We start from the raw sequence: 65093 nt of genomic DNA, 5'->3' as shown, positions 1-65093 counted from the left end.
CTGGGATAGAAGTGTTACTTTGTGTATTTCCCAAATTAATTGCAAAGCTTATTTCAATAGCTGGTATTGTAAATTATCAAAATAAAAGGACCTCTTATGGGGTTATTTTAATGTAATTAAAGTTCAGAATGACCCCGGGGCTTGTCTTTGCTAAACATGAAGAAATGTAGCACATGGGTAAACTCTGTAGTGAAATGAAATCAAAACTGCCCTTTTGTGACCTTCAGGAGTATGTTAATGTAATCCCTTACCTACTAATGCACTTCACATGGGTTCAGAAAGTCCTTCTCCTTTCTTCGCCTATGCAAGAAGAACTCGAATAAGGGGTTTAATATTTTTTCAATATACTATTAAACTTAAATTGCTTTTGCCTGGGAGAAAAGTAGGGAATTGTAACTAGCCTAAGGCAATCCCCCTTGTCACCTCCCTGTTACACATCACAGCCTCTCTGCATGTCTATTTTAAGACAGAATGACTTAAAAAAGGTTTTAGCAATGCTTATAGAGGTCTGATGGGGATGGACCCCACTGTTCCCATGGTAGGACCCTCCCTGGCCATCTTCCAAATCTGTCTTCGATCCAAACCTGGGCTGTCCTGTGATATAAATGGATGTTTTGCACAGCCAAGTGCCTCCTCAGCATCTAAGCAAGACTGTCGAGGCATTATATCTTTTCTGATAGCAGCATCAGAAACACACCATATATATCTAATGAAAGTTATTTGTGGCACATCTCTCAGGTAAAAGGCTGGGCTGGTTTGTGCAATCAGGCACAACACCAATTTCGTACTGATAGGTGAGGTCGTCTGAGGGAGAGGCATGAGAGAGAGATTTAAGCAGCAAGCAAAGCACTCCACGTTAGAGGTGAAATTAAAGAACCTTTCTCAAAGGTGTTATGTTCCCAAAGTGATATATATATATAAAAGCTATGGTTCCATCTATAACGTTATGAATTGAACGTGTCTAAAATGTGTGTGGGATCCTTGACTCTAAACCTGAATTAACTCTCTGAACCTCTGTCTTGCAGTGCTGGCCGTGCTGTTGATGGTGATGCAGTCACCTTCAGGAGGATGAGCCATGACATCTTGAGGCTTTTCAGGAGCATGGAAATAGGGGCTGTGAGCAGGCTGGGATGAGCAGCAAGCTCACATCATCACTTTGTGACTATTCCCATCACAAACCTGTTTCCCGCAACACTGAAGAAATCTTTCGCTCTAATTAGAAGGCACACAACTCCTCATTTACAACTCTTACATATCTAAAAATCAGGGGCTGATTAACTCAGTAAACAATCTTGGGCACCCACTTGTCCTCACTGATAGCAAAACAGGATTTTGTTCCACTTCAAATGTGTTTGGCCCAGAAAGGGGAATTAATTTCCGCCTACAGAATGCATTGATCTTTTGCATAGCACCTGAGCAGCCTGTGGGTAATGTGGCTGTCTGCACAAGCCTACCTTCAGGGTGAAGCTGTAATATATATAATATAATGTTGTTGTCATCCAGTAATTTGCATTTGTTCCTTCTTCATATGTAGATTTTTATTTTTAGTATATTAATACAGTTTTTGCTGCAGGGGATACAGTTATGTAAAAGAATCATTCTTTTTTTATGCCAATGTTCTATTTTTATTTTTTGTAGTACATTATTCATGCAATACTATATATCTGAATTTTGTTCATGACTTGAAGACTGTGACCATCTAAAGGAATAGTCCTGTTCTTTTTTATTCTGTTCAATACATTCTACCCACAAAGTTGTATCCAAACTTCTTGCTGTTGAGCATTAGATGATGTGACTGGTACCTGCCATGTGCCATTTGTTCTGTCGTGGTTCACCAAGGAAAAGCGCAGAGCAGACAGCCTTTATTCAGGGGTGGTGGGGTTTCTTTTAAAAATGTAGAGATTGTTGCAATGTACAGGGGTTATAGAGATGTAGCTATGGCAAGATCAAGAAGCTATTGCCTAGAAATTGGAGCTCTGCCCTTGGAAAGTTTGCTGTTTCACACGTGCTTTCACAGCACACATGGCCTTTCTCAGCTCATCCTCTCCACAGGCGCTGGAGAACTTTCCCTGCACAGCAGCTTGGTAAAATAACTTCTGTTTTGCCAAGGAAGCAAAGCTGGCTTCTAAGGTCTTCATCTCTAAACTTCAAAATCAAAATCCCAGCACAGATATCTTCAAGGGAAGGATTTAAATGTGGAAGATGGCTTTATATCATATAGCAAATAGAAGACCTGAGTAGAAGTATGAAGAAGGATAAGACAGATATAAGGTATTTGCTACAGTTTACCCTGCAGAGCAGATGCTGTGTGCTAGATGATGCTTCTGGATGACCCAGGTCATCATCCTACATGTCAGAGGGGTGACAGCAAACACTGCTGACCAGCCTCTGACCAGCATGCTTTTCCTCTGTGCACCAGTTCTGCACCTCATTTCCTGAAGTACATATGTTTTTCCTCCCCACCTTAAATTCTCCAGCTACCGAGTGCTCATTTTAAGGACCAACAAACACTGTGCATGGTCTCAGTTACCAAGCACAGAGGCTGTGGGGAGGCATGGAAAAGGTCTATCTAAGGACCCAGCCTCTAGTACTGGACATGCCAGCCTCATTTGGTTATCACTGAACACTGAACTGGTCTGATAACATATCTTCTACCAGAGTAACGCTTAGCTTTAAACACACAAGTGATTATATGGGCTATATTTCTAGAAAAAAAGTGTGCATTTAAGTGGGATCAGGGCCATACTTCAGAGACAACCATGCAACTTGATAAAATACCTGAAACATTGCAAGGCTTTTAAATTAATTTTCTTGACTGCTACAGTGCTTCAGTGGGGCTGATCTTAAAAATTCTGACAGAGCTCTATGGTACCTACACTGGCTCCTCCTAAACAACAGTTGTCCTGGCCAGTAAATGAAAGTGTTGGGTTTTGAATGCAGGGATCAATAATACTGCATTTCCTTAAATTTCTCATTCCTGCCAGCAACGCAAGAGAGAGTAAGACGCTCGATGGTGGAACAAGTGATCCTCTCTCCCCCTCTGCTGGAAAACCATGATATGACCTCCTGGCAGAAAAAGGATGAGATTAAAGGCATCCTCATCCCTGCCCATGGCAGAGAGTTGGAACTAGATGATCTTTAGCATCCCTTCACACCCAACTATTCTAGGATTCTATCAGATGTTCAGGGAACCAGACTGAGGTAAGTGTCCTGGCTCTCTTGGGGACAGAGTAAGGCATAAAATCGGAGCCAAATCCCTCCCTAGTACAAGGCTGTGCCCTGCTATCCACTTTTTCCCATTTGTCTGGGTTTTGAGTTGTTTTTTCCGAGATATGGACCCTACTGCCTTTCCCCAGTGTTGTCCCACATGTGGGGCCAGTAGCTGTGACAAAAGAAAACAAGTTGTCAGACCACACCCAATCTCTAATATCATGACACTGGGCTAATGTTATCACAGTTTTATCACGGGGCAACACCTGAATCTAGTTGTCTTCCAGAGAAGACTGGATTGTGTAAAAATTTGCCTCATCTTCACCAGTCACACTGCCCCACCTTTCTAAAAGTCTGAAAGACTAGAAATAAATCATATTCCCAAGATCTGCTGTTGTTTCTGCTCTTTAGTAACACCTCTGTGAATTCAAAAAAACCCCAAACAACAGCAACAACAAAATCTAAAACCAACCAAACAAACCAATCCAAACAAAACAAGAAAAAAAAAACCCCAAATTCCAAATCTATATAATAGACCTATATTATATTACAAATCCCATCAGTCACTAAGTAGCTGAAAAGAATAATTCAGGGAAAATAAGTTTGCTAGATGCTGTGCTTGCAACCCTTGGACTGATGCAACTACATAATACACTATTAGCACAACTGCAGGAAAAAAACCCATCCAAATAATGAAATTTTAAATTTTTAAACAGGCTGGAATGTCTTGTTCTGGGGAGGTTGTGCATATGTAGGGAGTGTTTGGGGCTGCTACTCTCGGTAGTGGTGTTTGGTTTTATTAACATCAGGGCTGTGCCTGGGAATTCCTGTTCTGGGTCAATACCTCTGAGATGCAACCCAGAGCAAACCCCATGCTTCTGCTCCAAACTGCTGCCTGTGGAATAACAGCAGAGGACAAGGTGGTCATTGTTTTACGGGGATGTCACTACTCCTGGCGATTTGCAGCTTAGTGGGGACCAATGGGAGGCACCAGCACTATCGGAAGAGGTGGGGTAGGAGGGGAAGGGCTACTGAAGGGATTACTTACATTCCCTCCAGTATTTCAGGGAGGGTGTAAAGTGTTTTGTTGTCTCTTGACATCTCTGTTTAGTTTCTCAAAGGAAATTTTTCTGTGTGGTACATTAAAAGGTGACTTATGAAGAGCAGCACCAGCTCTTTGTCATCAGGCTTTCCCCAAAAGTCCAGAGCCAGGGAAAAAAATTGGCTTCCACCTCTGCAGTGTTTGATCTGTACAACAAGACTGTGGCTACACCGTGCTCCCCGTGCAGTTATTGCAGCCCAGAGCAATTTATGGCAGCCCTGGGGCTGCTGTCGAGGGGAGGTGAGGCTAGTGGGGTCCCACTAGGGCTAGCACTCACAAAATGCATGTTTTCAAGAAACTTCTGGCATTTTTTAAATGTTTTTAGAGTGCATATAGAGGAATCTGCCCCGTCCTTTTCTGCAGGACCATGGCTCTGAAGTCACAACCTCCTGATTCTCCAACAGTGCTTTAATTCATGGTCTGTGTTCATACCACTCATAAATCCTCCCCAGCTACCTGTACACAAAGCTGGCATTGATTTCAATCATGCTGTGACTCCAGCCCTGGCTTGGGGGAATTCCCTGCCAACTCTCAGCTCGGCAGGACCCCCCTTTCTTCTCCAAGACCACCACGCAGCAGCAGGACTTTTCATGTGGTGAGGAATGAGACTCGTGCTTCGAGTCATGTCTCTGACAAATAAGCCTTTCCCTGCTTCCCTCCCCCTCCAATTTCTCTTCCTGTTATTTTTCATCTCTCCTCAAGTTTGGCTCTGGAAAGCAAGGTCAGATTAGGCTGTGAGAGCATCGGTCCCACTCCTGAAGGCATTAGGGGTGCCTGGGGCAAGGCTTTGCTCAAGGCCCATGTGCAGAGGGGGATGGGACAAAGGGGAATTGCTTCAGACTGAGAGAGGGTAGGTTTAGATTAGATATTAGGAAAAGATTCTTCCCTGTGAGGGTGGTGAAGCACTGGAACAGGTTGCCCAGAGAAGCTGTGGTTGCCCCATCCCTAGAAGTGTTCAAGGCCAGGTTGGATGGTGCTTTTAGCAACCTGGTCTAGTGGAAGGTGTCCCTGCCCGTGGCAGAGGGGCTGGAACTAGATGATTTTAAGGTTACTCCATGGTTTTTTTCCAGGCAGGGAATGATCTATAGGAGAGGTGCTATGTCTTGTTATGTGGGATTAGGGTCAACTAATGAGTATTGCTCAGGGTGCCAATGGCTTCCTGCCCACCCAAGCCCCATAGACAGCCACCTCTGAATACCAGCACCCAGGCTCTGTGCAGCAGCCATCTCTGCTTGAAGGAAAACATCAGCACTCCTGCAGAAAGAGATGAAATAATATTTGATCAGTTATGGAGGGGAAAAAGGAAGTCCTGGGGGCTCTTAGTTCTCTTCTTGCCAAGCTAACCAGCCTTGCTTTTCCTGGGAGACATGCTCTGTAAAAACATGGGCTCATTGTTTGGACAGATCCTTTCAGTGTGTTTTCCAGGGCAGAAATATCCAGTGATAGGAAAAGTCTTGTTTGCCTAATTTAGCTGGTCTGTCCTTAGGACTTTGAGAAACAGCTCACCATGGAAAGGGTGCTTCACCAGGAAATATGTGTGGGCTTCAGCAAGGATGATTGTTTTTGCTGGACTCTGCTATCCAGAGATGAAGGAAACATTTGGTTCCTCTGGGGAAATGTCTGTTTTAATCACTCTGGCTTCTCTGTGGGGAAGAGCCTGGTGCAGGCTGGGCTGCTGCAGAAGGGTGGGTGTCACCCATGGGGAGACCTAAGAAGAGGTGGGGTAAGAATTACTGCTGGGCATGGTGGGGCTCAGTTTTGCTTGCCCCAGGTGTGAGAAGACACCTGAGAACTATGTGTATGTGTGTGGGGGGTTGGAACTAGGTGACCTTTAAGGTCCCTTCTTAAACTATTCTAAGATTCTACAAGCTGCCATGTATATGTACATTATGTGGACACATGTGCTGTAGGGGCACTCATGCCGAGGGCAAGTGCCATTCTTTCTGTCACAAAGCAAACCAAAGCTGATCACTCCCATTCTGAACCCATCCCACACCTGCCAGTGTGGGCATTTATTTTTCAGGGAACCACGGGTCAGGTCAGGGACTGCTGGGCAGGCTCAGCCCTGCCCAGGTGAGGCTCTCCCCGCCCCGGGGGCAGACCCAGGCTTGACCTAGGTGTGTTTAGGGCTTGCCCCGCCTCACCTGGCGTGGCTGCAGGACGGGCAGCAGAGCGGGGAGCAGCTGTGGGAGACTCCGGCTGGAGGCAGGGCAGGGAACATGCTGGAGCAGCAAGGGATGGACGTGGTAACTATCGGGGTTCCCCTTTCTACCCTCACTGCAGCAATGGGTTCTGTCTCCTCTGCACCTGGCCTGGGTGAAAGATTTGCTGCTTGGTTCTCTGCTGCTGCTTCGTAGCTTGGGGCTGTTCTCTCCATGGAATGCGGGAGCGGTTCATTCCGGGAGTGAGGTGCACGCTCTCATCGCTGCTCCTGCTCTGGGCAAGACCAACACAGACACTGCTTTTCTGCCCCAAAGCAGGGACTAAGGGGCTCCCAGTGCCCCTTTCATTGCCCTTCAATCTGAGATGAACTGCAGTTGTACCTCTTAATTTAATAAAAAGTAGAGTTGGATTTTTTTTTTCTGGGAGAAGCCGGCTGGTTAATGAGTCGATGGTATCTACAGTGTGCTCTCGTCAGCGTGCCCGGGGTGCCTGGGCTTGACTCCAGCAGTCCCACGGCAGGGCAGAGGGCAGTGCTGATTAAACATTTACCCACCGGAGCTCCCTTGGGAATCAAGATAAAGAACTGAGTAAACCAGAAGAATTCCAGGAGGGGAACAGGCTCTTGGTTCTCTTGGCTATCCTGTGTGCCGCGTCCTTAATGGGGTTTCTCTTCCTGTGTCGATTTGTTTTAGAAAAGTGGCTTCAGAAAACTAAGGAGAATTAATTCTATTTAGTTAGTTAATGGAGAATAGCTCTGGGGTGATCTTATTACACCCTTTCAGTACCTGAAGGGGCTACAAGGGAGCTGGAGAGAAACTTTTGTCAAGGACCTGGAGCGACAGGTCAAGGAGGAATGGCTTCAAACTGACAGAGGGCAGGGTAAGATTAGATATTAGAGAGAAATTATTCACTGTGATGGTGGTGATGCCCTGGCACAGGTTGCCTAGAGAAGCTGTGGATGCTCTATCCCTGGAAGTGTTCAAGGCCAGGTTGGATAGGCTTGGAGTAACCTGGTCTAGTAGAAGGTGTCCCTGCCATGGCAGGGGATTGGAACAAGCTGATCTCTAAGATCCCTTCCAATCCAACTGTTCTGTGATTCTATAATTCAGATTCCTTTGGTTAGACTTTGATGTCAGCACAAACCTCCTGCTGCTGCTCCTTCTAAAAGGTACCCTTATCATAGGCTTAAGCTGAGTTTTATTTTGCTTCCTAGACTGATCTTAATGTTAGATAGCATTTTATTTTAGGCAGAAAATATGGAAGTTTAGCTGCCTCTGACTCCGTAATGCTCCTGTCCCCTGACTCCTTAATGCTTTCCGGCCAGTGGAAGTTTGTTTCCTTTTTACTCTCTCCCCCTCTCATCTTGCGTGGGCTTTTGCCAAATGTAGTATTATTCACAGTCAATTATTTGGCCAGATGTAGCTGAAATACACACTGTAAGCAGTTGGCAGCCCTTTAAATTTATTAGTGTATTCTCCTCACTTTCAACTGGTCTGATTTTCAGGGGACCTGAGCCCTCCCAGCGCTCATGGGACACCAGGACTGGGATTTCACGTGTCCTCCCTGTGACCTACTCAGCACTATGTTTAAGCTGAGCATCTCCCTGGGCCAGGTTAAGGTGTGTGGGTTGAAGTGGAGAGTTGCTTGGATGGGTTTGTGGTTTGAAACAGTCCCAGCTCTGATGGAAAATCATCCCTGCAGAGACCGGGAGAACTCATTGCACCTTGGAGGGTCTGGCTAAGCTCAGCCCTGAGCAAGGAAACAGCATTTGCAGGAGCTTTCTGGGGAGGGACGGATTGTCCAGCTGGATGTGGGTGTGCAGGAGGTGGCCATGGTGTACAGTTTAACCCTGTCCTGTGAATATCCTAACAGGCTACAGCCTGGGGAAACTATATTCCAGTGAGGGGCACTGAGAGTACCTTAAGCAGAGATAATCTTCCACTTAATTAGGCCAGTCATTTGAAGCTGCCATTTCAAGGCAAGAGGAACAAAAACTTGAGGGAAGAAAAGGGAAGCTTGTATCCATCCCTCTTTAATTAAACTTAGTGCCAAGCTCATGACTGTCACAGACAGTGCCTAACCAAAAACCCCATGTCTCATGAGTCTACCTTGCCTAGGGCACGTTGAGACATGTAGGTACTTTTTCTTTCCTCTTCTCTTTGTCTCTGAGGGCGCTGATGGGGAACTGTGTGCTACAGTAAAGAAAATCAGTGTGGGGAGGTAAACAGCATTGAACTCTTCAACTGTTGCTGCAGCACGTGCAAAAGCTTGGTGCAATTGCATTTAGGGCACCTAGCTGCTTTATTTCCTGTCTGGCATCGCTGGAGGGATCAGGTACATTGTGGGACTATTTTTTTTCCAAAATCTGATTCATCCTCCGTATGCTTCTGAAAGCTCCCATTCCCATTGGCTCGCCCCTAGATTAGCCTGTCTGGGCAGCTCACACAGCATCAAGATGCTGACCACTAATATGAAATATAATTGGAGCAATTCAAACCTCTCCCCAAGGGTTGGTTCTTTACATCATGCACTACCCTGTGAAAGTAATAAAGTCAGTGAAAGGGGTTATTCAAGAGAAATTGTCAGTGTTAATAATCGTGCAATTAAATGCAATAAACCTCAGTATGCTATTCATCTGTTCTGTCTTAACACTTAAGGCTGGGGCTTTTTTTCAGAATAACGAAGTTCTGTCCTAGATAATTTTTCCAATTTCCTCATTAGACAGGTTCTCATGAAGCCTTACAGTTCTCTGCACTGAACTAAGCTACCAGAGCAGTGCACCTAATGTAATCATGGCATATAAAAAGTTATAGAGCAGTTCAAGGACTTAAGTAGCTCATAAATTTTTCTTCATATTTTCTCCCTAGTTCAGTTCAGGGCTGAATTTAAGCCACAACACTGCAGGCAAAAATTATGGTCCTCTTTCTCTGGCGTGGGATGGTGAGACACCAGGGAATGAAGGCCTGAAACAAAATGTTCTTTCAAGTGTTCTTTTGAACTGCACTGTCACTGATTAGCTCTCTTCAAATCATATATTACCTGGGGTCTGGCATGGGAGAGGAATTGAGTATTGTAGCCAGTATTCATCACCTGCACTGAGAGATGCTTTTGCTGTCATTGTGTACTACTGGTTGGGTGGTATGTCCTCTGCTTCCTGAATGGGAATAAAGGCAAGGGGAGAAGCATCCAAAGAGCCTTGGGGACCTGAGTTGAACCAGCACTGGGGAGGAAGAACATTTTGTCCCAGGGTCATTTGGAGCCTGCCAGGAGGATGTTGGTGCTTCTCTTTTCATGGTGGAGTTTTTCTAAAGAAAGCAGTGGATGGAATGGAGATCTCTGGAGCAGCAGTGGCCTCTCCCATTTTGTGTTTGTGTATTAAAAATAAAGTGGAGCTTTCCTACCCAGCAGGTGCATAAACAGTATAGCAGCACCTCTGCCAGGAAGCTAAACATTAAATTTAGTGGTTGCCCAGGTCCTCCTGAGGGAGATTCTTCATCACTGGGTGCACTGGGAGAAGCAGGCATCTCCCCTGGTCCTGCTGCTCTGGTTGTTTCTGTACTCGCTCCTGTGTTTTCCTCCTGTCTCAGCTCTTTTGCCTTAATAAGAAGTGATTTGTGAGGCTTTGGAGGATCATTGAAAGAGCTAATTCTCCTCTACTGCTTTTAAATTTCGCCAAGATTGGCACATCCTTGGTGACCAGGGTGGAGTCTGCAGCCTATTTCTGTCTGAAACCATCATGATTGTATAAATTGCCTGTTGCCAGCTCTGTAAGCAAATATTTTGTGTCTCCTCTTTCCCCTCACCCAGGAAGGTGTGACTGATTTCAAAGCCCTCAGAGCAAAATTTCAAAATGACTCTGACTTGGCTAACAAGCTGGCGCAAACCACTCAAGAAGCCTTCCACTGAGATCTCGTCCAAGCTGGGCTCTGGAGGGAATGCTGTGTCCAGCCCTCTGCCCCTGAGTAAGAGAGGTGTGAAAATAATAAAACCTGCCCATCCTGCCTCCCAACCCTCTGTGCTCGCCCAACACAGCCCCTTAGCATGGCCTCGAGCCAAGCTGGGTTATGTGGAAGCCAATGGGGGACAACAAAGAGCAACGAGAGCAACATCTCAGGGAAAGGACTGAGTTCTCCCCAGAAACAGTTTGGAAAAGCCTCTGTTGTCGTGTAGCACTGATCAACAAGGATCAGGCAAACAGCTCCAGTGGACCCTCAGCTCCCAGATTCTTTCCACCACATCCTACAGATCTGGGAAGAGGCTTTATGCTGCAATGAGAAAGCAAGTGCAATACTCCCAATGCAGCAGGCAGCAAACTTAGACATGCACCCTTGTCCGGAGCAGAGGGTGACACGTGCTCCTGTGCATGGGACAGCGACAGGATGCGACCCTCTGGAAATAAGGCTGTGCTGGACTGGCATACCAAGAAGAAGGATGCTCTGTATGGCAGTGGGACAGCTCTTCCCCAGGCTTCCAGAGGACACAGGAGCTCTGATGGGGCAGGTGCTGAGGGCACGGTGGCAACTGCATTCTGCCAGGCAGGTATCGTCCACCAAGAGAGAAACCACAGCACCAGAAAGGTACAGTAAGGTATATTCTTAACACTGAACATATATATAGAGGAGAGACTATTTACAAAGGCATGTAGCGACAGGACAAGGGGGAATGACTTCAAACCGAAAAAGAGTAGGTTTAGATTAAATATTAGGAAGAAATTCTTCCCTGTGACAGTGGTGAGGCACTGGCACAGGTGACAGACAGCTGTGGCTGCCTCATCCCTGGAAGTGTCCAAGGCCAGGTTGGATGGAGCTCTGAGCAACCTGGTCTAGTGGAAGGTGTCCCTGCCCATGGCAGGGGGTTGAATGAGATGATCTTTAAGGTTCCTTCCGACCCAGGCCATTATATGCATATGTGTTATGGAAGTACAGGGTAGAGCAGCTGGAGAGAAAAGCTGTTAAAAGTCAGGACCTTCAAACAAGAGGCCAAACCGGTCCATTGGAATGTTTTTTTCTTTCTCTGGAGGTTCTGGAGATAAGAATGGGTCCCAACTGCTGCTGAGCTTGGGAAGGGGAGGGTCTCCATCTCCACCAATTTTTTAAACTCACTTAAGGAAATCGTCCACATTATGAGAATAGGATGAAGACTGAGAACAGGGGAGTATCTTCGGTTTTGGTCTGCTTTGGCCTTTTTCAGTCACAAGGTAAATGTGACTGGACCCTGCTCTTCAGTTTCACGCAGACACAGAAAGGTTTGGCTCATCTGCGAAGACAGTTTAATTCTAATTAAAATGGCTTAAACCTGAATTCCCCCCTCTACACCCTCCCAGCTGTGCAAAAGGTCATATTTAAACTCAGAGAACATATTTCTTAGAGAAACTGGTGCTAGGAAACTCAAATGCTGCAAAGGTGCCTTGCTAACGTCACACTGGGTGACAGGGCACTGAAAAGCTTAAGTCTTTGTTTACCCTGGAAAGCCACCTTGCTTGGACTGAACACGAAAACAGCCACACCACTAATCCTGGTGGATTACGCTATTATCAGTACAGAAAACTGGGCTAGTATTTTATAATCCAGAGGAAGGGAGCTGTCGAGAGCTGAGACCTCAACATGGTTCACTTTGTAAAAATCTGTAAAAATGGACATTTCCATTTACTTTGCCGTTCTGGTAACATGGTAAGAGACCTGCTGTGTAATGAGGATGCTGAAATTGGGAAGAAGCAAAGTTGATTAGAAATGATCCTACGTGGATTTTTGCTTAAATGAGGGCTAATTGGTGCCTGTCCTTGTGCTTCTCTGGAGCAGAAATTGGAGCCTCCCTTCTGCCAGCCCAGAGCAGGAAAATGGTCTTACAGCCCCATGAACAAGTGGCCAAGAATGAAACCTCTCCCTTCAGCTGAATCCCTGGGTCCTGCCCCTGGGAAGCCTCCAAGACCCCCAAAGCCAGTTGACCTCAGTACTTTCCGAAGCATCCTGCCTTTGGTCCACAGAGGAAATGAAATAAGTAAGAGATCTCTGGTCTTTCTCTCCAAACTTGTTCCATAGAAAATAATAATAATTTGCAGTTTATTGACATCTATTAGGCCATGATTTCCACGCCCACAGAAAAAAGACATTGTTACTTGTTTATAACTTCTTCCTCAAACATTAACAATAGCCCAGCAGTTTCAGTGGGGCTGATTTTTGCTCTTAATCTGGAAAAGGGATCTGGTTTTCCAGGCTGGACGCCATCCCACATGCAGAAACCAGCTTCCCTCCCAAGTGCAGCGTGTTGTGAGCGGTTTACAGCTGGCTGTAAAGCAGCAGCAGCTGCCTATGAGCTGAGCTGATCTTTATCGCTCCTCTTCAATGGGAAATGCCTTGACTCTGGAGCACAACTGTGGGAAGGCACAATAAAATTGTTAGAAAATAGTCTGCTAATCTCCCCCACTTCTGTTTTAAATACAACAGAGGGCAATGTTGCTAAGTGTTCCAACATCAAGAAATGCAAAAGTTCAGTTTCCCATAATAAAACCCTATTGATGTTGTATAATAGAATATTTTGGACCACTTATTAAGCTGCTAAGTGGTGTTTCTTTATAGATACAGGCTTAATTGTAGCCAGATTTTTAGACACAACTTTTGCTGAATTCCAAGGGAGCTCCTTTCATAAGAAGGGCTCTGCTAAAGTCTCTTTGGCTTTAATGTGCCAGCACTTATTGGTGTGCCCTGGCTGTGATAAGAATAAGAAGGAAAGAGAGTTTTTCACTGAACTCTTTTCTAACTTATTGCCATTTCTAAATATATGAATTTGATGGAGGGAACTAGTTGCATTTATGTGCCATCATCTCCATGCCCTCTCCATATTGCTCAGTTATCGATCTCTAGAAAGCTTGGGGTTGTTGCCTGGAAACATGAAATAATGACATATTAACACAGCCACATCCCCAGTTTCTGCTGGCAGTCTTATTTCACGCCTGCCTTTCTGTGCAGTGTGCTGCCTGAGGAAGGGCAGTCCTTGTCACACCTCCCGTGGCTGCAGCTGGTGTTCTGTGGGAGAGCAGGATTGCCTTCAAATACTAATCCTCTGTGTGTTTGTGTGCAGCTGCTGGTGAAGAGGATTACTTGAGCCCCGAAAGGTGAGCCTGTGGGGAGGCAATGTGTGGCTTGTAGGTGACAGGAGCATCCCTATGCTGTGATCTGAAGCATCCCAGTTCAGTCTGGAGAGAATGTCTGACTCCCAGAGGCAGCAACTTGCTCCAGGGATTGTTCAAATAAATGAAAGTATTCAAGGCCAGGTTGGATGGGGCCCTGAGCAACCTGGTCTAGTGGAAGGTGTTCCTGCTTATGGGGGGTAGGATTGGAACTAGATAGTCTTTAACTAGATAATCTTTAACTTCCAATCCAAACCATTCTGTGATTCGTGTTTCTGTGGTTATAGAAACACAGAATAACAGAACATACATGGGAAAACTCAAAGCTGGCTGGGATGAACCTCCTAAAGGAAAAGCTTCATCCCTATTTTTTTCCTCTGGGCTGTTAAAGCCACATGGAGAACCATATCTATGTGCCTTTAGGTCTGGTTTAGCTAGTGGAAAGGAAACACTGCCAGTGCTTTGGTTCAAAGTCATCGACTCCCACATGTTTTTTGCTTCCTGTTTTCCATGTACTCAAGTTCGGTGTTTTTAGAAAAGAGATGCTTTTGAGAACTGTTGCTGAAACAAAGCCCTGGTGTACCAGCAGGTGTTTGGATTTTCTTTGCCAGCAGTGAAGGAGTTTGCTCTCCTGCATGATTCTATGGTCCTATGTTTGTGCAGTCAGCACAAGCAGGGTACAGGAGTCACTGCCCTCCCTCACCATGCCCAGCTCTTCAGCTGTCTCCAGATGCTGAAGTGAGATTTTTATTGAGTGGTGTCCAAATCACTGGAGTTTGTCTGAAATGGCTCAAAAATCTTACAGACACAACTTCTATGTGCATGGGGATCCTGACTTTTTCTGATGTGTCTGTGACTTATCCTGAGTGGTTGTGTAGTGGTCCTGGTTTTATGCAACAAGAACAGAAAAAGTGGAGGAAAATATTCATATATAGTTTTGTCTTGGCTGTGAAAAAAGGGAAATGGAACAGCTGAACCAGAACAAAGGAGGGGGAATTCTTAAAATGCTTTCTGTGTTCAAACAACTCCTGCAGCTATCAACACAGCAAGTTGTTCTTGACATCATGAGGTGTTCCTGCCAGCATTGGCTGGTGTTAGCTTTTAACCTGTACTTGTCAGAAGAGAACTGGTCGAATAGGAACCAGTTCCACAGCTGTCATGCCCCACAAGGAGCTGTTCTAGTAATGCATTGCAGCAAAATTAGTGTTCTTGCTCCAACACTTGTGATATGGTCTCTTCAATAGGTCACTTGCTAAATATTAACCATATGATAACTGGGGAAATGAATTAAATAACTCCAGCATTAAAGCAAAATCACAGTGGTTTGGAGACGGAAATTCCCCTCATCGAAGCCTCACCTGGAATGAAGTCTGGTCTCTTAGACACCCTGACATAGTAACTTGGGCTGACTAATCTTGACGTCTTACTGCTTATTTGGGGATAAACACTCTTCCTTCACTGATGCGATTCAGGGGATCCTTCAGCCCAGCTGTGTTTCAGGTCTGGCGTGGCACTGTGGTTTATATAAAGGGCTGTCTGATGTCCAGCCAACCTCCCAAACCAGGATGTGGTTTAGTCCAGGGATTGAGCTGGGGAAGTGAACAGTCAGGGGTTTTCCTGGTCTCCTCTTCATCAAATGATGGCACTAGGGACAAAATACCCTGCTTGCAGTATTGATGCAATATGTATGTGTGTGTGTCCCACTCAGTGGGACCTATATGTCCCAAACATGCTGTGGAACCAGAAAGATGGCAGGCACTTCCCAGGCTGCAGGGGAGAGCAGGGGGCTGAGACAGCCTTTGGTATCAGCACAGCCTTCTGCTTGACTTTAGGTGTTGTTTCTTGCTCCAATTTCACTACTGTTAAAGTGCACCTTGAGTGCCTTGTTCCTCAGGTTCTGGTTTACACTTAGTCCTTGCTCTGAGTTGTGACAGTTGGGTGATTCCAGGAAAGCTGGATGCTCCCTGAGGTTTTTTATATAGTTTTTCAGTTAAAAGATGGAAGTTCTTGCTAGAATTCTTCCTGATGCTCTTTTCTCACCATACCCTGTCACCCAGGTGTGTTACAAGCTGTATCTTGTGCATTTGCTGCTTCCTGGTACATTCCTGAGATGCCAAAAACTCTGCCACTGTAGGTAGAGGGAAGACTTGGGGATTTGCGTGGGTAGTTCAGGAATGCTTGGCTCTCTCTCTGCAGCTATTCCCAAATGACACTAATGTGAATTCCTGGAGGAAGAAAGGAAGAAAGGAGAATGAGGAGGTGGGAACTGGACTGGGAAACTCAATACTTGAGGCTGGAGCCGTGATGCCTTGTCTCCTCCTGTGGCTGCCACGTGCCACTTGCTGTGTTGGCATGGAGTGATTGGCTTGATAAGCTCAGGAGCAGGACCTTTAAACGTACCCTCTGATATCTCTGCTTTCCTCTTTCTGTTTCCTTCCATGTGAAGCAGCGTGCCGAACAGTGCAACTAAGTTGTTACCTATTTCAAAGTACCTGAGTAGGCTTGAAAAAATGCTGTGCTCCAATTTCCTTGGATTTTTTTGTTTCTGTTTCTACTTGAGGGATTGCTGTAGGCAGAAGACTATAATCCTAGTATGACATCTCCTGATGTGCTTGAGCCCTATAAACGCAGCCTGTCCTCCCAAAGGAAAAGCAGTGGTAGTGTGAAGTTGGGGGTAAGGTTCACTGAGCCCTACATCTGGCACAGGGCTCTCCTCTCCCTCCAAGGAATTCCTGATTTACTTTGCTTTTTTGTAGGCTGAGTATCAAAGCACTTGAATTCGTTGTCCTTAAGAGGAATATTTTTTTTTCATGCTTCTAAAAGGGACAGAAAAAAAAAAATCTCTTCTCTCTTTTTCATCTTCTCAGTGCTCAACTTGAAGAGCAGAATAATTATGAAGAAACCCCGATGTACCTGAATCAGTCTGGGGACACCACAACCTTGTGTGTCATTGAAGGTACTTTACAAGGTAAGACTGTTAGGTGAATCACGTGCTATCTGGGATAAGGCATTTAAAAAGGAAATAATAGAGTTCTTCAAGTTGAGAAAAGCAGCTGCACATTGTTCCAGGTGACCAAGGATAACTCTCTGTGCTGTCACTCTGTGCACTGACAGTGTGTGAAGACTCTGGGGCCCAGACAAGACAGAAGTTAGTATTTCGGTGGTGAAATAATGCTTATAATAAAACAGCAGTGGGGAAAATCATGATATACTACCCATGTAGAAGAAAAGGAAAAGAAGATAGTGAGGCAAACCTCAGCATCTCTTGGGAACAGAAGAGCCAGGGTACAGAACTTTTCCATCTCCATCAATGTCTTTTCCCAGTATAATTTTCTCCATCAAAGGGGCCACTGCTCTGCTTTTACATTTTTCAAGGTTGCCTCTTTTTGGAGGTTAGTTTCTGCCATGTACATTGCTTTTCTTTCCATTGGAACAGGAGTCAGACAATTTCCTTGGGGGATCCTGCCACAGCCCTCTTGGGCTTCATATGAAAACTGTGGCCAGTCAAGCTTGGTGCTGCAGTTCTCTGCATGCAAGCAAATGCTTAATAGCAAATAGGACCCTGGCCAGTAGGACATGGTGAATGTCCCATGGTGCGTGTGTGTCTGGATGCTGAGCATCCCAACTGAAGTTGAGTTTTGCAACTAAAAGTGCAGTGACTTTAACGCAGACTAAAAAGTAATATATGTTCATAAATATCTTTTCCAGTACCTAAGGCAGAGCCTCAGGAGCACAAGGTAAGTGTTATCACAGTCAGTTTGATCTCACAGTCTTGACTGCACCATACTTTCCTGTCTTGAAAATTTTCAATATCTGTATTTCTTACGTGCCAAGAGTTTCTTGTGTGTTGTCTGTGAAGACTCTCAAAAAATAAATAAGAAATTGCAGAGGGGACACAAAGAACTAATAGATTCCCAAGCATACTAGTGGAAGAGTCAGTTCCTTTCAATTCCACTGCAATATGTAAGGAAGTGGTAACACCATCTGGATGTTGGTGGTAGACCAAGTAAGTGTCACACACTGATAGTAAGATCATGAATTCTTGGAGGGAAAACCCATGAATTATTCTGGAAGTTCCTGCCAAAGACGAGCTGGTGCTGGTAGTCCCTCTGTGAAGGTGTAAAGCAAATTGAGCCTGCTTGCTTGGCATGGCAGGAGGCTTAGAATTTTGGCCTCAGAAGCGAGGGCAAGTGTTGTGGGCACAACTGTACACGTTTTCATCCCCTGCTGCAGGGATAATCTTTGCTGCAAACTACAACTTTTCATTTTACATTGCTGCAAAGGGGTGGCAGTGCACCTTGGCAGTGGTGATATCCTGCAGGGAAGGCAGGATTGTGCATTGCACGGGGCAGGAGTTGCTGCAGCTATTCCTAGAGCAGACCGGCTTGGTTGCATGGACGAGCTCACAGCGGGTAGCTGGGCCAAGAGAACACATCACTTCTTGCCAAGAGATGACCATGTACTGGGTATCAGTTCTGGCCCTGCTAAAAGAGAGAAAACTTTGGAAAGTGTCAAACTCCACTGTCAAATCCTGACTTGCAAAGCAATCAAATTGCCCAGAAAACAGCACAGGTTTCCAAATGCACTTATCTGTGTGTGATTTGCAGGGAGGTTCTCTGGCTTGGCTTTAGTCTCATTTTATGGTAGGTTGGGAAATCTTTATTTAAGTAAAAAAACTTACTCCTCTTCTGTAAGCTCTCCAGTCTGTAATAGCTTTCATGCTGACCAGTAGCTTCACTGGCCTCATCTCTTGCACTGTTATATTATCCCTATATAGTTTGTCAATATGTGTGTCCCCTGTCCTGCAAAGCAGAGGAAATATCCTTGACTGATGACTATTCCAAATGTAAAATGCTTCTGGGCTTTCTAAAGAAATATTTCTTTAAATACTAGATGACAGTTGAGGCCTTGTATAAAAGCTTGACTGCTGAGAAAAGCAAAGTGGCTGAAGGCTTTCCTCTTCTTTATTCTAGAAACAGAAGATTTTTCCCTTTGCCAAATCCAGGTAATTTCCTTTCCATTCCAATCTTCTTCTAGCCCCACAACTAACTCAGGTCAGGAATGGGATATTGTAACAATCAGTAAATAGAAAGAAATTTCATATATTTCATGACCAGGACGGTGTAGACAGTGATGCTTTTCTGTGTCAGCATTCATGGTTTCTAAGCGTATCTGGAGGGGAGATTTTCTTTTCTCCTCTGGGACACAAGAAGATACATAGTCTTTTCCTACTGTAACCTGAAGTCTTTCAGCATAAGCATGAGAGTTATGAGGCTCTCAATCTGGGATGCCTAGTTCCAAGTCTAAGGCTGTGTGGGTAAGGCAAGGTCTACACTGAATTTCACTCTGTGAATGTCATGCTTCAAACTCCTTGAAGTGTTTAATTATTGTCACAGTCTGAAGGCTGTTTTTTGTTGTTTGTTTGTTTGGGTTTTTTTAATGGGGATTTTAGGGTCATGAGATAAGGGAGTCACTTCAGTGGGAAAATTTGATGCTGAGGAAAAAAAAGGTATCAAGTTCTGCATACTGTTGCTGTATCTTGTTCCCTAAATCTATGGTAAGAGGTACATCTTGTGAGCCAGGTGCCACCACTGGCAAATGGATCTAACTTGTCCATTCCTGCTATGAGGAAACAATCTCATTAGTTTATTTCCCTTCCAAGAATGATTGCTATTATCCCTGACTATCTGCTGACTTAGATTTGGATTTGCCCTTACTTTTAGTACTGGTGGTCTTTTGAGCACCTACCTCATTCAGAGGGAAAGTGAGCTGCTTACTTGGGCACTGTCATAAACCAATGTGTTTGCGACTTTGCTAAAGTGTCTGTGTTCTGAGATCTTTCTCATTTCTGAAAATTTCAGTCCTGAAAGAGCTACAATAGAGGATGAAAAAGAGGGAAAACCAAGTCATGAAAGACAGAAACTGGAAGTGAAGAAAATTTTCAAGGTATTGTAATCCTTGAGATTAATATCAATAGTTATTATAGGGTGTCTTCTCCTTCTATCCTCCCTGTCTTCGGGTAACAGTTGAAACTTGAGCCCTTAATCCTTTTTTAATCCCTTCTCTTTTGCCTCTTCATCCCTCAGCTGCTACTACCTAAAAATCAGGTAGTGCTGCCAGGCAGCACCTGTGTCTACCACAAATCTCTGATGGAAAAGGGCATGAAACTTTTTTAAGTCCACAAAAACTTATATTCTTATATATATATGTGAATTATATTAACTTATATTAGAAAACTCTTTCTAAAGACTGTATGGACTAAACCAAATGTTTGATCTCAGACAGGTGGAAATGAATACATGTCTCCCAGTAGTCGAACCAAGGAAGATGGCAGAGATGGGATGAAGGTCCTGCAAGGGAAGCAGGATGTGACCAGTACCCTGCCTGCAAAGTACCCTACCCTACAAGGGCTGGCAAAAGACAGAGCTGAGCTCTGTGAGTATCTCATTGCGCCGTTGAGTGTTTCCCTCAATCCTCAGTCCCATCTGTTGCCCAAATGTCTCTTCCATGTGGGAAATAATAATGTTAAATTTGGATGCAACTCTTGAACCAATTTAGTTAAACCAGGGCAAAAGGTTGCACGAGCATTTGTGTTCTGGTCTGAATCATTTATTTTGGCTTTGCAAATAGCTTCCTAAGTTGGTTAACCATCTGTGTAACTCAAACCAGGTGTTTGTTTTTCTAGCAGATTGCCCTTATCCAAGAGAGCTGAAATCCACTCCTCTGCTTCTCACAATTTATTGAGTCTCAGAAAAGGGTTTGGCTAAGGCTTGTGGTAGAAACGACGTGAGCAGGATGAGAGCCCGAAGGCTTCCTCTGTCCCTTAGTAGGATGGATGATGATTCCTTGCTCCATCTTCTTGTGGTACCAGGCTGACTTTTGCCTCCTTCTGTCATGATACCCTGAGATAGTGACTGGAGCTGGTGATGTGCGCCTTAGCTGCACAATTAAACCCAGTCACATCTCCTCTGTAAACACTGTTTTGCAGCTTCAGGTACAAATGTTCATGGGCTCTATTCTGCAAAGCCTTACTCCTGCCTCTGCAAGCCATTAGTGTGATATGGTAGCATTTTAAAGATGAAAGAGAGCAAAGTAACTCTGTTGGTCTCTGTGGACAGACCAGGAGTGTGAAGGAGAAAGTGTAAATTGGCTGTGACTGTGGTTATTTTTATTGGTGTGGTTCTCAGGTATTATTTTTTTTTAATTTTAAATCACCTCATAATAATTTTCTGTTTCGGTTGGCATCTGTTTTTGTAAGAAGTCTTGCTGGCTTGCTTCACCTTTGAACAGCTGGAGGTGATTTCAGTTGGGATTTTTTTTTTCCAAAGTACTCGTGGTGAGCCTCCTGCTATTGCTTCAACAGAGAGGTCAATTAGGAGAATTGTTAGGTCCCTCTCCTGCCTTCTTTTCTTCTTCATGGGGTTTGAAAGTTTTACAGAAGTTGTGGTCCATAACTAGACCATATTGAGGTGGTGCATGTAGTGAGATCTACTGCATGAATCATAGAATGGTTTGGGTTGGAAGGGACCTTAAGGATCATCTCATTCCAACTTCCTGCCATGGGCAGGGACACCTTCCACTAGACCAAGTTGCTCCAAGCCCTTTCCAACCTGGCCTTGAACGCTTCCCATGTTCATTTTGAAACATTATCCGCTTTTATTTGTTTGGCTGCATTTCTATATTACTCCAGCTCTCTTAAATCAATTTTAAGGATTTAATATTGCCACTTAACAGAGTTCTCCAGTAATAATCTTCTTCTAACCTCATGAGGTGCAACTCTGATGCTTGATTCCATCCCTCAGTGAAATACATCTCTAGGATACTCATCCTCCTTGGCTTCTTTCTGGGATGTTGATTTACAGGTGTATTCCAATGGACAGGTACATTGTTTGGATCCATTCCAAAAAAATCTCAATCATTTCTCCAAACATCCATGAAATAGTCTCTTGGGATGCTTTCTAGTGAGAAGGATTTGAGAATATCAATATTAATTTTTGTAAAATCTGTAATATTTTATGACTTTAAAATGTTTTAAAGGTAAATGTTTTAAAACTCAGAAGCTTTTAAAATCCTTAACTTTTGCTTCTCAAAGTGAGTCAGAGCAAAGCCTTTCCTTGACTCCTGGAATGGAAAATATAAGTTGTGTGACCCTCAACAGTTCATGTCCTGAGAAAGTTCTCAGAAAAGCTCCTAAAGCAAAAGTCCTTTCTTATTTTCAGTGCACAGCATGGATGTTGGTGCTCCAAAGCCAGGGATAGAAAGAACAGCCTTGAACCAAAACACTTGGCAGCCTCTGCAGGCACCAGAGGATATATACGATGATATTGCAGAATTGCAAGATGGACTGTGAGTATGGACCTGGGCTCTTCACAGTGTCCATGTCTATGAAATGTCATTTAAAAACTCTGCTGCTATAAATCCCCATGTCATACTTCTGTCTTCTAGCAGCTACGGGTCAAATGCCTCAAGTTCCTTCACTTCAGACAGCTGTAAGTGCAGCATGTGGGGAAGCTCAAACAGGAGCTACTTTTAATTCAGGCTGGTCCCTGGGAGATGATGAGATTAACTTTCAACATCTATAGTGTCTCATTCTGGCCTCGTTGCTCTAAATTCTCATTAACACTGGGGGAGAGTGATATACATGTCTAGCATGGAATTCATTTGAGCTGACCTTGAAGCCTCTGTAACAGTAAAACATAAAAAGTCTGGGTGCAATTTGTCCAGCAAACCTCACCTCACCTCATTGCTACTGAGCGTGGTTTGTGATAATGGCATCCCTTGGTTTAAAGTTTCAGGAAACAGCTACGAGGAAACATATGAAGATGTTGAGATTGGAGGTGATAATCCAGCAAAACCAGAGTAAGTGGCAATTTCTTAGCCTGTATTTTGAAATACTGGTCATACATCCTTGATCTCACACACCAGGTACTGGCTGGAAGCCTTTTTTTTCTTAATGCAACTGCAGAAAAGTTGTTGTATGGATGGGTTTCTTCCCCCTCTTCCTCCTTATTTCCCCTTTGACTGATACTTAGGGAGCAAAAAGTAGTTATCAAACTTAAATCCCTAAGCAATGAGGGCTTTCTTTTTTCTTATAGAAGTCCCGATCCATTGGAAGTACTACCCTTACAGACCTCTCCTTGATTCAAACACACAGCACAGTTTCACTTGCCTTCTTTTGGTTAAAAGTGTTGCTCAGCTGTAGCTGAGAAACGGCACATTTTTGTGTGTGTCGAAAGAGGGAATGCTCAAGGGACAAATTGTCCCCATAAAACAGGACAGTTTGAGATCACAGGAGGTTAGAAAGCTGAAAAGAGCCTGACATGCTGTAACTAACTTGTAACCTTCTCTTTTTTATATGACTTCTCGAGATATCTGCTTCCATGGGGTGTGTTATAAAACCAATGAGTTTTGCAGCCTCGGGTTTATATGTTGCTTGAGCTTCCCAAATGGATTAAGAGGTGAAACGTGAAGTTAGTTGTGTTTTGTGTGGTTCCCTACCCTCACGCAGTAAAAAGTTTCCTTTGTAAGAAATAGAGACAGCCTTTGGGAAAGGCATATGGGCTGGGGATGTGGCACACTATTGCTTGGACTGCATCTGGTGGCTCTCTTCTAAGGAGCAGAGTGGGAGGAATAATAAGGTGTTGCTGTACATCTGCTTTTCCCTTACGGATGTGAGGCTCACACTGGCTTGCATCTGGATTCAAGTCTAGCTAAAGTGTAGATGTCAGAGAGGGGAAAAAGGGGAAAACTGTAACCCTGGAGGTGACAGGGTGGTTAATAAAAGGAGGTGTCATTTCTCTGCAAATTGTCCATGGGAGTTGTGTGGTGGAGTACACAAGCTTCTCTGACCAGAGGGTAACGTGTTCCCAGGTTGACCATCCATGTCCCCCACCAGCTGGGAAGTGCATCCATGCTTCTCCTTCACCCTTCTGCACATGGGTGCAGAACAGTAGCAGAAATTAAACTATTGCTAACTCACAGAGGAGCAGTGCATCTTCCTGGGCTTGTAAAGGAATTTCAAGACCATTTGGGACCAAATTCATGGGGTTCAGAGGTCAGGGTCTTAATCCCCAAACCAACCTTTATGTAATCCTACTATTGATCCCACATGCAGGATTATGTGTGCTGATACACATAAAGTAATTTTAATAGTACTTGTGCATGGGTAATGTCCCCCACAGGAAGATCTTGGTTGCTTCCAGATACCTTATTAGAAAATTGCTGTGTAGCTTTGCAACCCCCCGTAAGCTTCAGAGAGGAGAGTGTGTCATGGAACATCCTTCTCAAGAGCATACATGACAGAAATGTGTGAGGGAGAGTGGCACAGACAGATGCCCCTGGTGTCTCCTTTAATTGCCCCTGCATGCTTCTGGGTAATGCTTCTTTTTGGCACAATTTTTACTCCAAATAAACCTGGATCACCCTGTAGTTGTTGGGTCAGAGGAGAAGAACTTCAATTAATGCAGAAAAGTTTAAACCTAAGTAAAGACTTGAGCTTGGACTTTATAATTAAGCACCTTTTGCTGTCCTGGTGCCTATCCCAGTGAATCCATTATCCACATGAAGCTATTAAAACTTAAAGCTTACTGCTGAGCTGAGATCCAAATTCTGCTGACCTTCCTTTCCCTGCTTCAAGATCTCTGGGGCTACAAGTATTGCAGCTCTCACGTACTTCAGTACCTAGTGCCTCTTTTAATTTAAAATCTGTTTCCCTTTTGGACAGAACAGAAAAACAGAAGAGATTTGGAAACCTGTTTAAGATAGAAAAGTTGAAGCTGAATAATTTCAGGCTCAAGGAAAACCTAAGGTGAGGAAATGTTGGTGGTCCTACCCCTTTCCCCTTCAAACCTGAGCATTCTTCTTTGCAGTAATTTGAAAGCAGGAGGTCTAAGAGTAAGAAATGCAGCTTTATTGCTTATGCCAAAAGTGTTTCTGTCAACTCATTGAGAGCTGCTATGGCAAATGTGGCCAGTGGTCCATCTGTGCAGCTTCTCTGAGATCTCTGGCATCAGGAATCTACAGGAGCTAGTCCTACAGCAGCCTCCAGGTTTTCATAGGCTTTCTGCTGCCTTTGGTACCTTTCTGATACCTCAGCATGACACAGGTACACAAAGGAATGTAGAAATGTGATTCCTGCTGCTTCAACCTGTGGGCTGGCATTAGGTACAGCCTTGTTGATGTGGCTCCTAAGGGTTGAGGGTTTTTATTCCAAGTCCCATTTAGAGCCAAGCTGACAACAGCATCTGCTGAAGTTTACTATTGAGTTGTTAGTCTAACAGGGTAGAGGATATTGTAGAACTTCTTAGAGTGCCCTTTTGGATACTCTAATATTCAACCCTGGATAAGATTCCAGGGAAATTGCCTTTTCCTTGAGTGTGCAGTAGCTGCCTCCAGAACCCACCCTCCACTGCTGCCAGTGAGTGCCTCACCCTGTGCACAGTGCCTGAAATGCTACTCTTTATTTCTTTGCAAATTCCAGGTTGAACCTTTCCTCTTTTATGTTAGGGTATTTTATTTTACTTACAAACCTTTTCACACTAGATACTCTGTCATGTCAGTGGCTCCTTGGAGCATTACTGCTAATATCATTATAGGGAAGGACCCATCAGGTTGTGTGCCATCCTCCTGTCTCAAAGAACCCTTAAAGTTTCTGAAAGCACCTTAGATATCTACAAACATTGTAACACTTAAATTCCTGGGCAACCCATGATATTGGCAGACTTATAGGAAGGAATTATTACTGACTGCAATTACCAACTGTCCATCAACCCTCTTGCTGCTGGGAAGCGATGTAGGAGTGGGCAGCAGAGCTTGGACTGTATTTTGGATGCAATGTAGACCTTTCCTGCTTGATGAACACATGGCTCTTGATGTTGTCAGAAGATGGAAATGCTTATTTAGCAAGGGATGTAATTTTGGCAAATGCTGTTGATATCACATAGCTCATGCAGCTAGACCTGTCTCCATCAGCAGCAAGCACTGACAGCTTTAGGGGGCTCTTGGCTTTTTGGGTGATGCTAAAGTGCAGACTTGTTTCTAAAAGTCTTTTTCTATCAACAGATTGGTTTCCATTTCGGTACCAAATTTAGGTAAGCAACGTACATGTATCTGACTCTTGGGGATTTACTTTTGTGTGTATGAAGAATGTATATTGTACAGTAATCTTGATGCATTGTGCCTTTTTGAAAATCATGTAATGTGGCAGCATTAGTTCTGAAGACTTGATAGAGATTTGTACCTCACTTGAGGGTGGTGTTTTTGCTCATTTTTGGGGGGTTTTTCTTTGAAGAGGAGCATTTCTCCTGCAGATCTGAATATATTAAGGAAGGTAATGTGTGAAGCAGTCCATGCTGAACCACTGCTTTCAGGCTGCTGGTGGTTAAGAGCTGACATCACTCCAGCAGCTCTCTATAAAACTACTTATTTCTGCCTGGTGGAGGCACAAGTTCATGCTTGGCATAAATGAGGGTGGACACAACACCCGTCCTCACTAATCAAGCCTTGAGGGGGTGCTGGAGTGAACCTACCCACTACCACAGGATGGGAACCCTGCCTGGGCTGGCTACTGCTGCTCCTGTTCCATCTGTGGAGCTGGATGGCCAAACCCATCCAGAAAACTGCCCATACACACAACTAACAAACCCAAGCATCGTTCCTTGCACTGGGGCTTTGCCAGATGTTTGGAGCCCCGAGGATCTTGCCTTTGCACTGCCTTGGCGCCTTTGGGTCGAGCGACTAGCAGCTGCCCCAGTTTTCCCCTGAAATACATCATTTGGAATACCAGGCTCAGAATGACATCTTCTAATAGTTTTCTTTCCTGCATTTTAATTGACAGCATCTGTATCCCAGGAGGACCAGGTGTATGACGATATCGAGGTGGGGCAGAGAGAGCCCAGGTAAGGAGGGTGCCCTCTCCTGGCGCTGGCCTCAGGCCAAGGAGATGTTCCTCTGGGCACAAACCCATGCCCTGAGGAGCCTGTGGTACTGCAAACCACTGAGGGTCACGAGCTGGTTGGGACTCAGTCCTCTGGAGACAGTCCAGGTGCCCTCTCCATGTGTGTTTAATTTGGCAAGTAGCATCCCAAAAAATGTTTCTTCAGCGTTACCTAGTTAGTGCCAGAGACGTGGAAAGGAAAGAGCTGCTCCCTGAAACACATGAAAATTCAGATAGTTTTCCTAAGGAAGGAAAACTCCAGCTCCCAGACCCGATTATCAGCCTTGTCCTGGCAGGCTCCTTGTCAGAAAAATTACTTTTAATAAGAACAGCATGTCTTGGTGTCTTGCTGCCAGATGATTGTGGCGGCTGCGCGTGCTGGTATAAATCACAGCAAGTGTTTGCATTTCAGTGGTGGGTGTGGGGGAAGAGAGGGAAGAATCACTACTCTGTAGGTACATGGGTTTGGGAAGGGGACATAGTCTGCTGGAAGAAAATTAAATTCCTGTGTGTCTCTTCCTCTCAGAGAGAAGGATGACAAGTTCAAAATCCGGATGCCAAAACTTCGAGTGGCGAAAGAGTATAGAGACAAAAGGAAAAGCATCGTCGATGTGGAAAGGTCTTGATTTCCATTCTGTATTCCCCATGTTGTCTGACTCTGTACTGTGTCTCCTGAGTGATTTCAGGAGTGGGATGTCCCTGATTGCACAGACATTTTATGTTGGCTGCTTTGAACCCAGCTTTTAGGAAACTTTGCAGAAAATGTCTCAAGGGTAAAACAAACTGTTGGATCTGAGCTGTATGCAAATGGGGGGTATCCTGAGGTCTTATCCTGAAGTTCTGTCATGGCTTCCCACTTAGCTGAGGCAAAAAGTTGTTACTTGCTGTATATTTGACTCCTTTTTGCTATTTTAGAAGGTTTGTATTAGATATTAAGAAGAAATTCTTCCCTGTGAGGGTGGTGAGGCACTGGCACAGGTTGCCCAGAGAAGTTGTGAATGACCCATCCATCCCTAGAAGTGTTCAAAGCCGTGTTGGAGGGAGCTCTGAGCAACCTGATCTAGTGGAAGGTGTCCCTGCCCATGGCAGAGGGGTTGGAACAAGATGACCTTTAAGGCAGCAACTCAAACCATTCTATGATTTTGGCAAGAGCCCTGTGTTTGGAAGCCCTGTACACAATGCAGTAATTGCCTGTAGTTTCCTCTTGCCCTTATTTTAAAGTACTGATTTCTTAGATCTTCTCTTTCTGGTTGGGCTGATTGCATTGCCTCTTGCTGTACCCTTGTGCATAAAAGCAAAGACTTTTTTTGTTTGTTTCGTTACTGGTGCTGCAAAAATTCATATGGAAGTAGGAGATTTCCTTTGCCTTTGAGATTAGAAAAATGTGCATCGCAGTGAGCTTTTTTATGACCCAGTACATGGGACTTCAAAGAAATGCAAATCAAAGATCCATTTTCCAGGTTCTTACCACAGAGCTCCTGCATGGGGTTGCTCAGACACTGCTGGTTGTGTTGTGCACAGTCATAGGTATAACTTTACAGATCATCAGGAAGTTGATGCAATTTCATCCCTTCCTTAGACATCACAGGTCTTCCAGGCTGAGTCTGCCAAGGAGGAATCTCTTCACAGCCTAGAAGTTCCTAATTTCAGCTCTTGTTTCCCCTTGTCTTAATTTTAAGTGCATCAAAGTGAGCCAAAGGTGAATAATTTATTACAAATGGGTGGGGGGTTTTTGTTTGGTGTTTTTTTAATCTGTCTTAAGTTTTAAAATTAATGCTATAGCTAGAATTTCATGTACCATAAAGAGTGGCATCTCCATTCTCAGGGAATGCCCCAGAAGGAATGGCCATTGCTCTCTGTAAGTGGGGCATAAGAAAATGTTTTCCACTTTACAGTGCCATATAAATGTCTGCTTGGGTGACTTTCTCCTCCATGTGCTAAAAAACCCAAGAGAAATCTGGAGAGCTGTGTCAAGCCCCACTTCCATAAATGACTCAGGATGAGAGTTATCTGGGGACTCTTTCCCTTTATGTTTGAATATAAATAAAACCAGAAGGAGACAAACTGCTGGGGGAAAAGTGAATTGTTGACTTCTATAAAAACATGACTGATTTGAAACACTCAATAGAGAGTTTGTTTGTTCCCACGCTGCTTACAGAAAAAAAAATTATTGCAAATGGAGATACAAAAGGGCCCAAATTATGCTCACTAACATATTTGAGTTGTATATTCATTCTATTATGAAAAATAGAGGGATCTGAATGGTGTGCTTTCCTATTCCAAGGGTTCATTGCAGACAAGGCTGGAGTTAGGCTTTGAGCTGCAATTCCAAATGTGCCAGGGATTATTTAAAAGGAGCTCACAAGTGTGTGTGTGTGTGTGTGTCTTGATGCAGAAATATCTTCAAATTCAAGAAGACCAGTGAAGAAAAAAGCAGGAAGAGAGAAAAAGAAGAGAAGTTCTTTAGAGAAACATTTGTGGTATGTATCTTTCTAGAGAACTGGTTGTGTCAGAGGAGGAAAACAGCTATGTTGCTTGTTTAAAAGATGCACAGGGGAACATTGTTGGTCCTCAGCTATTCTGCCAGAGATGCCTAACTGACCTGTTCCTTCTCCCCTAATCTGGGATCTTCATCAGGGATGTTACTGGGGTTTTTCTCCCTCTTTATCCCTAACCAAAGCCTCACAACCTATCCTGAAATCTCTTCTCTTCATCCCTCCCCACTGCCCTTACAGACATTGCACACAAGTGTGGAGTAACTTGTTTTATTTCTTTCCTGCAGTATGATAAGGAGATCAGTGTCATCAACACAGCCATTGCTGAGTGCTCGGTCCCCAGTGAGAGGAGAGTGGATCTCCCTGTCACAGCTGGAGAACAGCTGGATGTCATTGATGTCACGGAGGGCCACGCAGTGATCTGCCGAAATTCAGAGGGCAGATGTAAGTCTGCAGAAATTCTCTGGCACAGGAAGGGGGGGATGCTGCAAACCAGTTTGGAGGGGCAAATCAGCCTACCAAGCCACAGTATGTTCTTTGTGCTTAGGCACTGAGACTTCATTTGCTCAGGAATTTACTAATTTACTTCCTTTTTTCCCCCTTCTCTCAGATGGGTACGTTCTAGTGGAGCACTTGAACTTCAGGTAAACTCACATTTTATTTATTGTGATGCATATTTTCTTCTCTTTTCTGTGTAGAGATATCTAAGATCTGGAGAAATGTACTTAAAACTTCTGAAGGTAGGGGAAGTTAATGTAAACAGCCAGTATTAAATATTAAATATTAAATAATTATTTCCAGTTTTAGTCTGCCGTTACACAAGTTTCCAGTCCAACTGCAGCTAAAAAAAGGCCCGTCCAGTCATGACTTCTATAAATTGGAGATTCCTGACTTGCCTTAAGATATGCCATATTAATTCACATCTGCTGCAAACATGGGCCACTCAGTGTGCATTGCCTTGCCAAAACACACCCTCAAATTCCCTGCTGCAGTGTTTCCTTGCATGCTCATGCATAATTGATACAAATGAACCTTGCTGGAAAATGTTGGGTTTTTTTGTTTTTTTGTTTTTTTTTTGAAGCAGACAGTACTAACTTCCCTGAGATCTACTCTCCCCTGGACCATCCCTGAAAGTCTCCGTTGTGCTTCCTGCATCCAGGAGAGCCCACGTTGGTCAACTGTGGAGTGATGATGCCCATGTAAATAAAGCTGAATTATTTTTTGTACTGTTAAATGTGCAAGAGATGTTTCCTTTTCTTTTTTTTCCTGACATTTAGAGCATGTCTGCATTGATTATTAGTTATTTTCAGTATTTCTCACTTTTTGGGGTACCTTGTTGGTCAGTTCTGAAATAGCCATTTCATTTCTGCATTTGCATGAAGAAAAATTGTGCACATTAGTTGCTCCAACTTGTTACTGTCTGTTTTAGGTGGTAGAATTACAAAACTCCCCAAAAGATTTTAAAAAGCAAACCATATAATTTTGAACTGTTTTTGGTCTTAAAACTATTGGGAGAAGGAGGATGTATCACCACTCCTGCTGTGTTAAATATATCAAATAGTGGAAAAGTTGACTCATTTCTTTCCAAAAAAACATGAAAAAAGAGTAAATAAAGCATTCAGTCAAAATTTACTTTATTTTTGTAAGCTAACTTAGGCATCCCAGATATGTAAAGGTTGACTCCTGGCTCCCACTGACTCACAGGCAGTTATCCAACAGTTGCCCCTGTGTTTGGGCTGTTCTCCACTGTGGGCCTGAAGGATGATTCCTTGTTTTAAGAAAAATGCTTCTAAATGTTGGAAGAGAAATATAAATTTCTAATGCTTCTCCTCAGTGGACACATTTTCCAGAATATTCTGTGACATTTTCTGTGAAGAGTAAAAAAATGGAGATAGGATTTTTACATGGCTCAGGAAGAAGAAAAACCCTTAAATCTGATTGTAGTGTACAGCTTTTGCCCTTCCCTGGCTCATTTTAAGAGCCTGTATCCGCTTGCTCATAAATATCCTAAAAATGTAGAAGTTTTAATTAGAAATTATTAAAAGTTCCAGGCTTAAGAAAACACAGCAAAATAAAAGTGCTGTTTGCCATAGGCCCATTTCAAAGCTGGCAAAGGAGACATCAGTAAGAAAACAGAGCAAATATTTAACATTTACTTTTAAGTCTATACAGGCATTCTTATTTATTTTACCATGTGGTTATTATTAAGTGCGTTGGCCTGCATCCATCCTTGAAATAAAAAAAAATAAATAAAACAATCCCCTGTAAGCATGCGCAGCTTTGCAGGCTTGCCAGCCCAAATATTTAGACTTCTCTAGTGGTGATGGAGGGTTGGGGGAGCTGAAGTGCGTGTTTGGCTTTGGCACAGCTAGGACGTGCTCTGTGTCCTTCACCTACAGCCTTTGAGGGGAGTCGGCCTGATGGAAGTTGTGGAGATGGTTTAGCTTGGGGGCTTTTTTCCATGGCAGTGTTGAGGATTAATACCATGAAGAAAACATCCCCTTCCTTGTCCTCCTCCCCAGCCGGTGCTAACTCACAGCTCATGAAGTCCATTAAGCACCGGCTCTGTGAGTACTACGAGCAAATCGTGTATTAGCCACACGTGTGAGCTCTTTTTGTGCTTCATAAGGAAGTTATTTAACAAGTTTTTCTCATTTTAAATTAAGGCTTTTAAAACAAATCTCCCCATATATCCTGTGATAGACGTGATTGGGCCCTGATCCCGGTGCAATGACACACAGTCCTTGTGGGGTTGTGCCCCAAATCCCTGTGAAACGTGAACTTCTGCACCAGCATTGGCAGCTGATTTAATGCAAAGGTGCCTTGCAATACACTTAGAAATATAGTTCCCCATGGATAAATTCCAATGCATGTACAGAAGAAAAGAGCTTTCTATGGGATGACTCCAGACAATACAAAAATTCTTTAGATAGAGCAACTTAAGATATCCTCAATTAAACCACAGGTTGGCTAAATTTAGGTTAAGATATTGGTCAGGAAATTAAACGTGTCCTTTTCCTTCTTTTCCTTTACAGCCCTTGCTGGTACATCCTAACCACATAAAACATTAAAATAATTCTCATGTGAGTTTTAAACCCTGTTCCTCTGTGTTTCTTCTCAAAAAGGAAATCATCATGATAACAGTTGTTGATTTGCTGAGTCTGAGGGAGAACTGAAATTTTTTAGAGGGCAATTCTGTATCACAGAAATTGTGTAAAAAGGAGAGCGTGGATAAGGAAAAACGGGGGCATTCACTGCAGCTGTGTGCTTTCACTGGATTTATATCCAGCTGCATCATAGGCATATAGGAAATAAGCCCCGAATTTCCCCCCCCAACACCTTTCCTGTAGTGAAAGGTTATTTTTACACACTATCTTTAAAATTATACTCTCCATGCTTTGGTGTAAGGAGTTGAGATCTGAGTCAGCACAGGCCCATCAGCTCTGCTGGATGCATGTTAATACAGAAAACCTTCAGGCCTGGTTCCTGGCATGTATTTTGGGTTGTGGAAGCTGTTTAAGTTGTTCATGTATATATTTTAATTCCCCTTCCTGCTTTGCACCACCCCCCAAGCCTTCAGGGCATCCATGATCCCACAGTTGGGGTGTGCAAGGATCTCCAGAGACAAACTCTTAACAGCCATCTCCAGTCCACAAAAAGGCACTGTGAAATAAGTCAATTTTAAGGATTTGCTGCTTTTATCTCTTTTCATCTCTGAGTTTATTAAAGTGCAAATGTCAACCATGGAGACAGCTATCACATGCAGTGCAGTACATCGAGAAACACTTTCCACACCATAAATGGAAGGAAAAAGGCTTCGTTGTGATTATCTAATGCACAAAGGACAAAACTGAATCTAGGCTCTGGGCCCTTCCACAACAGCTACCCCCAGAAAGTACTAAAGCCATGAATCTGAAAACAAAACCTTCTCCAGTCTCTGAGTTGACAAAATAGAAGATACCAAGAAGGATGGAGTAATTATAGAGCTCAAGGGGTTTTTTTTGAGTTTCATGTTAATGATATGTTTGAAGGGATGCTTATACTCAGAGCTTTTAAAAGTTCATTATTTTAACAAAAATATTCATAAATACATAATATTATAAATCATAAATACTCCTTAGAGTATGAATAAAAAAATTGCAGTGGACTAATACGGTTCATCTCTGTCATAGAGCTGAAGTTTGTTTGCTCAAAAGCTGGGCCATGCACACTACAATTATCCTGGGATTCAGTTTTGCTTTGTGCTCTAAAAGAAAAAAACCAAAACAAATGCATTGAGGTACAAAACACGTGAATATAACATGATACAAAACATGCTTTCAGCAACAAGAATAAATATTACCATGTCTACAGTATCTACTTCACAGCTTTTCCAAACTGTAAAAAAAAAAAAAACCCAACCAGAGATGAATCCTACAAATAAACTGTGATTTTTAAATTAAGGCAGCTTCAGCAGGAACTTCAAGGCTTTTGTTGGAAACAGATTTTTGTAACACCAAAAGTGTACTCATGCTTGCAGGCAGAGCTCTGATTTACAGTCCAGTTCTCCTATTTTGATGATCAAAATGAGCAAAGATCTGTGCATCGAATACCAGGTGTGCTCCCTGCAAAAGTCACTGTTCCGTCAACAGGTGTAATGTGGGAATTCTGAAAACCAGTTCATCTCTTGGGCATGGGAGTGAGGTATCTCTGGATGAATCATTAACTCCATGGCCGGGAGGCAAACTGGAAATTCAGAATTACAAGAAGCTGTTGCTTGTTTTAAAAGTGAATGATGAAAAGGGAAGGGCTAAGGAAGCCAAAGGAAAGCACTAAATGGAAAGCCCATACCAATGTAACACCTTAAGAAAGGCTACTCTAGGAGGTACATCACATACCTGGAACAAAAACAGAGTCTAAAACTTTCTAGGAAAACACTGCAGAAGCTGGAGCAGGGATTTGTTTGGCTCATCCAGATGTATGATTCTTCTTCCCTCTCTCCTCTCAGCTAATAAAAGAGTGAAGCCAAATAATTGCACAACAAATGGTACTTCAAGTATTTAGAAACATGGCCTGCATGTCTCACCCGGGGGGGACTCTGCATGAGCTGGGGAAATTGTGCACCTCGTGAAAGAAAGCTGCGACTTCCAGCAGTCCTAATGTATGTTGAAGGCACGATTTCATGTCCTGCACACAGATCTTTCTTCCTTCTACAGGGGGTGCACACTGATGGTAAAGAGCAGTAAAATGAAAAGGAGTAGACAGAATGGTTATTTTGTTCGAAATTCATCTATTCCAACATGAATGCCATTATAATCACACACAAAAATGTATATACAACAGATACTAACCAGCTGATTCATTTTTTTACAATACTGCCCATATATATAACCCTGTGCTTGTACACACCTTGTGAAATGCTTAAACTGGACACACAGCTGAAGATGCATTTCTAACCCGTTAAGAGAAAAAAAATATCCTGCTGCCTTCACCTGCTCAGCTCCAACTCCCGAAAATAAACCTACCCCAAACCCCTTTAGCACCAGGGCTTTGGCTGGGGAGGGTGGAAAGGCAGGATACTCATGGCTCCCAATGCCACCTCTCCTTCCGTCCCCAGACGAGGCCATGTTGGGTCCAATGGGGTCAGCTAAGCTGCTCATGGGCTTTACCTAAAAGAGGGTGTAAAAATAGCATCCCTTTTCTCCAGGTCCTCTTGCATGCTGGGATTAGTGTGTGTGATGGCAGGTGTCCAGGGCACACACCTACCCTGCTGGGTAAATAAAGCTGAGAGGCCAACAACAGGGATGCAACTTACATTTTATACATATATATATATAGTGCATACACATATGCATACACATATATATGTAAATATGTGTATATATATATATGTGTACGCATATATGTATTTTCCAATAAGAACAGTACAAGCTATTTCTGAACTAACTCATCCAGGAGCTGGAGGTTACTGCTGGAGCCTATCTGAACTCTATATCCTTTGCATTTTGTCTCTCTCCCTCTCAGGCTGAAGCAAAGTGTGGGTGAGCTTGTGGCTTGCAAAGCACAGCTGTCCAGTGGCTTCTGAAGAATTGCACTTGGATTAATTCAAGTTTTTGTAGTTCAAATAACATCTACCCTGCTTTTCCCGATGCTTGTGCACGTACCAGCGTAACTCAAAAGAGCTGACCACAGTGTAACAGTGTAAAAGTTAAACTTTTCCTCTGGAAAATGTAATTGGAGGTCAGCAGCTTCTTTGCAGCTGGGGAATAGAAAACCTTATTTGAAGGTAAAATAAATAATAAAAAAAAAAGTGAAAGTTCTCAGGAGTTTTTCAAAGTGCAGCACGGATTTGGGTAAGGCTGTAATGGACAGTTCAATCCGATGTGTTCTTTGAGGAGGTACTTCCACCAGTCCTACTCACTCCACTGCCTCTGATGAACTGAGCAGGAAAGCTGCTTCATCTCTTTATGTCTCTCCATATGTAAAAATGAGTAACTCCTCCTGCCTTCCAGGCAGGACTGGTTTTGCAGATCCACATAGGAGTTAATGTTTGCATGGCTCTGAGAAGATGCCAAGTGCCACAAGGGCTAATTCTGCCACCTAGAAATCCCACCTGCCTCCAGGAAGCACATATTTCCTCCCAAGGGCATTTGATGCTGTTTAATACTATTAGTTCTGCTGGGTAAAAAATCCCAGAGGACAAGAGTCAATTTAAAAAAAAGACATCTGTACATCTACCTGCTTCTGAACTCCAGATTTTAACGCACCAGCCTCTTATCAAGGGAGCTACAAGTGTTTCCAGGACAAGTAATTTGGCAAGATGCTCAGTTGGGAGTGAAGATTTAAAAAGCCTTTTACATTCCAAATACATTTTACTCATAACTGTTTCCCAGATGGAAATGAATGTCTGTCCCTACGGCCGCTCAGCTGCCCTCTCCTGCTCCTTTCCAAAGGGGCTTATCTCCAGCACCCAAAATCATTTAGGGCTGTTTGCTCTTGTCTCAGCATTGATCCTTGTGGGTCACTTCCAACTCAGAATATTCTGTGATCCAAAAGCTGTTAAAGGGCTGGGTGCTGCTCAGCTTTGGCTCTGGGGTGGGTATTTTTTTTTGCGTGCAGAGTCTGGATTGTCCATCCTTGCCAGGTATGACCTGCTCACACCACAGCACTGGAGAAACATCATCTGACAGCCACCAGACACAGCACCAAAGCCATCCTCCACCCCTGAGTATTTATTTAATAATCATAATATACTAAAAGGCTCATTACAAAACCTAGGAGAACTACAAATATTTCCAACATTTCTTTTAAAAACAAAACTGTTCTGCTGTGGGTTTATAATCCACCCACTGCTGGGTTGGATTTAATGTTCAAGACCTCAACAGCAAAACCGATTTTTTTTTTGGAAGCTTTCTATTTTATGTGACTTCTGGAAAAACTGGAGCTTTAAGTCACGTTAGTGAGAATCCAAGCACAATCTGTAACAAAAGTAAGGCAATTTTGTGTTTTTTTTAAAAAAAAAAGGGACTTCAAGCTGAAAATGTCCATTTAACTGCCAGTAGATGGCAAAAATATCCCATATTTGTCTTGATTACCTTAAATGATTAGTAAAAAAGGCTTAATGTGTTGTTCTCTTCCTTGCTTCTCATAGAAACTTGCAGAAAGTATAAATTAAAGTGCAACTGTACAAAAAAACCTAGAAAAAAACCTCAACGGGTCATAAGAAGCTATCAAAAAGATGGATTAATTTTTTTTTCAAGTTGAATGACTGTATACCTGGGACCAGGAAAAGTTCCTTGCTTTGTTTCTTAAAACAGAACATAAAAAACCCCTCAAACAAACATCAAAACCAAACCCTCCACCCAGGATTTTTTTTGGCAAAGTTTTCATAAAGCATTTGTTCCTTGACTGATTAGACAATTACTTTGCAATCAAGTAAATGGAATTAAATACCACGGCAAAGCCAAGCAGATGCCAATGCTGCCCATTAGATTAAGCCTGTGTAATAAAAAATAATTCTTTTAAACAAAGAAGTCACACATGCTTTAGGGTTTACCCTTGAATAACAAGAATTTAACCTCAAAAATCCCAGTAGTTTGTCTTAAAAAAAAAAAAAAATCCTATCCTTCAGATAGCCAGTAGTAAAGAAACAGTAAAACTCTGGATTTGGCTGTTCCTGCCTTATCAGCAGAGTGGTGAAGGTCGCAGTCCAGTGGGCAGCAGCAGGACAGGAGAGCCCTTCGGCATGAAAAGCAAGTCTCTGGCAGCATGAAGAGGTGAGCAGGGGAGGGCAGGAAAGCAGATTTGGCAGTGATTTTAGGGTGGTGACAGCAGGCAGAGGCTTCCTACAGAAAGGTGAGAGGTAAATGCTTTGGAGCCATGCGATGCTGCCGGCTCTTGCCCAGCAGTGACAATCCCACCCTCGGGCGAAGTGTGGGCAAAGCACTGGGTTTTTGGGTGAGTGATTGGCATCCTGCCCTCCATTGGTGGCTCACCTGAACCCTGCTTGGGATTCAGCCCCTGGAGATGGTGGTGCAGCAGGGGGGACTGAGGAGGTTGGATAGGGATGGAGATTAAGAGCTGGAAAAAAGGCAAGCTGCCTTCAGCTCCGAACGTGGTGAGCAGGTCAGTGCTGCCCGGAGCTCTCAGAGGAAACAAAGCACCTTAGGGACTCTCCTCTGCAAAGACTTGACACATGGAGACTTCCCCATGGCACATTTGCAACAGGACCTTTGCACATCCCACTTTCCCTCCCCATCTTTAGAAGGCAGGGGGGAAAAAAGAGGGGAAGGCCATATTGCACTAGTGCAGAAACATCTAAGTAGCTGCTACTTTTGGGAGAAAAGTGTTACCAGAGGCTACACCCTGGTATGAACCTGCAGAGCTACTTCATTATCCCTCAGATCCATTTCAGGTAACTCCTGGTCGATCCCTCTGACCTGGCCCAGCCCATCATGCTCCTGCTCTACACAGCAACATGGAAACTCTGACCTCCCTGAACATGGTCTACATTGCAGGAAGCATGGCCATGGCTCCACTAACTCAGGATGAACCAGGGGGGAGGCATCTTCCAAAAACTCAGTGATACATTTGCTACTGTAAAGCCACGCCAACATTTCCCATTGGGTTCACTAGGGATAAAAAAGGGGTATTGGATACATTTCACCAAGCATAAGGAGTGAAATGAAGTTATCTTAATTTCCTCAGTGCCTTGTTAGAGGGGAGCATGTTTTGGGTCTGGGCCTGGTTCCATACCACAGGCTGTGGAGTGGTGAGGGGGCGGAGGAGGAACAACGAAGCAAAAGAAACAAGGGACAGACAAGTCAGACCAGATCCTCACAGTGCAATACCGTGTGCGGAGGGACCGGTGCGTCGCCAGCACCCATCAGCGAGCCAGGGCCATGATCAGGCTGGCACACATCTCGAAGAAGTCCATGGTGTGGCTGCCCAGGCGTGGGGTCACCGAGGGGATGCTGCCAACGAAGGAGCCACTCAGAGAGCCCATCAGGGACTGGCACTCGGTGGATGCAGCGGCGTCGATGCTCAGCCTTGGACGGTGCAAGCCGGCGGCAGAGCAGGAGCGCTGTGGTGTGGAAGAGCCTGACCTCTGCTCCATCACTTCATCTGGAAAATCAAAAATAAAAAGAAAAAAAAAAAAGAAAAAGAAGTGGAATTAATTTGGCACCTGCGTCGCAGGTTTGGTAAGGGACTACTAACAGTAGCAGAGACAAATGGATCAAAAGGGCTTTTGCTGACTTGAAACAGCTGCATAAGCAGTTAAAAATGCAGAGAGTGGTTTTTAAACTTCCAGCCTTGCCGTTCTACGTGTTTCACATCTCCCACAGCACCGTTTCCCACTTACCATCGATGCTTTTGAAGTCCAGGAGATAGCTGCGGTTGTCCACCTGGTAGAGCTGCAGGCTCATCTTCACGTAATTGCCCGTCACCGGGTTCTTGCGGCGCACCCTCAGGTGGTAGGCGTTCACCACCTGCAACGGGAAACCTGCTTTCAGGGGTAAGATTCGAGGCAGCAAGAAGAACATTTCTTTCCTTATTTTCTCTAAATACAAGCAAGACACGTTCTGGGAAAAACAGTGTCAGATTCTAAGAAGAACAGTGCTGACAAAATTAAGCAAATGGCTTCATTTCCTATTTCCTCCTATCTTTAAAAATTATTTTAGGGCTCTGATTCACCAGCTGCTGGCAGAGAAAGCTGCTGTGACCCATCTGCCAGGCACCAAACTGAAGTTTGCTCCTCCCTCACCACTAGCCAGAGCCATATGAGCCAAAAAGTCCCCTCGTGGACCCACGTACAAGGACAGCGTCCATGAAACCAGGGCAAGCCGGGCAGAGTGACCTCTCCCATCAGCGCAGCTAAATCCCGTGTCTGTGCATCAGCCTCAATCTGTGTATTTTCCCTTGCTGCTTCCCACCTCACAATCTGCTGCATCTCATTTACGAGATCTTTTCTCTGCACTATATTTATGAACCAACTGCGTGGATGGGAAAGCTATTCTGATGAAGAGTCACATCTGAAGTTATTCTTAGGCTGGGAAAGACTTTTGTGAAACCTCCTCATACGAAATAATCTCCACTGCCTACATGAAGACGTTGGGCTGACTTAGTTTGTGCAGTTGTACCAGAAATATAGGAGATTTGTTCACTCTCTGTAACCATGCAGCTAACAAATGTCTGGCTGGTGGACCTGGCAACAGTCCATCTCCTGGCTAGTGAAATCAGGTTTCTGGGAACTACTTGGCTTTAAAGATGTAATATTATCAAAAATAAGGAGGAGACAGGAGGCTACAGAGAAGCAGCACAGTGACATTCACACTGTACAAGGCTTGGGACCTGGAGCGAGGAGGGCAATTCCTCTGGTGATGAAGATCTGGGCTGAAATTCTCCTTACCTTGCTCCTGATGCTCGCACAAGGCTGCTGCGAAAGGCCCACAAGTCAGGAGAGCTCACCTCAGGGGCTGCACCAAGATTTAGGGAATCAGGCTCAGCAGCAGATATTCAGGGCTAACTCAGGGGTTTATTATTCCAACTTTGAAAAAGACTATGACTAAACGTGTAGCTCTGGAGAAATATCTAGAGTGAGTACTGTCAACTAAAACATCTGGGCTTAAATCAAGAAGCTGAGCCCCAAACTGAGGAAGCAGTAAGGGTCTGAAAGTACATGTGTCCACAAGCACCACTCCATCTCCATTGAGGAAAAGACACAGTCAGTGATACAAATCCTGCCCCCAAGGCCCCCGCCCCTTATCTGTGTATCTTCAAGGAAGATGAATGCTGTGCCATTTCAGCACACAGACTAAGGGGACCAGGTCGAAGAAATGAGAGTTCCTTTCCTCAGAAGCACTCAAGATGACCTCGCAAGGAATTAGCCACTAAAATTAGAAATGTGAACAGCTCCTCTTATCCCCACAGCTAAACGAGGCAGAATCATCTTTCCAGCCAAAGGCTTAGAGCACTCAGAAAGAAAACTCTCATTTCACGCCCTAAATAAACACCACAAGAACTGAAGCACAGCTAGCACCTTAATTCACTGTTTCTCTATTAACAAGAAATAGCAGGATGATTACAAGGTGGGGGCATTTATTTGGAAACAGGTAAGGCTGTAACCACACTTATAAACCTCTCTGAGCAATTCAGATCATGAGAAAATGATGAGAAGCACCACAGAGCACCAGCACTCCCTACCTTCCATTCGAAGTCCAGCTGTTTCATAGCCCGGTACACCTCAGCCATAATGTCATAGGGTTTGCTCTGGCTGCGGATTCCCAGGTGCCACTTGGCCTTTTTGACAGTCAGGGGTTTTGGTTTCGTGGTGTTGAGGGCATCAAGAGGACACCGTGCCTTGGGGCTGTCTGCTATCAATGGCGGCATCCGCTCGGGGTGTGGCTTCACCCCAGGAGGGATGTGCATGGCACTGTCGTCCATGAAGGAGCCAGTGGGGGGACTGGAGGCAAGGTAGAACTCGCTGGCCTGGTTCATGATCCTCCTGTTGTCAATGACGAGGTGATAAGCCACTGCCAACTGGTCCTGAGGGTCACCGCTGTACAGGCTGTTCATCACCTCCGACTCCGTGCACTCAAACTTCTCACACACTTCCCGAACCGCGTCGTCATCGATGACGGTGGCATCGTAAGAAGGGTCCTCTGGGAACAGGTAACTGGGCAGCTCCTCCTTAAACCACTCATGTTCCCTGGGGAATACAGAGAGGAGCCACCATGAGCTCTGTGTGAGGCAACCACTGCCACCAGTCCCTCACTGGCTCTAGCCAAGATCTATCCTCAGCTGCTGACTGGGGAGCTCGACCCAGACCCGCACAGTCCCCCCAGTACTGGAACAGCAATGACACTCTGCTCACTGGGCTCTGAAGTATGACCTCTGCACTTCTGAGATTCTCACACTTTTGGATTCCCATGGGTCTGACAGAGATACAGAGCATCAAAGCTATCCAGGTACCCATTTCCCACCGATTTACAGTGAAGTCAATGATAATTAAGCGTCTAAAAGCCATGCAGTGCCTTGTCTGTATGTTCTATGCATCAACAGTAATCTCACCATATGTGCTGCTGCTTTAACATGCAATTAAATCCTCTAGTTTTAAGGCATTAAGAAATAAAAAAAGGGCAGTTCACATGGTTTTACTTGAAGGGTAAAATTAAGGCCATCCATTGAAAATGCATTAAAAACCTAAGAACGCCTGAAAATTGTAGAAACATTTATGTTAAGCTTAGCACACCAGCTAAATGTAATGATTACTATAAATTTCATAAAATGTATATCAGGCTCCAGTTTTACAAAATGTTTCCAAAATGGCTCAGACTGTGAGAATTTTGAAGTGCTATTAGCAGCCATGAACTTTTAATGATCTCTACAGGCAAAAATATCTGCTTAAGAACCCAACTGTTTCCTTTACCTGGAATTTCCACAGTGATGCATTGTGCTCATTGAATAGATAAAAAAAACTATACTGTATTTAAAGATGAACCATTCGCTTACATGTTAAATTATACCCAATATTTATAGATTAAGTTAGTAATTCTTCTGCTTTTTCTCCTTTTTTATTGGATAGACAGTAAGTACAATGATTACCCTCTTATTCTGAACTACCCAAGAAGGAGGTGGTCTTGAAATAAAATAATGAAAAACGGCTGGTGGATATTAAGTTCTTAGGATTATTCCACGCTATAGCTGGTTTTGCTAAGTGATATTAAGAGATTTTTGAGGCTATTTTATATAGAAATATATATATATATATATACAAAATATATATAAATTCATCACCCTGTTCATCACCCACTGCCAGCCAGCAGCTCCCAACTCTCCAGCATCACAGAAGGGTGCAGGACTGCTCCTTGAATCCTTTTGTCCTTTGGGACAAAAACCATCTGGATTAGCTGACTACTCCTGTAAACCACCTGGTCCACGTGACCCAGGACAGTCATCATCCCCTGCCACCGGAGCCCCCCAAAGGCAGCCAGCCCACCCCAGCCCACCCGAGCTGACCTGATGTCCTTGATAGTTGCTCGCTTGAGGGGGTCAACCTGCAGCATGTGCATGAGGAGAGTGGCAACGGAGCGGTTGAGGTATTCAGGGATGTAAAACACACCTCCCCGGATCTTCTTGAAGAGGGTGGGGACGTGCTCGTCATCGAAAGGCAGAGTGCCACAGAGAAGGGCATAGAGGATAACACCACAGCTCCAGATGTCCACCTCTGGGCCAGCATACAGCCTGCACGAGGGCAAGGGCAGGAGAAACTTGTTACCTCCCATCCTCTCCTTAGTTAGGGTGCAGATCCCACTGAGTGAGCTGGGGACCCCCTGCCAGCTCCACCAGGGACAGAGCTGCAGCACATCCTGGGGCTGCTCATATGGTTTCCCCCGACCAAACCTGCCTAAGCAAAAATTACTCAGGGAAACGACAGGGCAGAGCTGGCATTGGCTGCCCACACTTCTCTGGACAGCCACGTACACCCCTGCCTCTCCAAAAAGCCAAACCCTACATTTCTAAGAGCTCTGCCAGGCTCTTTACTCCTTTGCTCCAAGGGCTCAGACAGAAATTTCTGTCCATTCAGCAAGGCAGATCAAAGAGCAGCAGATACTCTGTCTCTGAGTGTTTATTTTTGGTGGAAGTTTGTGTGCTGGTATGCAAGTGCTCCTGCTTCCGACAAGCTGCTAATGTGCTCCCTGGCATCACCAAGTAGGGACACCCCAAATATGCAGGATTTGCTGCTGTTTGTTCAATTTGCTTATTTCTTTTTGCTACAACTAATGCTTTTTCAGAGATTTTGAGAGGCAGTGCTCACCCTTGGGCTGTGAAACCCTACCAAAATACAGAAGTTGAAATTGAAAAACAGAAGTCTCTTCATGAAACCTCAGCATCCTGCACCTGCTCCTCCCGAAGGGCATTACTGAAGATACAACAGCATAGTAAAAGCATTGGTCATTGGTCAACCATAAGCAAACCATCAAGTAAAAGCATTGGTCAACCATTTTCCGAACACCCCCAAAACAGCAGGTCTTCTTGTCCAAGGGTGAGACTTTCCCAGCCAGGGACAGCAGTAAAGTAATTTTGGAAAGGCAGACCATTAGCTAGATGCCCCCTCAGTCCTACCTCCATGCCTGATTCCCATAGATCAGAAGCCTGATTCTTTTGCTGATAACTGCACTGCCTGAACAGTCTTTTGGACTTTTAGACCAAAATGAGATGCACTTTAATGACTCTGAAACCTGAGCTGTCATGCTCTACTGTTTTGTGCACTACAAGGAAAGGCAGCAGGAGCCAGGACTCAGCTCCCCCCTGCCCCACACACCCACCAGCAAGGTAGGAAGAGTGGATCATGCCTTTCCCACCCAAATGCAGCTCTCAAATGCTGCTATAGCTCTGAGAAGAGGGTATCTCGGGCATCCCTGATACCGATCCCACTTTAAGTCGGACCAATGCGGGAGTGATGCAGCTGCAGCCAATGAAAAAGTCCAACATGTAGCCTTGGTTTTGGTTTTCTTTCTTACTTTTGTTGTTCTTAAGCTGTATTGCCTGTACCCATGGAATGATCAGGCTCTGCACACAGGGACTAAATCCTTCTTGCTAATCTGCCGTGTGCCTTGTCTCCTACACAAACTGAAAAACGTGTCTGGCCTTTATTGAAAAGGATATGGAAATACTATTAATATTTTTTGGCATCCCAGTAGAGTTTCTGGCTTTGTCCCCCTCTTGACAATGAGGATTTACTTGATTTCACACATAAAGCTGTAGTCACAACAGGTTTTTGGATGCTAGTCTAATTCCTATGATATTCTGCCAACACTTGCAGTGGTGTAAACAGGGATAAAATAACCATAATCACAGTAAACACACTCTGAACAAAATGTTGTATTTAAAAGCTACAATTATAGGCAATGAGAACACTGAATTAGGAAAAGTAATGCTCATGCAAAGGGCACTTCAAAGATATGGGGCAAACAATGAGATGGGCAGTTTGAAGGACCACACAGAGAACTGAAAATTTGAAAATCCGTATTTGCAATCCTTGCTACGCTATTACAGAGAGAATTAGGGAAATATGTACACTCTATGTAATTTCTATTCCTGACAATAAAATATAGGAGGTAACATTTCTGTATCAACATGTAAACGTCCAATTCAACCTTGTGGAGTGCATTCAATACTCCATGTGCTGTACAGATGTTGCACGCTGAGAGATGCAACCACAGTGGAGGTTTGTCAATTTAATTCATCAGTTCAAAACAAAGCTCCAGTGGTTGAACCTACTGCCAGGACCAAAACCCTACTTAAGGAACCAGAAGACAAGTATTTTCAACGCAAGAGTTTCAACAGCGTTGGGAAGCGATTAAAGATCTTCCTGGTTCTTCTGTTAGTGAATGGTTTTCCTCATTAACACTGTGTTTTATATCACAGGTGGGCAGGAGAGGAGGGGGGTGGCCTGGAAAAGCCTTACCATCTGGAACCTCTGTATCTGCATCCAAAGAGTAATTTTCACCCTCTTTAATTAATATAAACAGTCAACATCTGGTATTAATAATCCCTCCAAAGTAAACACTTTAAGCAAAACACGGTTTGCTATTACAGTTATTGAGAAATAAAACAACCAAAAAAACCTTTCAGATCTTTGCCTGTATATTCAACCAAACATAAAACACAGGTTGGAAGGACTCAGCTGCTTTTACTAAATTTGCAAAGCTGTTTTCAATGCCAAGAACAAATCTGAAGTCCATGTGCTTACATAGGCTCTGATTAGAAATAGAATGTCCTACCTGCCAGAGATTACTTCAGGGGCTGCATAATTTGGGGAACCACAGCTGGTGCGTAGAAATTCGCCATCTGACATCATGTTGGACAATCCTAAAAACAAGATGTTTATTACATACTGATGTTTGATCTGAAGGTCCAGGTACAGAGGACTCCTGGTGCACAGAGGAGGAGAGGTATAGCAAGCGGAGGGGGAAATTTGGAGGGGAACTGTTGACATAATTTAGATAGACTCCTTCAAGCTGGTTTGCATATTATTATCATCAGTATCATTGTTGTCATTATTGGTTTTTTCCCATCCAACCAAGGAATATTCACTCCAGGCTAATTTTGCTTCTCTAAGCTGCAAACACCAGAACACAGAGGAAAAGAGACATAATTCATCCCAGAGCAGTCACTTCATAAGGGAATTAGGTGGAGTTGTGAAATGAGTAAATCTTCAGAAGGATTTATCACTGCTAGAAAGGACTCACCAGGACAGAGCTGGTAGCCTGGGTATTTTAATGGATTTCAATCAGTAATGCCACTTAAAGACTCCTGTTACTGCTCGTTGTAAAATGAAGTGAGGCCAAGAGCACATGGCCAAACGTACTGAGAACATGCATGAAAATAAACACATACAGCCAGCTCACCCTGGATTAACTGCACAGAGTCCGTCTGAAACATAAATTAGCTAAATCTTTATGTTAGGTGATTATACTAAAACATAGCAAAGATTTACAAATTACTTGGCTGCTCCACTCTGAGTGCCAGTACAGAAGCAGCCTACAATAAGTAATCCCTGCCTCTGCAAAAAGGCCAGCGTTTATAACTGTGGGCTTTTCAGGTAGAGCAACTGGTGGTGGTTAGGGAAGCAGGCTCTGGATTTTGTAAGGAGCGCTACACCGACACGCTCCAGCAAGCACCGCGGGGCTGGCTGCGCTCCTGGAATGCTGCTGGGGTCACATACCAAAATCAGCTATCTTTGCATTCATGTGTGCGTCCAGCAGCACGTTCTCTGGTTTCAGGTCTCGGTGGACAACCATGTGTCTGTGGCAGTAATCCACCGCCGAGAGAATCTGCTGGAAAAGGCGTCGAGCTTCTGCCTCTTCAACCTGCGGGCACAAAGAGAAACAGCCCTGAAGGTTGGTCTGCCTGCAGAGCTGGCAGGGGAAGGTTTGACTTAGCAAGGAGCCAAAACGTTCCAGGGTGCAGAGAGAAAATCACAGCGTGCCTGTGACCAGAAGCAGCAAATAAAGTAGATTTCTCACCCTTGTATTTTATAGTGTGTTAGTGTTTGTAAAAGATACAGCCCAGAGATGAAACGTGAAACTTCAGTTTAGGGGAGCTATCAGGAAGAACTTAAAGGCGGCACCTATTAGACAATGGCCTGCAGATCCAGACTGGACAAAACACCACAGAGGATGTTGCTGGGAGCAATTCCTCACGGACAAATGGCTTTGGAAGCAAGAGCTGAAGGTGGAATATTGTGACGATTTTAGTTAGCTATATAGCTAGATAAGCTATGAAGTTGTATGAGCTGTATTAGGGAAATTATATTTTAAATGACTGATTATTTTTACTGACGAATTCTGAAAGAATCCCTTCATGAAAAAAATGAGTTTCTGAATGGAAAAGATCAGAAAGGATCCAAATTAGTAACTGAAAAGATCTAGGTTTGTAAAATGTGTGAGGAATCAGAACTGTACATACAAAAGCAGTAGAGTCAGCTCCATCGACCGCTGCACTGATCTAAACCAATCTGTTGTAAATGTATTGATTTTCTAGTACAGAGAGGGCTGATCCTGCACCTGAAGCCTTATTCTGGATGTCCATTTCAGCCCATTTTTATCTCCTTGCCCTGCGACTGCTCCCTGCCTACAAGGATGTCCATGGAGCACACACCAGTGATTTTCTTTATAACCATAATATCGCATTTCATGGGCTTAACCTACACCTTGGGTGATTTATACTCAGTTAGATTACTGGCATTTGAAAATGTTGTTCAGATAAGCCACATCCTTAAAAAGTCTTCAAAGAACCTGACATGGAGCCAAGGGGGGCTCTGAGACAGATGAATGACTGGGGTGGAGACCACACTGAGTGGTCTTCCTCTCCAATGCCTTAAATTTGCTGCTGAACCGTGGGGGTTTTGACAGGCAATCCATAGCTAAAAACTACAAAAATAAGCAAGTTTTCCAAATATTTTCACTAAGCAACATGTTACCTTGGATATTTTGGTTTGACTATGGAAATACACCAGACAATGTTGCAAAAAATCACACACAACTTTAGTGTGAGCCGGGTACGAGACACTCCAGATGGGATTGCTGTGAAGCAACTTCTATTTTGGGCCTTAACCTTAGCTGTGTTCCCCTTAGCAGTAGTTTTGCTTCTAAACACCATCCCCTTCCCACACAAGTGTTTGGGCTGACATGGTACTGGCACTTACACGTCCGTGCTTACAGATGTAATCAAATAATTCCCCACCAGATACATATTCCATGACCATGAAGAAGTCTGTTGGTGTGCTGATAACCTGGTACCTTCAAAAACACAAGTGGATTTAGAAAAAAAAATAATTAAGAACAGATTATTAATTTTACATCAACACTTAGAATAAGCATTTATTTGGATCTTACCTTTCTAATTGTTTTCCATTTCTGAAAAGCCATCTCTTATTTCCAGTATAATCTTTCACTTGTCTGTGAAAGGACCTCTTTTAAAAACCTATGATTTCCCTTCAACCTTTCTAATAATCCTCTGAACTCTCTGCTAGGTAATCTTACCACATTTAGGACTGTCCTGACTTTCAAATTTCCATTTTGGGTAAGATTTGTATCAACAGCTTTAGAAACAAAGGCTTGGTTAGCTGAGGGCAGAGAGAGGGTACACCTGGTTTCCCTCATATCAAGGATAAAGAAGAACTCTAGGGAGTCTCTTTTGGACAGGTACAGAAACAAAGATCAGACCTCCAAAAAGTTATTTTTCAAATATAAATTCCTCTATATTCTAGAATGGGGGGGGGGGGGGAAACCAAATATCACCTTTGACTTGCAAATTTATTCTCCATTTTCATTCAAAATTATCCCTGAGCTCTGCAAGGGCATTTCAGTGTCCCAGCTGGAATAAACTGCCAGTGATCAGCTGAGGTCAATACAGCCCCAGGAATTCATAGCAGCACCAGCTGAGACCTCCTTCTCTTTTCTTTCAGATTCATTGTTTTATTGTTGGCTTTTTTTTTTTTTTTTGCAAATGAATTTCATGATTTTTTACAGCTGGGTTGTAATTTGAAACAAACAGATTTCAAACAATTTTCAGAAGTCAGCAAGGGAACATGTGATAGTTCCACAAAGATCAATAGCATCAATCTCATTTTTCTGAAGACATCTAAGTTACTGTTAATTGCCCGAGTATTTCTTTCATATTCATTTTAAATGTTTTTGAAAGAGGAGGTTTATGTACCACAGTCTCCTCCTCACCTCTTTTCTTTATCACTGTATTCCATGATTGCAATGTGTACCAGAGGAAGTACTGAAATTGCCAAATGGGTTTAATTTTTAGGTTTTAATACTTTGACGAATGTGCGAACAGGACTTAACTTGCAGGATGCTGGAAACACAGCTGAGGAGTCTTGCTGGCTTTTTCATGAAATAATACCAATCTGTTCTCCAATAAATCCATGGAACTGTGAAGTTTACTCTAAAGTCAACAGTTGCTGCATGGTTAGTTATTTAACTGTAGAGAGAATTTGTTTTCCCTTGCCTCTAAGTCCCAGGTATTTGCTGTATCTCATGCCAGTTTTAAGGCTGACCTAAATGTCAACTTATCCTTAGAGTTACCATTCAACAGCTTTCTTTTATAGAAATGCCAAAGATATTATCAAGTGCCTCATTAATGTGGACTGGCTGCACAAACTAGGGATTGAGAAGGAATCCCAGAGCTGGAATGCAGGTGCTGATTTACAACTTAAAACTCAGGTTGATCAAAGTGGCAACTTTGAAAACTTATGTCTGAATAATAAATTTTAAAAAAATGTTCTTTTAAGCTCTGGATAATCAGTCCATTAAAACATAAATCCTATTGACTGGAGGCCAAGGCTTCACTCTCTGAGCCTGACCGTGCTGCAATTCATGGAATCATAGAATGGTTTGGGTTGGAAGGGACATTAAAGACCATCTAGTTCCAACCCCCCTGCCATGGGCAGGGCACTTTCCACTAGACCAGGTTTTTAAAACACTGTCCAACCTGGCCTTGAACACTTCCAGGGATGGGACAGCCACAGCTTCTCTGGACAACCTGTGCCAGTGCATGTTCCAACATGCAAAAACTTGACAAAATACATTTTTTACTACTCTAAGCCATCTCCTGAAATGAAGCCAACTGCATATGAGAGGCCTTTGCAGACAGAGGACTAAGCTGAAAGAGTACTTACAGTTTGATAATGTGAGGGTGCCGGAAGAGTTTAAGGTTTTGAATTTCTCGTTTGATCTTCCCAACCACATCCAGGCTGCGGATTTTCTGTCTGTTCAGTATTTTTACTGCTACTTTGTGCCCTGTCAGCTGGTGTTCACCAACTATTAGAAAGAGAGCATTGCAAAGTCACTAAACAGTGAAGCAAGAGTCATGCCAGCAGTTTAGCACGCTGTGATTTATAAGCAAAGAGCCACTCCTGAAGGGAAAAAAGCAAAAGATGAGGGCGTAAAATATTTTAAAATTGTGTTTTGTCTCTTCACTCCATGTTTTCCCAGTGGAGTCATAGAATACAGAATAGAGGGGACTTATCTGCCAAAAACACTCCAGTAAATAAAACAGAGTGAGTTACTGGAGGAGGTCATACCCTGAGCTAATTTGCAAGGATTTATAGCATGTAAAAGCTAGATTAATCAGAAACAGATATATGTAAAAGGCAGAGGAGAATCTCCACTGTCACAGTGACTGACTAAATCCCTAATAAACCCAGTCTTAAAACTAGACCATCATACTTCTTTTTAAAAAAATTATATAGGGATTTTCCCTGCCCAAAATAGGACTGCAGGATTTGCATTACTAAAATGAATTTCTATTTATACTTCCTCGAGCGTGCTCCTTGGTTTGATGACAAGCTGCAGGAACGCTGCTGGACTGCAGGAGCAAATTCTGCTTTTAGGAAAGATGCAAACTTCAATATGGGGTTTTATAAAATGCACTTAGTTCACTGAGATGCTGATGCTTATCTACTGTGTTCAGGGACAAACCGTAACCACAAACTGGGAGCAGCACCACTGTCACTGGGGAAATTGTAATTAATAATGTGAAATGACTTCAGCATGTGATCCACTTGTTATCAGACTACACAAAAAAAATAAAAAGCCCCTAGGAAGCAAGATTTATATTGAAGTTAAGAGCAGAAACGGCTTGAAAACTGTCAATTGGATGTTTATATCTAAAAAAGGTTCTTTGTCCATGAGCTACCCCTGCTCAATATTTTCTAATGTGATATTAATATGGTGACATATGGATGGTTTCCTCAAGGCTGTGCAGAAAACCTGCTTACAGTAAATATTTGTGCTCTCCAATCATGAACGTTACCCTTCCAGTAATAACATAGAGCTCAAGAAGTTAATTAGCATGAGCAAACCTTGTTATTACATTATTAGAGCCTGTAGTTTTGGAGGCTCTAATGAACTGATCAGAAGGAAACGGTGTGAGAAGGGCAGGGCGGCAGCGCCTGCACCGCTCAGGGCACACCAGGTCACTATTATTAGCCACCAGATAAGACCTGCCAGAGATTCTTTCCTCAGTAAGAGCATCCTAAAAATAAAACACTTTACTGCCCTTGAAAATTAAAGCACCACTTTGCATGTCCATTTTATTCCTCGTAATACTTAAAACTACTAGATGAAATGAAAATAAACTCAGCTTTGCAGTATAGATGCAATTTAGGGATTAGCTGAGGGCTGGAGGAGACAGATAATTCCTCTTGTGCAGTGCAAGAGGGCTGTAAATAGTCCAAGGAGGTATTTTCCCTGGTGTATCCTCAGGGAGAAGAGAGCAGGGCAGTGCTGGGGTTGCCCCCATGGCAGGGAGGCTCTGCTGGAGCAAAGGTGGGCACAATAGCACATGTGCAAGGGGTACAAAACCATGCTCATGGGGGCTTGGAGGGGGCTGGGATACAGCCTCTTCATTCCCTGCAAGCAGTTCTCTGAAAGTTGTGCCAAGAGTAGTCTTATAAAGGGCACTGATCTCTCTTTGCCAAGGCTGTCAGGGTATATGCACAGCATATGTTACACTGAGGAGGCTGGGGAAGCACGACAGAAAGCTGCAAGACAACTTCAGCACGACATGTTCGAGATCAAGTCTTTTCCCAGTAGTATTTCATTAGGTCAACTATAGCTCTTTCTTTCCTGAGAGCACAAAAAAAACTACTTTGAAAGCTGCCCCTGACTAATTCAGCTCCATTAAAGAATTATAACACACTAAGCCATTAGTTGGGAAACTGAGGAACAGCAAAGCAAAGAGGTTTATCGCCGAACAAGGACAAAACCCCTGATTTCTGCCACCCTTTGTTTCAGGACAACCCTTTCTGGCCTTACTTCAGCATATGCTTTGAAAAATTCGTATTATACACTTGAGGAAAAAAAAAAATTCCCATGCCTGGAATGAATAATTACTGTTTTTAATACTATTGCCAAACAGTTCATCCCCTTTCCATCCGTGACAAACAATGTGTAACTCCGCGAAGGTTTGCTAGCACAAACACATTAATAATTAAAAATAAACAGTCTATTTTGTAATCCATCTTTTGCTTACAGTAAGCATTAGATACAGAGATATTATTGTTTCTGTCCCCAGTGACTTGTTAAGCCTCCTTGAAAGCCGAGAGAGAGAGACAAAGAGAGAACACAACTTCCTACGTGGTGGGAGACTTTTAAGCCTTTGAGGTCTCTCTGGCTGCAGCCTGTAGTTGCAAGAATTTTGACATGGGCAGGAAGGACAATCTTCTCTCTGCTCACAAAGTCACTGTCTGACCCCATACACTGGAGCACACTGGTGGGATGATCTGGCCCCAAGATCACTCAGAAGTGGCAGGTCCCATGTTTCCCACAGGCGTGGAAGAGGATGCTTGTGCAGCTCCTCTGGGTTTGTCTTCTCACCCCAAGGGTGGGCAATGGTGGCCTTGGTTGGTGTTGAAGAAGCCTCCTCCCTCCCTCTCACTCCCTCCTCGGATTAAAAGCCCAGTAGGAGGAGGGAGGGCTAAGCAGCAGCATTAGACAGGGGATTGAGCATGTCTTGTCTTTTAGTGACAGGGACTCAGGTAAGCTCCACCAGAGCTTAAAACTAGCAACTAGGACTCCGCTGGGGTGAGCAGGGGAGATGGATTCAACACTGAGATGAGGAGCAGCAAAAAAACCAAATAGCCATAAGGGTCAGGTGGCAATACTGACCCTAAACTCCAAAATACAGCACCAAACAGGACACAGTGTGTGTCCTTGTCTGCTACCCATCTGTTCACACGTGTGACTGTGTGACAAGAACACTTCAGCATCAGATGCTCTTACAAAGGGGAGAGGTATAACAGAATTAGTTTTGAAGAGAAGACTCTTCTCATTTACTTAGTCTCATAAGAGAAAAAACGAGGAGGAACAGTGATTATAGTACCATAAGCAAGGATAACAATTAAAAGCCCTTGACAGCATGTTTCTTTACAGCATGTTTTTTAACTTTTGCAAATGCTTCAGGGGAATGTAAAAGTTTATGAAGGGGAGAGAAAACTCCTTTCCTATCAGCTGTGCTGGCCCTTATCTCAGCCCAAAGTTAAAAATGAAATCCATCCAAACCATATATTTAGCAAAGCTGTATTAATTCTGTCCCAGTGCCACTTGTTCATATGTTATACCACCCTTCCTTTCCCTTTCCTTTATCTGCTCAGTCTCCTTTAGTTTATCATCCCTCTGACACAAGGTTTGTCCTTCAGCAGTAATGCTACAGTGCCTGGAAAAACAGGATCTGATCCCAACTGAAGGTCACGGAGGTGTCATCATAACAAACATAAACATAACCCAAGCAATGCCAGTCCTTGAGGGACCACAAACTGGTCACCTCGGTGGCAAATAAGTGTGGGTGAGAAATCACCAAGGCCCCCAGGGATGTCATGCATGGCACCACGTGGAAAAATATTTGGGTTACTTCACTGGATTTTGACTGAAGCTCTCCAAGCTGCATCCACTGTGAACCTCATTGTGTGATGGCTGTGGTCAGGGGAGAGCTTCTGGGGACCAGAAAGGTGGAACGTATCCATGACAAACACAGTTTGTCTAATCTGTTCTTACCAACACTCAGAGGAGGAGATGCCACCTCCTTCCTTCACTGCTTTGCTAAACTCAACATCCAGGATCTTCTCCACAGTTCTATTTCTGCAAATTAATCTTACCTTTGGCCTGGAGGACAGGAAAAATAACTATACTTGGCAAAATCCTGTGCAATAATGTTCATCCTTGGCATGAGACCTCCTATCCATTCACCATATCAGCTCCTGACATGTTCCTCTCTTCTAACAGATGCTGTATCCTCATCATCATTTCCAGCTGGAATGTCAGTATTATCACCAAAATCTTGCTCTCATCTGCCAACCTATTTACTCCCTTCCATGCCTTATGTGGGCTTTCTGTAAATGGGATCAAGAAACTGAATGGGTTTAATGCAAATAGTTTCTTGCAGTGTTCAGCTAGTTTTTAGGAGGATCAGTTCCGTGATGACCCAGACAGTGCTGAGCCAGAAGAAACATCCCAGCAGGGGGCAGGGACCTTTGCTGTCACATCTCTGGTTTCTAATGGCTCAAAGTCACTGTTCAGCTCCAGCCATAAACTCAAGTTCTGGTTAGTAGCCAATGTCACTAAACCCTTCCTAAAAAAATTGCCTTTTTTTTTATTTCCTTAATAACAGTAATCCTTAAAAATAGTAAATTATGATTCATTAACCTTGAGGAGTAAGGCAGGAAAAAAGTGCCTCAAACAAAAGCTTGTGCAAGGCAGAGTTTGAAGAAAACACATCAGCAACAAGAAATGTCACTGATGGCACTGCCTTCTTTCTGAAAAAGCAATTATTATACACAACACACACAACACTTGAATCAATCAAGCAAAAATCTCTTTACTTTTCTCATGTGAATATAGGTTTTTCTAAAGCTCATTTAAATTAAAATGTTAGATTTCTGTATAAATAGGAGATTTCATTTCTTCATCTCAGTTTCCAATCTCAAGTACAAATTTCACCTGTCTGTTGTAGGTAAAACATGAAGGAAAAAATATGTAAAGGATACTACTCATCTATAAAGGATTTTGAGCTAAGAAATCTCTTTTATGTTATTTGACATGTTTCTTTGGAAACCGTCAGTTTTTAACAAAGTTGGGCCACAGGTGGGGTGAGGAGCATTTGTGCCAGTTAAGGAAAAAAGTCTTGTTGGTGAGCTTAATTTGGTCTGCCTTTGGAGCACTTTTTGAGGTCTGCTAGTATAGATTTAAATGGTCCTTACTGTTAGAAGTATTTATTCCAATAATTCTTTAGTCAGTAAATTTGTGGTTTGGGATTAAACTGAGCAATATATTTTTAGGGCCCTGATTAATGGTCACAGGTGGATTTAACTCCAGTGGTTGTGGTGGCTTCTTTCCTCTGCTGTCAGTTTTGGTTTATTTTAAAACTCCAGTCACTGAGTGCGGGCACATCACCCCTTCACCCAGCCCCATCCCAACAGGGTAGGGGACACTGAGTGGGGCAGCTGCTCCCCCGGCTCAAGCTAAACCCATTTCCTACCGAGAAAGACAGCTATCCATTACTGCTTAGACAGTGAATTTTGTTGTTCTTTTGTTTTGCCTTTTTTTTTAATATCTCGATTAAAAAATAAAATTTTAATGTAATGGCAGAACTCACAGGAGAAAGAAATACGAATATTCACAAACCTTACAGCCAAATAAAGCAAAACTGGTACCTTCAGAATGTGAGCTGGCTGCTCTGGTATGACTGACCAAGGAATTCTGGTGTGGAGCCACAACCCAACATCTCTCCATCCTACCATACTGGAATGGTTTGGGTTAGAGAGGACCTTAAAGATCATCTCATTCCAACCCCCCTGCCATGGGCAGGGACACCTTCCACTTGACCAGGTTGCTCAAGGCTTTATCCAATCTAGCCTTGAACACCTCCAGGGATGGGGCATCCACAACTTCTCTGGGCAACCTGTGCCAGTGCCTTACCGCCTTCATAGTCGAGAATTCCTTTCCAATATCCCATCCAATCCTGCTCTCTGTCAACGTGAAGCCATTCCTCCTCATCCCGTCACTGCACACCCTGACAGAAGTCCCTCTCCAGCTCTCCTGCAATCCCTTTAGGCACTGAAAGGCGCTCTAACGTCTCCTGGAGCCTTCTCTTCTCCAGGCTGAACAACCCGAACTTTGTCATCCCTGCCCGGCCCGACCCGACCCGACCCCTCCATCCCCGCCCGCTGCCGGAGGCGCTCCCAGCCTGCCGGGGCGATGCTCGGAGCGGCGGCAGCACAAACCCCTTTCGCTCCCGGCTCCTCACGCCCACCCGAAGCACCTGCCGTCCCCTGGAAAGAGAAGGCGCACCGAGGACCGCGGCCCCGGGTCCGAGGGGCAGGATCCCGGCAGTGCCCGGTGTGCGGTCCAGCCTTCCCATCACCTCCCTCCCAGCGCGGGAGCAAAGTTTTGGTGGGTCGTGCTCGCAGCACCGGCGGCTGTCACAGCCCGTGCTACCGAGGGGCAAGCGCTGCATCTCCCACCACCCCCGTCATCCCCACCCCGGGAAGCGGCCGCCTCCCAGCCCGTGCCCCCCGCGGAGGCTCCGCCAGCCGCTCGCCCCCCGCCGCCCCCCGGGGATGCTGCGCGGCCCCGGCGCGGCGGGGGAGCCGCCGAGGGGAGGGGAGGGCAGGGGATGCGGGCGCGGAGGCCGCGGGAGCGGGAAGAAGGGAGGCGGGAGGCGGCGGCGAGGGGGCCCCGCCCGCGGCCGCGGTACTCAGCTCTTGACTTTGCCGAAGGTGCCGACCCCCAGCGTGTCCCCCAGCACGTAGTGGCCGATCTTCACCCGCCCATCGTGCTTCTGCTTCTCGGCCATGTTCGCCCCCCGCCGCCGGACCACAATGCACAGGGCGGACCGGCGCGGCTCGGCGGGCGGGAGCGGCGGGAGCGGCGGGGCGGGGAGCGCCGGGCACGGCCCGGAGCGCGGGGGCGGGGAGGGGCGCGCCCGCCGCCCGGGCCAGGTGGGAAGGGGAGTGGGGATGGGGAGACCTCCCTGGCTCCGGGTGCACCTGCCGGCGGTGACAGCCCTTTAGGACGGCATCCGCCTGGGGGTGACACCCTCCTCGAGTGGCACTGTACCTCGGGGTACACCCTCCGTGCCGCACACCTGCCTGCGGGTGACACCCCTTTAGGGTGGCACTGTTCTTGGGGTACACCCTCTGTGCTGCGCACCCGCCTAGGCTGACTGCCATTTAGAGCAGCATCTGTCGGGAAGTGTCACCTTCCTCAGGTGACATGGTCCTTGGGGCACTGTGCACGTGCCTGGGGTGACACCTTTCTACAGCAGCATCAGCCAGAGGTGACACCCTTGGTGTGTGCCCATCTTCTGGTGCACCCTATGGGGTTTCAGTGCTCCTTGGGGTGCACCCAGTTTGGGGTGTGCCAGCCTGGGGGTGACATCCACCTAGAGTGACACTGTCCTTGGGATAAACCCTCCCTGCCATGCACCTACCTGGAGAGACATCCTCCTTGGGGTGATACCACCCTTAGGTTACACCCTCCTTGGGGGTACACCTGCCTGATGGGGACATAGTTCTTGGAGTGCACCCTCCTTTAAGTGTGCCCTCCTTGCAGTGTGCTAGGCTTGGGATGGCACATGTCAGAGGGCTGCTGGTGGCAGTCTCCTTGGAGTGACACCTGTCTGGAGGGGTGCAGCTGCCTAAGAGTGACAGCCCTTGGAATACATCCTGCTTGCAGTGCACTCTGCTTGGGTGGAACCTTCCCTATAGTGTACCATCTCTGGGGTGCACCTTCTTGGAGGTGGTATCCTCCTCGGAAAGCACATGCCTGAGAGTGACACCGTTCTTGGAGTGACAGCCACCTGAGGGCCACACTGTCCTCGGGGTGCATCATCCCCTGGTTGTGAGGGATGTCACACCTACTTGGGAATGCACCCATCAGAGGGTGACAGTGTCTTTGGGGTAAGCCCTACTTTTGATGCTCCTTCCTTGTGTCACCCTCTTCTTGGTGACACTGTACTTGGAGTGGCTTTGCCCCAGAGAACGCATTCCCGCAGGAGGGATGCTGGGGGTGGGAAGCATGGCCTTGCATGCACCCTCCGAGGCTCAGCTGTACCTTGGGCTAGGTGACAAGGTGTGTGAGTAGGAGGGACGGATGGTAATGGAGAAACATGGGCAGGTGGAGGAGCAGGGAGGGAGAGGGGATGTTTTGTGTTGGAATGATTGGGTAGTGGGCTGAAGGGCCAGAAAAGAAGTGTCACATAGAAGAGAAGGGTCATTGTGGGACAGGTAGTGGGTGTCAGGACCTGCCTGTTTGGTTGGTGCCATATCCTGGGTCCTGCATGCTGAGGAAGGGAGACGGCACTTATGGGTGTCTCCTTACTCCCCTTCACTCCAGACTGCAGGCTGGGTGAAGGGGAGACCCACTGTGTGTAAGTAAATTCCTGAGCACTGGGAAGAGCTGAATTTGGGGTGACGGTGGTGCTTCCCACTGATGGCAGCTGCTGGGCAGTGTATTGGGTGTGATGGTGGATGAGCAGTTCCCACTTGGCAAAGCAGCCTCATGAGCCTTCTTGTGGATCAGTAGCTGTGTTAATGCAAAGGAGCAAAACAGATGCACGGGGAGGGAAACATCAATAACAAGAGCAGTCAGTGCAGCCAGCTGAAACCATCTCATATCTTGGCAGCTCATGAGCTAGCGGCTCATCCTAATGATAGTGTCATACATTCCTTAGCATTTCAACCCTGGTAGGGTAATGTTGTGTATGAAATAATAACATAGCTGCTCCAAGTGGTGTCTTCAGAGCAGAGCTCAGGCAAAGCAGGAGCTGCTCCTCAGCTCAGATGGGAGAAATGGGTCTGTTGTTTATGCAGAAGCTCAGATCTATTTCTCTTTCAAGCAACCACTCAATGGACATTTTCAGCCAGAAGTCCAAAAGATTTTCTAATGAAAGCAGGGTGTTCTCCCTCTTCTCCTAAGACATAAACTTTGAATCACATGAATAGTTCACATTAAAAAAAAAAATGCATGCTCATCCCAAATAAGTAGCATGGTTGAATACTGAAATTGATCTAGCATATCTGAAAAGTAGTCCTGCCACATTTTAATAGTGTTAATTTGAAGGTCTTTGTTTCTTATTCAGCTACATGAAGTAGCAGAAGGCATTCACAAATGCAATCCATGCTCCAAGGTAATAAAGAGCTATTTGGGAAGCTGGAACAGTGTGTGTAAACAAAAGATACTTGATAAAATAACAAGACTATGCAACTGTGCTATCATAAATAAAAAAATGACAACTTAATTCAACAAATCCAATAACATAAATAACTAAAATAAGAAGCTGGAGGTAGAACAGGAAGGTTGCTGTAATACAAAACTGTGTGTAGTATAATAAAGTCATATCTGTTCAACCAGAACAACAGACATGAATTACGTGAAGGCATAAGAGAAACAGTATTTACGAACAGTAAACTTTAGATAATATAGTAATCATACTATCTCCTGGGAAGCCTGAGAAAGCTCTATCTCCTTCAGGCAGCTGCAAAGTTGTCAGCCCATGCAAGTCTTTACCTTGGAAGCTCTGGGCTCTCCTCTGTCTTTGCTCACAAAAGCACATGGGGTTTGTTTGATCTCCCCTTCCAGTCCTGGCAAGCCCTGACTCTGCCTGAATGAAGCACCACACAAATAGGTGTGAACTTGAATGGTGTTTGTTTAATGGTTAAACTAAAATGTTTAATGGGAGCTGCTGTATGGAGATGCACTGTTTTGCCATCCTGTTTGTTTCCTAAAAGTTGGCAACTAAATCCCAGAGCAAACTGATCTGTCGTGAGTGTTTCCACTGCCTGTTATACACATAGAAGCTGTTCACTAGAAACATCAAATTAATATTAATCAGGTTTTTAATTTATAGGATATATTTTGGGGCTTAAGGTTTTCAGGAGAGTTACTGAAAGCCCTTTGCTTGGCAACAGACATGTCACCAGGTGGGTGAGCACCCTCCACCCCCAGTTGCCCTGCAGAGCCTGTGATGCTCCTGGAAAGTAGTGCTGGGGCTCAGGCTTGAGGATATTTACTTAATTTCCCTCTGGCTTTTAAACATATATATATATATGTGCATGTATTTATATAACGGATATCTCATTTGCAGACACTGGGGAAGGGAGCTGTGCTTGCAGGCAGGAGCTGAAGGGTCTCGTGGAAAAGGCTGGGTGGGGGGGTGTTGCTAGGAGATGGAGACTCCAGTGTCTGGCAAAGTGGCATATTTATTTTTGGTGCAGATCACACAAAATGGTATTTGACTGCAAAGCAGGGTAGAAATCTCTTCTCTCTGCTTACATTCATGTCTGAATGATCTGTCTTTGCGTAGTAGCGTTGCAGCTTATTTGAAATAGAAATTAAATGTTGGGTGTTGTTCAGTCCAGCTGGAGGCTGGGTGTCTGCAATCTCCAAGCTTTTTTTTTTTTTCTATTTTCTTTTTCCCTACTCATTGAGAAATCCCTTGTCTGAGCAGCAGGATATACGTCTCTTTTTAGAGGAAGGCATCCTTGCATGCCTTTGGTTCCTTTGTGGCTGGTTGTCTCTTGTTTTTTCAGGCACTGTGAGTTAGAAGTCGCTTTTTTTGGGTTTGAGCTTATTAAATATATCCTGCCAGGGCTTGTTCTCTCTTGCTTTGCTGCTTGTGCCCCTTGTTACACCCCAGTGCAAGCCAGGAGTCAGCCCCCCCATCTGAGCTGGCTGCACGTCCACCCTCCTCATAGACAGGGACTATGAGATGGCACTGGGAAAGCTGCCCTGGATTGCCTGGCCCTTCACTTGGGGCACTCAGCTCTCCCTGGTGTGCTGCCAGGGCTGGATTTACAGTAGAAGTTAGGTCTGAGTGCTAAAACATGGAATGCTTTTTCACCCCTTTGTGAGATGCCAGAGTCCTTGGCAGAAACACAGGTCCCTTGTAGCTCCTGCCAGGGCTTATGCCACATGCTCACATTTTGCTAATGCTCCTCGTAGGCACTCTCTTCACTCAGTATGTAAGAGGCTTTTTTGGAAATGCAGGGCTAAACAGCAGGATGCTGAAGGGTTGGGAGGGCACCAGGCAAACCTGAGTGTTGCTTGTTGCAGCACTGGCTTCATGAACCTGCATGAACTTGCAGAAGGACTCGAAGCTGAACATCTCAAGCTGTGTCCGACTTGTCAAAGGACTTCACCTCAGCACCCTGAACCTGTCAGCCCATCTGGAAAGAGGTTATGATGCTGTATTTTTCCAGTTCAATGTGACCAAAAAAATGTCAGGGGTGCTGTGCATCTGTTAATACAAAAGCTCAAATTCGGGGGCACGCTATCTGACCCTTGTAAGTGCCCTAAATCTATGGATTTTCTGTAGGATTTGCTTTCTCAGTATGTTTTTGGAGGAGATAGTAAATGAGATAATGCAGCAGTGGGTAAACTGTGACATGTGAAATGGGGTTTTTTTGAATATTAGAGAAACTGCATGCACCAGAGGCAGCTTATGCACATTAGATTTATAACTAAGCAATTCCCATTTATATTATGTAAGTGATGTTATTTATCAAAACCCGTGTAGTGTCCAAGAGCAGATGTTGAACCATTTGTGCTACAGTGTTGGAAATTAACTTTTCTGGGGATTATTCAAATTATTAGTTATTCAAATACAGTCCTGTGGCTGTAATATAATGTAACAACAAGCAATATTATTCCAAAAATGTACTAGATGTGGGTCCGAAGTTGGTTATGGTCTCTTGTTGGTATTGGGTGAAAATCTGAGCTGTATGTGATGCTCTGGTGGGAATGTGTGCTGAAAACTCTCCCTGAATCAGAGTGGCAAAGGAGTGTGATATTTCTTACATTGAAAATAGAACATTTTAAGCATGAACATGATAAACATCCATTTAATGAGAAGTCTACTGAAAAGAGACTGCTTGCCTATGCGAGCACTGAGTGCATACACGCTCTGCCAGCAGCTAAAGAAGGACATTGTTTCTGAGTGGATTACTATGTAAGAATGAGACTTCGGGGTAAGATTTTATTAAGGGCATAAATGAGTAACTAGATTCCTCAACCCATTAGAATTTAACAGTAATTAATTCCTGTTATCTTTTTATATGCTCTGTGGTTAGTGTGATGGTTTATTTGGGGGTTTGGGAGTCATTTTTAAAGTAGATAGTTATGGTTGGACTCCATGATCATAGAGGTCTTTCCAGCCTTAACAATTCTATGATTGTCTATGCACTAGTCCTTTTTGTGTAGTCATGGAATCAACTCTTTAGGCTTTATCCACAAATATGAAGCACAATGTGAGCTATATTGAAAGGTGGGGGGTATTTTTTTATTTTCATGCAGTCTTACCCTCCTTTTCTTTACAAGTTGTGAGCAGTACAGTCCCTAGAGAAACATTGTAACCTGGAGCTCAGCAGCAACTCCTGGAAGAAAACTTCGATCAGTGTGAAGGCAAAAACAGTGGCCATGTGAGCTGCTTATAGCATTTTTTTCAGTAGCTTGCTGAGTGTGTTTTCTTTTAGGGTGTAATCTGTAGGATAATCCCAGCTTCACTGGGAAAGCACTCACTGGTGAGGAGGAGTTTGAAGTTTATCATCACCCTTCTGTTTACACCCGTGAGCAAACAGGGTGCAGGGACGGCCTGAGGAAGAGTTTAGGCTTTGGTCTACTGCCTGTACAGTAGATCTGGCCTTTTGACCTTGATATGAAACGCTGTTTAAAGATCCATGACCTTGCAGAATCAGTCCACTACTTCCTTGCCCTGTCTATAGTGCTGCTCTGTATCAGAACATTGCAGCAAACAGGGTGGAACAGCATGTTCCCCACATCCACAACAGCCAGGACAAGAATAGGGCTAAAATTAAACCGCACACAGATGGTATGAAATGAAGAAATACTTGAAGTGCGGCTTATTGAAGTGCCAGAATCTGTTATTTGGACGGGACTGTGGAGTGCAGATGTTCCTGCCTGGGGTGGAGGGACGCTGTGAGCTCAGCCCCTGCACGTCTAGTGCCTGGTTCATGTCTCACCAAGGACCTCAGGATTTGGGTTCACCCTCTGTGGGATGATGGGCAAGCTGTCAAGGGTTACATGAATTTAAGGGTTGAAGTGCCCAAAGTAGGAGAAATGTAGCTGAGCTGAAACCTAAAAATCCCCATCCAAACCTTCCACTTGACTGCTGCCAAGCCCTAATGTTTAAGTGGCTTTTATTATATTTTTGCTTTTAAGCTCCCCACCTGGGAATCTGCCAAAAGTTAGACCTCTCTTATTAACTCAAACTGCTCTGTTTTTAACAGTGCTGAGCTGTGAAGTCACTAAGCCTAGAACAACCCATGGTGACAGTATTCCTCTGCATCTTATCAGCTGCATCTTAGGACCGTCTTTAGTGCCTTGTGGTACCTGCAGTTCAGGACAAAGCTTTACTTGGGGGAAATCAGGAATTCTAGTTCCCATTTCCAGTTGTGTCAACATGTCAACTTCAATCACCATTTTTTAAGCAAATCTAGATATGATTTTTTTTTTATTTAGCCCTCAATCTGTCTGTGTTCCAGTTCCTCATCCTCATACCTCATTCCTTCTCCCCGCCTGTGTCTGAGAGGGCATTTTAGACTGGAAACTCTCAGACCTGTTCTGAAAAATGTATGTATTTATGGCAGAACATTACACTTCGTGGCAGGCTGTTAGTATGATGGGTTGGCTGTACCCTTGACAGATTTGTCCCCGCTGTTGTCTGTGCCGGGTCTGAGCGTCCCTCGGCCGGGCTGTAACACATAGTCCTGTTTGTGTGTGTGTTTTTAATAACCATGTTGTTTTAACTGAAACGCCTCTTTCTGGGGCTGCCACTCTGGGAGAATCGCTCTCGCCCTCTCTCATCACGGTGGCAAACTGAGAAAGGTTTCCTTTAGTCAGCTGGGGGAGAGGAGGAGGATTTATGAATCGGAGAAACACATTCCTGATGTGGAGTAGGCACATTCCCCATTCCCCCCCACTGCCCCCCGCTCAATAAAAGCACCGTTTGTGTGGCAAATAGCCAAGGGTTTTATGAATACAGCTCTTACTTTCTCCAGCTGCTAGAAACCTTTCTCAAATATGAATTAAAATAAAAAGCCTTGCTAGACACTTTTAGCACTCATAATTCTGCTATTTTTGGTCTGCGGTGGGGAGTTCTTGCATCAGAAATCTTGGTTGGAGAGGCTTGAGTGGCTTCTTTCAAATATTATGAAATTGAAAAAAAAATCTAGAAATTATGACTTTAAATAATCTCCCACATTATAAGGATCATCAGGAACTTGATGTGATTATGTCCCTAGATTTGATGCTTCCCTCGCTGTTATGGCTGTGAAAATCTATTTCTGATATTTTATAGAGGCTTGCCCTTTCTTCAGAAGCTATTGGGGTGGGTTCTTGAGGAACTGGCCCAGTTGAGATTAAGTATTTTTAATAAATCAACTCCTGGGGAAAAAAAGATAGAGACTGCAATTGATGCATAAGAATGTCTTACAGGTTTAAAGAAAAGCATTTTAGGTTCCATCATGGAAATGAGTTTTGGTAAGAGATGTGGGAAACCACGATAACATTAAGAAGATGGCTGAACAGTGAATTTGCAGTTTGCATAGCAGAGTGTGAGCAGGGGGAGATGTCTCGGGATTTGTCAGGAAGGCAGGGAGATGTGCTCATTCAGCTGCATGCCCAGGGGACCCTGGAGGAAAGGGAGTGCTTTTTCCAGGGGGGATGAATTTGGACAGTTTGCTGTTGTTAGTGATTTTATGTATCAGCCCTGTATTACTTGTGCAAAAATAAAAAAAAAGATTTAAAAATCCATTTCTGACAGCATAAGTCTTGCTTTCTACCTCTCCCCCCAACCTCCAAGCATACTTCTGAGATAGCAGCCAGAATCATTTTTGATATCCACAGCCAGTGACAGCAGGATTGCTTTCCTGGAGGAAGGGGCTCACACGGTGCCTGTGTGGCCACGGGCACATCAGGACCTTCCCAGACATTTTGTGCATTTGTATTCCAGCCATGTGGCAGCCAGTGGTGCAAGGAAAAAATTCTGGACAAATATAAAAACTCACTCAGATTTTGAACATGAATCAAGAAAATGTGTCCGGGGAGTGGAATCTAGTTGTATGTAGGTTGCAGTGGCATGAAGATGGAGTGGATGTAAGTTGTAGACATTCATTGAATAGTCTCTCATATATTCCTAGACCTGTGCACAGCAAGGAGAGGTGGAACTGAGAGCAAATCTCACCTTATGAATTAGGATGACATGGCAACAGGATGGCTCAATTTATTTGCAAGTTTATTTGCAAGAGCAGTACAGATTTTTCACTTCTGTTGCATTAGCCTGAATCCCAACCAGATCAGAGATAAATAGCAGAGCCTCTTAGAGGTGGAAAACTAGGCAAAGGGCCATCAATGCCTTTGCATCATGATCTACGCTCAGATATACAGACTTTTTCTGACTGCTAGGAAAAAGAAAATATTCCTCCTATTGCACATCAATCATCTTTGAGGATGAAAAGTTCCATGTATGTAACGGTTATGCCAAGGCTGCCAC

General features: G+C 44.3%; 2 protein-coding genes and 1 long non-coding RNA gene across 4 annotated transcripts; 1 reads left to right on the top strand and 2 right to left on the bottom strand.

The window, feature by feature from the left end:
- The first annotated feature begins 6458 nt into the window (after positions 1–6458).
- On the top strand, positions 6459–30264 carry FYB2 (FYN binding protein 2). Its single transcript, XM_032695789.1, is given in 24 exon segments — positions 6459–6558; positions 10283–10366; positions 10368–10662; positions 10665–10792; positions 10795–11011; positions 11014–11057; positions 12274–12472; positions 13553–13586; positions 16469–16569; positions 17310–17338; positions 18575–18606; positions 19463–19547; positions 19883–20036; positions 21821–21947; positions 22047–22090; positions 22391–22460; positions 24325–24408; positions 25662–25690; positions 26437–26497; positions 27062–27154; positions 28931–29015; positions 29318–29474; positions 29641–29674; positions 30115–30264. Coding segments are annotated over 24 exon segments (2223 nt in total). The 5' UTR covers positions 6459–6531; the 3' UTR covers positions 30125–30264.
- Positions 30265–32718: 2454 nt separating this feature from the next.
- Positions 32719–34854, bottom strand: LOC116790651. Its single transcript, XR_004358439.1, has 2 exons — positions 33908–34854; positions 32719–33755 (listed from the first exon to the last, which is right to left on the bottom strand). It is a non-coding gene; the product is annotated as an uncharacterized LOC116790651 (long non-coding RNA).
- Positions 34855–35285: 431 nt separating this feature from the next.
- On the bottom strand, positions 35286–56413 carry PRKAA2 (protein kinase AMP-activated catalytic subunit alpha 2). 2 transcript variants are annotated; one of them, XM_032695788.1, is made up of 10 exons: positions 56285–56413; positions 49705–49846; positions 47722–47815; positions 46240–46384; positions 45296–45383; positions 42528–42752; positions 40713–41217; positions 38872–38998; positions 38360–38633; positions 35286–37354 (listed from the first exon to the last, which is right to left on the bottom strand). In XM_032695788.1, exons 1-9 carry the CDS (start codon positions 56376–56378, stop codon positions 38395–38397), a joined length of 1659 nt encoding a protein of 552 aa, XP_032551679.1. In that variant the 5' UTR covers positions 56379–56413; the 3' UTR covers positions 35286–37354; positions 38360–38394. The 2 variants fall into 2 exon arrangements, with proteins under 2 accessions (XP_032551679.1, XP_032551678.1); XM_032695787.1 differs by having other exon boundaries at positions 35286–38633.
- Between the last annotated feature and the right edge of the window lie 8680 nt (positions 56414–65093).

Source organism: Chiroxiphia lanceolata, chromosome 9 (assembly GCF_009829145.1).
Source record: "Chiroxiphia lanceolata isolate bChiLan1 chromosome 9, bChiLan1.pri, whole genome shotgun sequence".
In the NCBI taxonomy this organism is placed as follows: domain Eukaryota; kingdom Metazoa; phylum Chordata; class Aves; order Passeriformes; family Pipridae; genus Chiroxiphia; species Chiroxiphia lanceolata.
The sequence above is the reverse complement of the archived record's forward strand: the minus strand, read 5'-3'. Positions and strand labels throughout refer to the sequence as shown.

Excerpts from the sequence above, each read along its gene's own strand:
- PRKAA2 (XM_032695787.1), bottom strand. The coding sequence starts at position 56,378 with ATGGCCGAGAAGCAGAAGCACGATGGGCGGGTGAAGATCGGCCACTAC. Across the intron at positions 47,816-49,704 it reads CACCCTCACATTATCAAACT|GTACCAGGTTATCAGCACAC; the intron begins GTAAGTACTCTT and ends GTGTTTTTGAAG. Across the intron at positions 38,999-40,712 it reads AGCTGGACTTCGAATGGAAG|GTGGTGAACGCCTACCACCT; the intron begins GTAGGGAGTGCT and ends TTCCCGTTGCAG.